This window comes from Macrosteles quadrilineatus, unplaced genomic scaffold (assembly GCF_028750875.1).
Source record: "Macrosteles quadrilineatus isolate MER2022 unplaced genomic scaffold, UCM_ALF_1.0 Scaffold_7__1_contigs__length_78375512, whole genome shotgun sequence".
Taxonomy (NCBI): domain Eukaryota; kingdom Metazoa; phylum Arthropoda; class Insecta; order Hemiptera; family Cicadellidae; genus Macrosteles; species Macrosteles quadrilineatus.
This window is the reverse complement of record NW_026542600.1, coordinates 74,933,746-74,986,239: the sequence shown is the minus strand read 5'-3', so window position 1 is coordinate 74,986,239 and position 52,494 is coordinate 74,933,746. Positions and strand designations below refer to the sequence as shown.

The 52,494-nt window shown below is 35.4% G+C and overlaps 1 protein-coding gene across 1 annotated transcript; it reads right to left on the bottom strand.

The window, feature by feature from the left end:
- Nucleotides 1–16,896: 16,896 nt before the first annotated feature.
- Nucleotides 16,897–42,215, bottom strand: LOC128998253 (homeobox protein unplugged-like). The gene is made up of 5 exons (XM_054424307.1): nucleotides 42,144–42,215; nucleotides 31,426–31,648; nucleotides 27,284–27,486; nucleotides 19,522–19,736; nucleotides 16,897–18,839 (listed from the first exon to the last, which is right to left on the bottom strand). The coding sequence occupies exons 2-5, from the start codon at nucleotides 31,626–31,628 to the stop codon at nucleotides 18,585–18,587; spliced, it is 876 nt and encodes a 291-aa protein (XP_054280282.1). The 5' UTR covers nucleotides 31,629–31,648; nucleotides 42,144–42,215; the 3' UTR covers nucleotides 16,897–18,584.
- Between the last annotated feature and the right edge of the window lie 10,279 nt (nucleotides 42,216–52,494).

Here is a 52,494-nt window from a genome sequence, read left to right as displayed (position 1 = left end):
TTTCTTTGTTTGAAGTTCATTGTTGGCGATGGTGAGTTACTTTCTTTTACTTATTGGCTCAAGAGGTGCTGCCATGGCATTTATAATTGCATTTAACGTTTGACTTAATTTACATGATTTACTCAAACAGTTCTTCTTGCAACAACATCTTATAAAACCTTGTTTTTTAGAGGTTGGCGACTTCTTTTAACCTCTGATTTACCCGTCCACATAGACCACAGATCTGTGCGTGGAACATATCCAGCAAAGCAAGGGGTGAGCCAGTTCAGTACGAAGGTGAACTGTACTGATGCATTTTAGTGGCAGTGACCAGGATCCGAACCCACGACATCGCTGCCTTGGGCCCGAAGTCCGTAAAGCTACCAACTGAGCCACCGACTTTCCAAACTGTGTGGTTTGGATCCGGATGAGATAATCGCTTCTTTCCGTATGTTTACTTGGCCATCGGGTACATCCTCGGTGCAAAGAAATTTATTTGTCGCCACCTGGAATTGGAGTTCGTTTTTTTCTGTTTTCTTTAACATTTTTTTCTGCCTCGATAGTTAAAGACGTTTTACACTTTTCACATCTAATATCAATGGCAACTTTTCTTAAGCAGGGAGTGCACAAAGGTAACGGTAAGTCTAACTGCTCTCTATTTACGTCTTCTTTATGGATGTTCAGGCCACATTCAAAGCGGTTGCTTCATTTGTCGCAATCATTGCCACATTGTGAAATTATTTCGATTGACGTAGATTCTTGTTCTCCATGTTTGTTGTTGTATACAATCGTTGGTCAGAATTCTTGTGTAGTCATCCATAGGAGTTCCCCTTTCGTTCTCTACTTCGGTCAAACTACATTCTAGCTTAGAGAGCTCATATTCAAGTTCTTCCTCGGTTGTTATTATCTTCACGACTTCTGATGTCAAAGGAGAATCTATTAGTCCATTTCTCTGAGTTGCGCCGAACGGGTTTCTCTTAATACCCCTGTGGTAACTGTTGTTCTTAGTATTTTGTATGATCTTGAGGCCATTTGCCCAGCCAGAGGTGTTATTGTCAGCCATCCAAGCAACAAGACTATCCCTTACGTCTTGATTTAAGACCAAAACAATATCTCACAAGAGGTAATCACTGAACATATATTAACTTGATAACGTGCGTATTACTACAGGACAGCGACAGTAAAGAAAATACAATGCAGGTGCAGGTCCGTCCATCCTAATCGCAGATAGTTCAAATGGTGGGGGTGACATGTCTAAACGCAAATTCGGCGTTTGCACAAACTAGAAATAATCACAACCCGACGTGGGTAATCCCTCTTTCTCACGTCGCGTTGTGGGTATTTTGGATTTGCTCAATCGCCGAAGAACGATATAACTTCGGCATTTTAGTAAATCAATTTACCCACAACGCGGTCTGGGCATTTCACTTCGGCCAATGTCCGAATAAAATGCTCACTCCGCGACGTGGATATTTCACACTATCCACATCGCGGAGTGGGTAGAAATTTCGGACATTGTCCGAATCCGGAGATTGAGTGTAACATATATATATTATTAATTCTATATGGGGCAATAAAAAACTGAACCTTACCGAAACAAATAAATTTAAGATAGATACAAAAAAAATCACCTTTTTTCCATTTAAACCAGTGTTAGTAGGCTGGAAACAGGAAACGCGTTTTTACTTGAAGACTGTAGTAGTAGTTTAAGACTTTGTAGTAGTTGGTCAAAGATGTAAATAACTACGAACGAATTGCAAATGTTTTTGTTTTTATGTTGTTGATAGTGTTAAACTAAAACTGTACATTGTAAAACATGCACAATGAAATAAATTTGCCCGGTCTTATTTTCTCAGAGGTCAGTCAACAATATGGGTTATGATGGTAGGTCGGGTTGATATTCATTAAGTATAATGTACTATTCACATCTTGTGCAATAAATCCCTACTAAAAAAAGAAAAGAAAGAGACAATTTGAGTTATTATCTCAACTGACTGATTATGTAACTAAAGGTAAGCTCATTAGGGCACACGAAGATGTTTTTTAAGGTAGTTAAGTACGTTTACAATGTATTAACTTGTCAGCTTCAACATAAAGGAAACTTTAACACAAAAAGTTTATTTGTAGCCGCGTGTTCCCATTTTGTGGGCACTATTTTTGAGGGGCACGTCGTGAATATTTCTTTTGGGGAAGACACCCATGAATTGCAATTAATTAAATTTGTTTGTGACCTTTTTATTAAAATGTATTGCCACCACTCAGCTAACCGAAAAAGTATCACGTTTTTACGCCTAACATAGGTCTGCGACAGAAATTATTTTATTCAAACATATTTAATGTTTTCATTAATAAGTCGTGTGAAATGACAAATTTTGTACTTACTATCCTTTTTTTGCAATTACTTATTATTTTACCATGTATAGTTTTGAACTAGTCATTTCAGTTGTGTGAAAAAACATCTAAAATCAAGTTCAGTGAATGTATAGTTTTAAAGAGTTCAAATGGGTTATTCTATGCAAGAAACAAAATATACATTAAGTTTTTAATCGCATTTCTTTTGTCCCATGGAGGTACTGAAATTCTAATATTTGAAAAGCCGTGTCTCTTACCTTAGACCGATGATTGGCTTATAACTCTCAATAGTCTCAATTCTCGTTACCACCTCGTTGTGGCGTTTAAAATGACCCAAAATCTACTTTGAGCTACCCTAAAAATTAGCCTCAATGTAAATTATTGTGTTAAATGCTATATAACCTCGTTAAAATAATACAAATCTTCAAAAAGGTTGTTAATTATACTTAATAAGGTTTCAATATCAATCAATATATGTAAAAATATACTCGATTCTCAAAAACAACACGAAAAAAGTACAAAATGTTAATATTTAGCTCTATGTAATAAAAAATATCGAACCAAGAATTATTAATTATTGTACTTTTAATTGTATTAACCCATTACTACTATTTTTACAATAATCACTTCATGATACAGTACGGAACTATTAAAGCGTTAATTTATACATACAGTAATTTTTAGACACAATCGGTAAAATAATCCTAGCGTGCAATTCAACTCAATCACATAATTAAATAGCAAGAAAGAAGTAATGAATATTTTATTTATTATAACGTGTTATTGAATCGAACACAATTCAATCTAAAACATATAATTCACAAATACAGTATTGATAACGATAAGATCAATGATTATGAAAATCATAGCAATCGATTTAAACCGGTTGAGTCGCATATCACGGGTTTGCCATGATATGTAATGTATGTGTTTCCCCAAATTTTGAAGTTTTTCATGTTTCTAGTTAAATTTCTATTGTTATGCTAACTTTTAGTTTTACCCTAAAATTACCCTAAATATACCATTACCCTAAACGTTACCCTAAGACTAGTAAATAACCCAAAAAAAGGTAATTAACCTAAAAGTGACAACCCTAGCTAGGTGTCAGTTTCAGTTATTATTATAGCTTATTATAGCTTATATAGTCAATGCTTATAGTCAGTGGGTGTCGCACACATTGACTTTCGCAACAGGTCGTCCAACTGCTGTGATTGTCTCCAGAGTTGAACATTTTTTCACATTTTCTTTTGCAGGAGGTTGAGGTTAAAGGTGTAGTCCACTGTCTGTGGTGTACTGGTGTAAATTGGCGTTGTTCTATAAAAGCAAATTGTTCATGGTAGTAAGCTTAGAACACGACCTACAGGTTCTTAAGCAATGGATCAAGATAACGTCATTGAGGTATTGCATACAATTGGAGGTGTGAGGGTGTGAGTCACTGAATCCAATATTCAATGACTAATGATATTTTTGTGATAGTACCTATAGTTATAAACTGAATTTAAGATATCTTTATTCATAGTACCTATACAACATTGAATGATGTCATAGTGTACCGATAATAAAACTACACTATGATAAAACTAAAGAGTTAGGCCTATATTTTACAAGCTTCTCGTTAACAAATTTTAATATAATTATAGCTCTTTAAATATAACGAAGTTTTGCAAAACAGTTTCAACCTTTCTTCTCAAGCTAAATCAAGCCAATTATCTTTCAGTTCCACAGGGAGTCTACAATGCAATTTTGCACCTGCAGAAGATGATTTTTTGTTATAGATTTGAAGCATGTGAAAATAAGTAGGTCTAGTAATTTATTTTCTATTTCTGTGGAAATGTGTGATCGTCATCCTAGTCTGGAACTACATTATTCGACAAGGAAATGTTTTGTTTTCCTAATACATGTGGAACTGAACCCTAGTGCTGCTTCTCCGTATAACTGTATCCCCTACTATTTTGAATATGGTTTTCCCTACGGTTCTTTATTCTCAATTAAATAATGTATGTTGAGTAAAATAAGTTATTTACAATAGCATGACCTAATTGACAGTTATCAACATTATTGTTATAATTCCTTTGTGCGATTTCTGGGGGTATATTCTGGGTTTGCGCTTTGCAGGTAGTTTAGCGAGAGGTGATCGCCCCCGCCCCCAAGCGCACTTGTCTTGTCACTACGCTATGACGCAGTACGCACTACGCAGTACGCACTACGCAGTACTCAGAACTCAGCCCCCACTACGCAGCGCACTTGTCTTGTCACTACGCTATGACGCAGTACGCACTACGTACTACGCAGTATGCAGTACGCACTACGCACTGCGCACTACGCAGCCCCCACTACGCAGCGCACTTGTCTTGTCACTACGCTATGACGCGGTACGCACTACGCACTATGCACTACGCAGCCCCCACTACGCACTGCGCACTACTCAGCCCCCTACTACGCAGCGAACTTGTCTTGTCACTACGCTATGACGCAGTACGCACTACGCAGTACGCAGTACGCACTACGCACTACGCACTACTCAGCCCCCACTACGCAGCGCACTTTTTTTGTCACTACGATATGACGCAGTACGCACTACGCACTACGCAGTACGCACTACGCACTGTGCACTACTCAGCCCCCTACTACGCAGCGAACTTGTCTTGTCACTACGCTATGACGCAGTACGCACTACGCAGTACGCAGTACGCACTACGCACTGCGCACTACTCAGCCCCCTCTACACAGCGCACTTGTCTTGTCACTATGCTATGACGCAGTACGCACTACGCAACGTTTTCTGTGGTACTACGCACTAAACACTATGCACTACGCACTACGCAGTATGCCTCCTAATGTCGATTTTTGGAAATGCAAGGACCGTGGCTCGCTTTCCGACTCATTGAGTACTCTATGGCCTGTTTCACATCTACCCGGCTGCCGGGTGCCGGGTGTCGTTTAACCGGCAATGGGGTGAAGAAGTATATGGCACCGTTCACACATGCACGGCATGTGCCGTTGACGGTTAATCACTTGCCCGGCTGCCGGGTACTAGTCGAGGGATGCCGGGTGCCCCCTCGGCGAAGGCCGGCTGCCGGTGTCGGTTAAACAGGCCGGCTGGAGTAGTGGGTATAGCGGCACAATGTGACTGTTCACATACAACCGGCACCTGCCGTCTGTCGGGTGCACCAAGAGTACTTTTAGTTCAGTTGTTTGTTGTTAATTTGTATTAATTTTGGGTATTTGTTCTTAAAGTTTTGGTCATGTCGGAAATAGACCATGAACTACTTATCAATTTAGTTCAAGAGCAGAATTATTTGAATTCAACTGAATTTTACTCAATTTTTATTTTTTATTTTTTTTATTTTATTACATAACATTGATTTGAATTTCAGTCAAATTCAAACAGAATTAAATTTAAAAAAAAATCCAAATATAAATACAGTTGCAATAAAGGTTATTTCAAAGTAACATTACAATTGCTCTATTTCCAAAAAACTATTCTTATTTCGTTCTATTTCCATCCCTACGACACACAAGTTTCACAAGCTGGAGTACAACTGCCGGAGTGCCGGTGTCGGCGTAATGTGAAAGGCGCACTCGTGCCGGTGCCGGCTAGAAGTCGGGTTAACGGCATGCCGGGTAGATGTGAAACGAGCTTTCTCCCCAACGTTCCTGACGGAATATTTTAAACCCTTTATCAGAGTTAAATTTGCTTACCGACTTCCCGATCAGCCTCAATGATGTGGCATAACTGTTGAAAAACTATAAAGGAAACATTTTATTTTCTCATAAAACCACTGCGACCTGGAGTTATTGGTATGATGTGGTTTCCTGGGAATAGAATGTTGGAACGTTGCTGAAGTTTCCGGTGCAGGTGCATCCCTATTCCCACGGGAATCGTACGATTATGTTTTACCGGCTTCCCATCACTTCCTGATTTAATCTGAATAGTTCCATTTGTGTGAGTAAACTTTTATCTATTTCCTAATATTGAGTATTCGACTCGTCAGATTTATTATTTATCCATCCATTTAGCACGAGTTTGCCATTGTTGGTTCTAACAAATATCTTAGAAGGATGCTAAGTTCTAATATTTATAAAAAGTGATATTTATAAAAATGACCAGTAGTTTGGACGCTTAGGTTATAATAAATATTAATTTATATCGTTGATGCACTAACATGTGCATGCACTACTTTTCTGTTTACAACTACAAACGCCTGTTCCAAGTCGTATGTTGCCTGTTTGGATTTTATTACATTTCTTATCAGAATTATTATCGAACGTTCAAAAATATCTTATTTCAACTACTTTTATATAGAGCTCATAGTTTTGATATATTGCATTTTGCTATGCTCTATTGGGTACAGTATTTTTGCAAATGGACTAGAAATATCGAACGCAGAAATATGTGTTTAGAGCAAAGGATAAAAAATATCGTGAGACACTGAACAAGCAATTGTATGGATTGCTGAAGTTACCGGCAAAGCGATTGTCCCGACTATTAATTCGTTAGATTACCGCGATTGACACTTCTGCTCAGGTCGAGAAGCAATTTCATGGAACAAATACTCAATTAAAAGTGATAAAGCGCCTGTTTTAAGGCCGCTGTTTGTAAATTTGTCTGTTTAATTGGCCCATTAAGCGTAGTCAATGGTTAATGAATCTGGCGCAGCGGCGCGGTGCTCAACTGGCCGTGAAATGCGAGTGTTGCTATTTGTGGCTTCATAGCAGCAGTCAGCGCCGCCCTCCCTCTGTGGTACTTATCCATCACCATGATACTTGTTACAACCCTGCAGTCTACTACGAGTCTACTACAACCCTGTAGCATCACCGAATATCAGTCTACTACAACCCTGCAGCATCACCGACTATCAGTCTACTACAACCCTGTAGCATCACACCCTATCAGTCTACTACAACCCTGTACCATCACTGACTATCAGTCTACTACAACCCTGTAGCATCACACCCTATCAGTCTACTACAACCCTGTACCATCACTGACTATCAGTCTACTACAACCCTGTACCATCACTGACTATCAGTCTACTACAACCCTGCAGCATCACCGACTATCAGTCTACTACAACCCTGTAGCATCACACCCTATCAGTCTACTACAACCCTGTACCATCACTGACTATCAGTCTACTACAACCCTGTACCATCACCGACTATCAGTCTACTACAACCCTGTACCATCACCGACTATCAGTCTACTACAACCCTGTAGCATCACACCCTATCAGTCTACTACAACCCTGTAGCATCACACCCTATCAGTCTACTACAACCCTGCAGCATAACCGACTATCAGTCTACTACAACCCTGTACCATCACTGACTATCAGTCTACTACAACCCTGTAGCATCACACCCTATCAGTCTACTACAACCCTGTACCATCACACCCTATCAGTCTACTACAACCCTGTACCATCACTGACTATCAGTCTACTACAACCCTGTAGCATCACACCCTATCAGTCTACTACAACCCTGTACCATCACTGACTATCAGTCTACTACAACCCTGTACCATCACTGACTATCAGTCTACTACAACCCTGCAGCATCACCGACTATCAGTCTACTACAACCCTGTAGCATCACACCCTATCAGTCTACTACAACCCTGTACCATCACTGACTATCAGTCTACTACAACCCTGTACCATCACTGACTATCAGTCTACTACAACCCTGTACCATCACACCCTATCAGTCTACTACAACCCTGTACCATCACTGACTATCAGTCTACTACAACCCTGTACCATCACTGACTATCAGTCTACTACAACCCTGCAGCATCACCGACTATCAGTCTACTACAACCCTGCAGCATCACCGACTATCAGTCTACTACAACCCTGTAGCATCACACCCTATCAGTCTACTACAACCCTGTAGCATCACCGACTATCAGTCTACTACAACCCTGTACCATCACCGACTATCAGTCTACTACAACCCTGTAGCATCACACCCTATCAGTCTACTACAACCCTGTAGCATCACACCCTATCAGTCTACTACAACCCTGCAGCATAACCGACTATCAGTCTACTACAACCCTGTACCATCACTGACTATCAGTCTACTACAACCCTGTAGCATCACCGACTATCAGTCTACTACAACCCTGCAGCATAACCGACTATCAGTCTACTACAACCCTGTAGCATCACACCCTATCAGTCTACTACAACCCTGTAGCATCACACCCTATCAGTCTACTACAACCCTGTAGCATCACACCCTATCAGTCTACTACAACCCTGTAGCATCACACCCTATCAGTCTACTACAACCCTGTACCATCACTGACTATCAGTCTACTACAACCCTGTACCATCACCGACTATCAGTCTACTACAACCCTGTACCATCACCGACTATCAGTCTACTACAACCCTGTAGCATCACACCCTATCAGTCTACTACAACCCTGTAGCATCACACCCTATCAGTCTACTACAACCCTGCAGCATAACCGACTATCAGTCTACTACAACCCTGTACCATCACTGACTATCAGTCTACTACAACCCTGTAGCATCACCGACTATCAGTCTACTACAACCCTGCAGCATAACCGACTATCAGTCTACTACAACCCTGTACCATCACCGACTATCAGTCTGCTACAACCCTGTACCATCACCACCTATCAGTCTACTACAACCCTGTAGCATCACCGAATATTAGTCTACTACAACCCTGTAGCCCACCACCTATCAGTCTACTACAAGCCTATTGAACAGTCCACAAATCGCGTTTCAAAAAACTCCCTCTTTTCTTACTTATCGAGAGGAAGAGGGCGGCAAACCCGCTTTGCTCAATAGTTTTAGTGGTTTCCATTTATTTCGAAACTGACTAATCTTGTTCAAATCTGTGTTCTGTGTCACCAAACCGTGACGTTTGACTTCTCCCCAATTAGTGATTGTGGACTGGAGGGAGAGAGAGGTGTCTGCGGCACTTCAGAACTATAATACGCGTGTAATTGGTAGCCAGATGTCCAGGACCCCCTCCCTCCCGCTCTGTGGTGTTACCCGTCTGTCAGTTAACGCCACTAGATACTAAACTCCTCTAAAACTTTACATGATTTGATTCATATGTATTAAAAAAGACTCCCACCACAGCAAAACTACAGAATAAGCAAATTTCCATTTCCCTTACTGGAGTTTCACAAAAAGAGCTCTTACACTACACTTCTGCATACTCCTATAAAAAGTGTGTTAATAGTTTAAATCTTATAATAAAATCTATCTTAAGTATTCATCAAAACAGTTTCCAAACAATTGCTTGCAATCCAGTTTGTATATAGTAGGAACAAATTTAACATCCAGTCCAACACTTTAAATTGCACACACGTGTTAATATTTGCTAAGAAATATCAACGTTTCTCATAAACAGATTCTGTAGGTCGTAAAATGTAAACAAATAAAAAGAAGAAGAAGGTAGCTCATAATGTTAATCTTATGTGACAAAATTAAAAATGTTTTTTTAAGATTTTATAATAATTACGGAACAAATATTTTTCCCTCCAATAACAGATGAGATCGATCAAGGTATGAATTGAACTGCAACATAACATGTTTATGCAAACAGTTTTGTCTAAAAATCCATTCATTATCAACAAGTAAGAGTGTTATAATAGTCGACCTTATGGAAGAAACAAATTAACATTGAGTATTGCACTCTAAACAGTCTAAACGCTAAACCATACATTATCACAATTATCAAAGAATTATGAAGTGACACATAAACTAACTCCAAGAGCGTCAAGTATTCTTCTCCAATAGACTACTGTGAAAGTGTAAATCGGGCTTACAACATTGAAAGTGTAAACAAGTGAACGCAGCAGAAGTCCCTCAGAAGGGGAGGGGGTACAAAATACAACAGTAAGTGCTGGGGTAAATAGATAATATTATGTATCTGTGTGCGCGGTGCGGAGTGGCGGTGGGGGGCCTTTCCCTTCTCTGTTGCTCTGCTCGGGTTATTTCAGTTGACCACGCCCCCTCTGCTAATGTACCCTCACTCGTACTTCGTACTTGACGTCGCTTTCTAAGGAAAATTTCCCCCCGAGAAATGTACATGAAGTAATGTCAACGAACACAGTAATACACATGACCTATTGCACGCTATGTACACCACATTAGTACGCGTCATGCCTTCAGAATTATATTTTCAAATATTTGTAGGTCGATTATAAATTAGCTCAGATTAGCAATCAATCACCCTTGATGAGATGAGAGGCTTTGAGGACGGAGATGAAAGATAAATATGCCTATTCAATATTGTATTAAAATAATATATTGTGGGATAGAAAATAAGTTACAGTATAGTAGTTTACGTAACGATTGCGTTAAGTTAGTCTTTACGACACGAGTATAAAATTTAAGGCACGAGCTTTGGCGAGTGCATTAAAAACTTCTACGAGTGTCGTAAAGACTATTAACGCGAGTTGCGTACACTACTTTACCTACGACCGTTTTTTAATTACCAACAATGTTCTGGTTTTTAATTACTAACAACCACTACTCATAACTTCTTATGGAGGTTAGTATGTTTTCGTTTAATGTCATTGCCACTGAAAGTGATGCAACGACTTATTGTATAATCAGCTGATTTCATGTAATTACGTGTTTGTAAAACATCGTTAAATAATACGTTACTTTTTTCAAGGAATAGGTTCTGCTAGCAGCATTCTTACCATAAAATATCAGGTATAATTAGGGAAATATTGCATATTTTTTGGACAACTCAATAATATAGTGAAACAGTTAATTTACAGTTATTTATAAATTTAACCTTATTTTGTTTTGTCCATTTAATGAATTGCTATTGCTAGTATGTAATTTCATACCTTTGTTCCGATTTTTGTGGCAAAATATTAGCACAAACAGTTTGTGCTCTCATTTCCATCTCGTCAACTTCACATTCACTGACTAACATTTTTAAATCAGTTCAATCTACCTTCCTCTAACTTTCACCAAATTAGGTTAAAAATACGCGAGTATCAACAGGAACGAGTTGGATCAACAATTAAAATTGTCAACTGATCAGCTGATCAGCTGATTAGTTGACGTTCGAAACATTACAATTTTACTTCTTTTCTCCAAATCCTCGAAGCTCATTGGTCTGTTACCCGTGTTGTTATGAGAAAAACTATGCTGTTATGAAATGAAACTATGCTGTTATGAGAGTAAACAGCTGTTAAGTGAAAATTTTCAATTCTAAGAAATGAACTGAAATGGATACTTTAAAAAACGGTCGTAGGTAAACGAAATTTCAGCATAACACGCGAAGAATAACCTAACGTCTATGTTTACGATACGACAATTATCTTAACACAATCGACAAAGTAAACAATAATCAAAGTGTATTCAATAATTGTATTAATGGCACTGCATTAAGTTTTTGTTTGGTTTAACCATTTCAACAAAATGGTTGAAATATTTCTTCCATTTATAGTGCTGTCCAAATCCTGACAAAAATATACTGTCTTTGTTAACAACTGTAGGGCATGTTACATACGAATAGCGCATAGCTTGTATGAAACACTCAACTCAAAGCACACAAAAAAACTTAATCTAAAGCCTCGAAACTAAGTTTAGCTCTTGTTGAGAAACCATCATATCCCTTATATTTATAAGACAGCACAAGGGCTATTCTATTCTAAATAATATGGCGAGTTTATATAATATAAAGTACGGTATATATTAATTTACTAAAAATATTTTTGTTTTTTGTCTATCTCTAAGAAACATGTTTTGAATTTTAAAATAACAACAATTACTCATTTAATGCCGTACGTTGTTTTTATTTGGCTTCTTGTTGGAATTAATACGCAAAGGTAAGTGGTTTACTCTTATGGTGGTTAACTCAAAGTAAACTAAAGTAATCAAAGTAATCTGAGGCCAACTATTGTGATAACCTGAAGAATATATACCTGAATACTTTAAACAAAGAAATTGTCCATTCCATACGATAAAAATCGACAATTGTTAAAGTCTAAATCGCATTTCCAGCTAAAGCCAAGTTGACCCAGACCGTTCAAAATGTTTATGCACAGTACATTCCCAAAATAATTTATCTAAGTTACATGGCTAAACCTCTTCTAGCTGCCACAATCTAAAAACCCTCTCACTTCACTACACAATATTAAATACTATCTAGCCTTTTAGGTATCAATTATGGTTTTTAACAATGTAAAGCAGACTCCTAGGTTTATTGGGTTTGCATTAATGAACACCAATACGTTGTTAAGACTATCGACTTTGGTTGGGATTTTAAAACAAGCAAAATCTAAACAAGAAATCAATCAATGTTACATATAAATTATTAGGATCGTTCATCGTAATTAACAAATCAGCAGACAAACAGCACAAATTTTTTAGCAGACAAACAACAGGTCTGCTAAAGAAGTACAAACTAAACAACAACAACAAACAACAACAAAACAAAACAATAAACCAGTAGCGAGGATGCTTCGAAATGGGAATGCCTTCTGTGCCAGTTTCGACATCTTCACAGACAGCCAAAAAACAATCCGGAAGAGGGTACTGGCTGACTTCCACCGCTCATCATAGTTACCACCCAAAATCACTCGAAATCTTTGTTTCACTCCAATGGATTTTTCTCTCTTTTTACAAATCTTGTTATCTTTCTTGTTTTTTGAAACTCAAATATTTATTAATTTATTGTTATTGTTGAAACTCATATATTTATTGTTATTGTTGAAACTCACGTATGTATATTGTTTGTCGTTCATTTATATTTTCACTTACTATTCTTGTTTGTTGTTCATGTTCATTGGTTGTTATTTAAAGTTTTGATTTGTGTATTTCTATTTAGTATGCTTGTACCTGATGTAAATTACCTAATTTATTTTGATTTGTACTGCTCAAATTGCTTTCACTTTACAGCTTGTCATTTTGAAAAAATCACTTTTGTATGTAATGTTTAAGTTAGATTAAGTCATCCTGTATACCATATTGTAAATTGGTTCTTGACCGTTGGAAGGTAAAATAAATAAATAAATAAACAAATGATGGACGATGGACTGTTTTAAGTCTCAAAGACAAAACTAGTTCTTAGATCAATCACGTAGTCAAAGCTTCACGCCTAGCCTCTGCTTGGCCAGCTCCAAGGTTTGCAAGCGGGTCGGCGGGCTCAGCACATTAGCGACAACAATAACATAATCGCACCACATTAATAATAATAATTGTTAATAACCGCAGCACAGGGATACGTTATTTATGTGTAGAGGGGGGAATACAAAGGTTTGCTCCAGAGGGCGTGGTTGTGCCATTCTACTCCATCTGTGCAACTCTGTGACTCCACTGGTTCTGGGAGAGTCCTGGTAGCAAAACAGAAACTCACAGCATCGTAATTGTAAAGTAACTAAGTAGATAAATTAGCGAGCTGAGCAAGTTGAAAAGGCATTTAAGTAGGTAAAATATATCAAGAATAATTTTTAAATTGGCTATTGAGTTACACGACCTATCTATCATAGAACCATAGAAGAAGTGAGGAGTAGTATGGTAGAACTCAGAGGGGGTTGGCATTTCTGCTGGTAAAAGTAGTCAAATTCCAATCATTAGTTGATTGCAGTCAGACTATACAGGGTGTTTCCAAATTACCTGGACATATTTTCTGGAGTTGTTCATCGGGCTAAGACAAAAAAAGTTTTTAAGTATGGTCTAAAATGCCTAGATTTCTGTTTGCTGGCGTATTTGTGATTTTTAAGAATTATCTTATATCTTGGGCATTTTTCGAGATACAAATTTTAAATTGGTACAAATGTGTATTTTATTGTATAAAAAAGCTTACAAAGCTTCGTTCAAATATCTCAAGCCATTTAATATGGCGGCCATTTAAAATCTTTAATGCCAAATTTCATGAAAACACTAAATATTAGGAAAATTGTTCTTCAGATCAAAAATATAGACAATTACGTCCAAATCAAATGAGACCTTGTTTGTTAAAATCGTAAATCGGATGACAAACAACCAAGTTATCAGTTTTTTTATACATTCAGATACACAATAGGACTTTCATTTTGCTTACAATGAAAGTGCATTTTAAATAGGCAACTTTTTTAATATACACAGGTGAATAGTAAAAAACTTATTAGATTAATGATTTTAGGAAACCAGTATTCTTATGCCATATGATAATATCTTATTTGCGTCATAATATTCCGCACAGTAAAACTGTCATATATTTTCCATTTGATTTGTCTCAAAGCTACTCAATTACACTATGTGACCTTCTTGTTCGTTTGATGTAAGCATATCCTTAAGTACACCAATGGTCCAAATGCTTGTTTTACTTACTATACCATGTTTTAAATTTAATTAATTGTTATTATTTTTGTTCACATTTGATATGTTTTATTAATTATATACCGTAAAGCAATAACTTTAGTCTTGGATATCAAACCTTCTTTGCAGTCATGTTCTATAGTCGACAAAAGCACAGTGACGTAGTCATTGTAGGGACTTGTTACTCTTTCAGTGCTGTTTTATTATGATAATGAAATAATTCTTTACCGCTCAAATGTATTTTCTTCTAGCTAATTTTATATAGAATAGATTTAGTATAAGTTGCCTACTAAATATTTCATGTATAATTTAATTAGTATATTTAAGTATATTCCTATATATTATTTTACGAGTCAAGTAATATTCAAAGGAACAGGTACGGGATTCTAATATTGACAAGACGGACATTTTAGTTCTATCAAACAACTCCAGGATGAAAACGCTGTCCTGACTCCTTCCTTTCCTTTGAAGAATACTAATTTGTGTAGGAGCTAAATCGTTTATATTTGATTAGTATTCGGTTGTTTGTGTTTTGTAGTCAACTCCGAGTCCACCCCAGGGGTCCGTTGACGGATCGCTACTTTGTATCGTTGGTGTCATTGTCATCAAGACCCTCACCCCCAGCCGCCCCAGCCGCCAGCCGGGGGTGCCCCATGTTGGATAATTGACCGTGGTATAGCGCACGCTCTTAGGGGACGGATATGATACAGACCACTAATGCATCCCAGGCTTCCCCATAAGTCTCCGCTAAGTGAAACAAGTGACAAACACTCGTGGAGTGAGTCTCCCAAAGAAAAATGTGCTTCGTGATCAATTTCAGAGGTTATGCTATTGTAGTCAATCCAGGATTTTTCCACACCACATGCACAGGAAAGTAAGGATTATGTTTCTTTACTTCTCTTTGTCTCATGTAAACCAAGGGAATATTAAATTTGTAATTCTTTCTGAAGGAAAATCGACTACCAATAGAAATTATAGAAACTGACAAAAGAAAATATTTGTATATATTTGTAAACCAAATCAGATGAATGTGTGTCATATAAATTTAAAAAAATTTCCATAAAAATGTTTGGAACAAATTAAATTTACACACAGTCCAAAAATTAATTGTATTAAAATTAATTATAGTCTGTTATACTCTCAACTGTTCAACTTATATTACTCACTAAATAGTGGTGAAACTCTCAGAAATGTGTATTAGATTTTTTTAAATGTATGTCTATTTACAGTACATGCATACTTCTACTTTCAAATCGTTAGTACTACGGGCGTAGCGTGTTTTACCTAGGCAGTTTTTTAAACTAGCTTTTTCAATTCAGTTCATGGAATTCAATGATTTTCCAACACAATGGACCAATGAGGTCCAAGGATTGAGAGAAAAGAAATATTAAATTTTATTGCCTCAATCGCTAACTTATAAGCTGATGACGACCAATTAAATTGTTGATCCGTGGACTTTCGCTTAAAAATTGAACCAAACGATTTGCTATCCAACAGTAGCACGACGAGTTGTCAGAAGTTAGCTATAGTAAAATAGACTAGGCATAGAAGTATAGGGCTTAACGGTTTGTAATAATCTTGTATCACCTTAACTTAAGAATTGTTACGATAAAATAATATGTGTGCATGTACAACACTTTTTATTAGCTAACCTTCACTGATAATAATATTAGGTTAAGAGATACTTTAATTTTGTTAGTTCAGTATTGCAAGAAAATATCTTTTATTTGGGTAATCGTACCTGAAACAGTACTTAGTTTTAAGGTAACAATGTTGCAATCAATATCCTACATATTCCCTGAAAAAATAGACCTATACAGAACCTATGCAGAAAGAGTATAGGTTATGATGTTTTAAAAACTTTATTAACACACGAAACGATCGTAGGTAAAGTAGTGTAAGCAACTCACGTAATTAATTAGCCTTTACGACACAGAAGTTTTGTATACTTGTGTCACAAAGACTATATTTACGTGATCGCCGTGTAAACTTCTTTGTATAAAGTATAATATAAAGTATATAGGAAGTTATATTACTTGCCAATATTGTCTAATGTAAAATATGTTACTTTCTTAACTGAATAGTTTCAGAGAACGTTTTTATTAAGGAACATTCAACTTCAGTTGAATTTAAATTGAGATTCGGGATAAATCATTAAATACGAGAAAATATTTTATTAGAACAATTTATTAATATCTAATAAACTAAAGCAAAGAACGATATAGTTTAATTCCTACTTAAGATATAATCTTCAAATAAACATTATAAAACATTTACTTCTGTGATCATAACTATATACAAAACAAAACATTCTTACTAATATTCTATTCTTATTTCTATTCCAACAATTTTTATATATATACTGTACAAGTAAATTACTAAAGCCCGCCAAAACGGGTTTGGACAACCTGAAATTAGGGATTGCATTGAACAGTCGGACTTTATAATAGCAAAATACGATCTTGCAACAATGTGTTTATGGTTGTCAAGATAAAACTGGAACAAAAATTCTTATATTTTAACTAACACAAAAACTGGCTAAATACTTGATATTCATTAACAATTAAAACATACTTTTAAAATATCTATGAAACATTCACCTCTCTTTACTTTATAGGATGGATTAGAAACTCATTTTGTCACTTTGGTACGTACTGAATTTAATACGAACTAAAAAAATTGTTTATTACATACAATAATTCATATTAGGAAAACAACGTTAAGTATCGAAATTAAATTACTTAATATGTTAAAAAGCAACTTCTAAATAACGGTGATGGACGCTTACTTGGTAAAGTAATTGCAAAGATAGTCTAAATAAGAATAAATCGTTTTATGGTCAGAAAACTTTGGTATAAAATTAGCACTTGAATTTTAAATCTAAAAAATCAGCTTCTTTCACTTAAATTCAAGCCATTGGATTAATTCGTCAGGTATAAACCATATTGATATTGAATCAAATATTCTAAATAAAACTTTGAATTGAAAATGTGAGATACGTTTTGGGAATTCTATTTGGAATAATCAATGGGCTTATAAAATCAGTTTCACACACATACACTTCGACTAGACCCAATAAAAAATCAAGTGGGTGTTATAGAAAATTAATCTAACTTTATTAAATAATAAAAAACTATGAACGTAAAAAAAAACGAGTACTTATGGTTGAGGCTGATATTATTTCGTAATCCACTTAAGTGTAAATTTGACAGAATAATAAAAAAACGTTTAAATCGGGATTATAAAATGGGCGTAAACTATTTAGTTAGTAACACTTAATCCACTATTTCAAACCTGAGTATTTTTTTCAACCCGTTTTCACTTAGTAATAAATAAAAGCTAATTTTGGGTAAAGATTCATAACACCTAAAGAACTTAAAATAAAATAAGCATATTGCACATTCACATTATGGATATGGCCGTAATCAGATAATATAAAGACAAACTATGTATAATTGATCTGGGTATTTTTTATAAACGGGTGAGTGACAAACCCCATATCTTCACTAGGCCAATTTGAAATTATCACATAAAATTGGAAATCGTGTACAGTACCAGATTATTGAAGAATGTAAAAACAATTTTGTATTGTACGCGATGCTTATCACAAAGCACTTTTTCTAGTAAGAAGAAAATAAATAGTATAATTTGTGGTAAATTTTATATATTAACCTTCCAGTCCACTCAGGTAACTTATATGAAATTGTCGATCACCAATTATAATACAACTTTAAAGATGGTAACAAAGTTTCAAACAACACAACGATGTGTTTAATTTCAATACATTAGTTTAGACATAGTGAAAATTGTCATTAAACTCTCATCCGTTTACGAAATAAACCCCAGGATAGATGTACAGAGTTTGATTTCCAGCAGAACCTATGGTAGAAACAGAGAATGACTATCACTGAACCCCGAGGGACGCCACGGCTAGCAACCGGGGCCTGGGGGCTGGATTTTGAGTCCGTGCAAATGAGCCAGCCCGGGCCCACACTTCTCCAACTGTTGATGCTGAGATCTGACGGCAAAACGGTTCACATGGACCGGAATGGGAACAACTATCTTGCAACCGTTGTTGTTGTTGGAGGAACTTGATCTATGGCCTCCTGCACCCGAAGAAGAAGACATTCCACCAGCTTTGACCCTCTTCCATTTCGCTCTTCTGTTTTGAAACCAGATTTTAACCTGTAAACATATGATACGGTAACTTATAGGTTAAGAATAGTTTTTGAAATTGCAAAAAATATTATTAAATGAAAAAATGAATCCGAGTCAGTGATATAAAGAAAAGTATAAGGTAAATCCTCATACGAGTAATAATATTAATAAATCGTTTATACTTATAATTTTTTTATTTACTTTCGTAATTGCCTTAATAATTCAATGTTATTTTATACAAGATTTAATAACACAACTTGTACATTTTGATGGATGTAACTTTTGTTAATAGTAAAACATTTGAATTTGTAGAAAGTGAACATAACATGAGGACGAATTTACAAAAATATAAATTATAATATGAGGAAAACAACTGAAAGTTCAAGGTAAAAGATACAAACAAATTAAGTAAGAAGTACAAAAGATATTATCAATTGGTAAAATAGGATATTAAGTGGTGTTCTAGTGGTTTAAGAGGTATAAGTTGGTGGTTTATTATTAATCTTTAGCAACGCCGAGATACCAAATATTGCTAAGTAACGATAAAGAATCATTAAATACACCAAGAAATCTGAGATGCAGAAGATTACAAGGGTGCAAAAAGCTGTAGAGGTTTAAGATTACCTACGCACTAAATCTTTGAGTACGAGACTATAACAAACTAGCATTTGAGGTAAAAGACTATATTCAGCCTCCAAAAGGAACGTACCTGAACCTCACTGAGATTTAATGCGTTTGCAATTTGTGACCTCTCAGTCAAACTCAGGTACTTCTTGGCGACAAACTCTCTCTCAAGTTCCAGGAGCTGCTCGCTGGTGAATGCTGTTCGTCTTCGACGGGTCTTGTTGGAAGATGGTGTGTTGTTTGTTGGAGTCTCGTCGTCTTCGCCATCTCCACTGTCCCGTCCACTGCCTCCAGGACTGCCTGTAACAAGCGTCGTTGTCAGTTCGAAGAAGGCTGAAGAGGAATCCTATACTGTAACAGCCGTCTCAGGCTCATGGGGTGTCTCGTGGATTTAAATACTCAGCCAACGAGCCAACTCTTAATTTATTTTTCTTTATTATTTAACGATTCTGGCTAATAAAACTCATCATTCACTCATGTCCCTGTTAAAATATGCAGCATGGTGTCCATATATCAACGTCATGATATTGATATAATGGATGATAACTATAGTAACCTGAAATATTATTTAAAATGGTTAAGCTTGGGAAAGCTAGTTTAAAGGTGGGAACTAAAATGATCACGGTTATTCAATTTGGTCTTGGTGGGCAACATGTTTGCATACAACTAACGAAACATTCACTTTTCATTCAAATCTATAAAAAATGTAATCGTCTCCCAAAGTGACCCAATAAAAATCTTATCTTCAGTATTTTTAGAAAACTGAGGAGTTGCTTCGCAAACTATGAATGAAATGAAGGAAGGTCTTACTACGACCAAAGTGCAGAGTTCACGTGCAGTCGAAGACGAGCACCTGGTCACAAGACTCAAGATGTTGCAGCGTAGTCAAAGACCGAAGCGGCGCCGTTTGGAAGACATGTTGGCATGTCGCATTGTTTGTAGCTTCCCCTCACATATAAATCATCACTGTTTCTTCGGTCGATTCCCAGCCACACTTTGATGTCAATTGGGCCTGGAGACGATCTGTAGCAAGCTCCGCCTCTCCCCAGCCCATTGCCACTTCTTCGTTCCTCTTTATCTTTTCTCACCTAATTAAATTTGTATTTCGTCGATAAAAAAGTCCTTGTGTAATTACTTTCTTCGTTCTAATTCGTCGACGCTGAACTTTGATACTTGTTACTTTGATTGGAAATTGATTATTAGCTAGTTTACGGGTTTGGTCTTGAATTAAGCCTATCTAGCTATCGTGGATATTGTGGGTTGTTTATTACTAGTCTAGTTATCATGACAATGTTACTAGTTACTAGAAAGTAACATTATGAATTTTAATTCTTTGTCAAACCAAATAAGCAAACTACATTGCATTCAGTTTGCCACTGTACTTATTTGTATAGTCTGTTTGCTTAGCGACAGCGGCTGACCAAAGGGCCGACCCTACTCACACACGTAGCCCTCACAGTCACAGACTTAGACGCAAGGGATTACAACTGATCATTCACCTGCCACGTAAATCACAGAAATTTGATAATCATTTTTAATTATTGATTTAATTTTATTATTTTAGTTATTTCTCTATTGTACATCTAACATATGAATTGCGATTTTGAGGCATTATACAACAGGTGTTATATTTTTATTGAAGGGTATCGGGGCTTTTGGGCAATTAGGACGGTGGTGAGTGTCCGTGAGCGAGTCGGGTGTTCCTCCACATAAGATAACTGAAATATTGTCTCTTGGTCCCTCATGTTTTGTCAATGGATTATTAGGCTATGTTACATATCGCTCCCTCTGGTCTGATAGATTTCCTGAATCCTTCCTTTAATCATTTTCCCTTATAACCATACAGCTCCAGGAAAGGTATGTTGAAACACTAGATAACATACTATGTTATCTAGTGTTTCTTCGGCTGATTGGTATATGTTGCCTAGAGTTACATTGGACCTGATGGGTTTGTTATGTTATCTAAACTTCCCTCATGTCTGGTTGATTTGCTATGTTACATAGGGGTTTCTCAGGTCTGGTTGGTCTATTGTGTGCCTAGAATTTCTTTATGTATGGTGGGGTTTTTTTTGTATTACCAGGTGTTTCCTCGGGTATGGTGGGTATGTGATGTTACCCAGTGTTTCCTCGGGTATGGTGGGTATGTTATGTTACCTAGAGATTCCTTGGGTATGGTGGGTATGCTATTTTACCTAGAGATTTCTTGGGTATGGTGGGTATGTTATGTTACCTAGAGATTCCTCGGGTATGGTGGGTATGTGATGTTACCCAGTGTTTCCTCGGGTATGGTGGGTATTTTATGTTACCTAGTGTTTCCTCGGGTATGGTGGGTTTGTTATGTTACCTAGAGATTCCTTGGGTATGGTGGGGATGTTATGTTACTTAGTGATTCCTCGGGTATGGTGGGTATGTTATGTTACTTAGTGATTCCTCGGGTATGGTGGGTATGTTATGTTACCTAGAGATTTCTTGGGTATGTTATGTTACTTAGTTATTCCTCGGGTATGGTGGGTATGTTATGTTACCTAGAAATTCCTTGGGTATGGTGGGTATGTTATGTTACTTAGTGATTCATCGGGTATAGTGGGTATGTTATGTTATCTAGAGATTCCTCGAGTATGGTGGGTATGTTGTGTTACCTAGTGTTTCCTTGGGTATGGTGAGTATGTTATGTTACCTAGTGTTTTCTTATATATGGTGGGTATGTTGTGTTACCTAGTGTTTCCTTGGGTATGGTGAGTATGTTATTTTACGTAGTGTATCCACGTGTATGCTGGGTATGTTATGTTACCTAGTATTTCCTCGGGTATGGTGGGTATGTTATGTTACTTAGTGATTCCTCGTGTATGGTGGGTATGTTATGTTACCTAGTGATTCCTCGGGTATGGTGGGTATGTTATGTTACTTAGTGATTCCTCGGGTATGGTGGGTATTTTATGTTACCTAGTGTTTCCTCGGGTATGGTGGGTTTGTTATGTTACCTAGAGATTCCTTGGGTATGGTGGGGATGTTATGTTACTTAGTGATTCCTCGGGTATGGTGGGTATGTTATGTTACTTAGTGATTCCTCGGGTATGGTGGGTATGTTATGTTACCTAGAGATTTCTTGGGTATGTTATGTTACTTAGTTATTCCTCGGGTATGGTGGGTATGTTATGTTACCTAGAAATTCCTTGGGTATGGTGGGTATGTTATGTTACTTAGTGATTCATCGGGTATAGTGGGTATGTTATGTTATCTAGAGATTCCTCGAGTATGGTGGGTATGTTGTGTTACCTAGTGTTTCCTTGGGTATGGTGAGTATGTTATGTTACCTAGTGTTTTCTTATATATGGTGGGTATGTTGTGTTACCTAGTGTTTCCTTGGGTATGGTGAGTATGTTATTTTACGTAGTGTATCCACGTGTATGCTGGGTATGTTATGTTACCTAGTATTTCCTCGGGTATGGTGGGTATGTTATGTTACTTAGTGATTCCTCGTGTATGGTGGGTATGTTATGTTACCTAGTGATTCCTTGGGTATGGTGGGTATGTTATGTTACCTAGTATTTCCTCGGGTATGGTGGGTATGTTATGTTACCTAGTGATTCCTCGGGTATGGTGGGTATGTTATGTTACCTAGTGATTCCTCGGGTATGGTGGGTATGTTATGTTACCTAGTATTTCCTCGGGTATGGTGGGTATGTTATGTTACCTAGTGATTCCTCGGGTATGGTGGGTATGTTATGTTACCTAGTGATTCCTCGGGTATGGTGGGTATGTTATGTTACCTATGGTTAGTTTACTATGTTCCCTAGAGCTTTTTCAGATCTGGTGGATAATTATGTCACCCAGTGTTTCCTCAGGTCTGTTGCGTTTCCGCACTATGGTGACCACCCCACATATCCTCACGCGGCGGGAAACAATCTGTCAACATTACCATTCCCACCTCGAGTTATCCGACTATTTTGGCACCCTTTGAGCGCCGCCGCAGCGCCATAAGTATTCCGAGTCCGTCTTCCCCCCACCCACTCTAAGTCAAAGAACGACGACGCCTGCTTAATTATTGTGGTCCCGCCACCTATTGTCGCCAACCTGATACTGGTTGATTCCCGTCCGAGCTTTTGATTAATGATAAATACTTCCTCTCCTATTCCCGTCCTGGTTTAGTCTTGACATCACTTCTCTTGGGCTTATAAGGTATAATGAGTGACAACATTACAGATTCGTTGTATGTTGTACCATCAGTATGTTTGAATGCCTAAACTATGATTAGATTTCACATTAGAGTCAATTGAATATTCTTTTTATAAAAAATATTATTTTTACTTCGTAATGAACGCTTTATGATTATTATGCTTCGTACTTTGTAAACCTAGAGGAGAAACATTGAGGAATCTTGGAAAAGCTAAGATGTTTAAATTAAAAAGTAAATGGTTGTAATAAATTAGGTTTAGTAATGCAATATATTTCCAATAAGTTTTGTAGTAGCATTCTTTGAGTTACAACGGATGATCTTTTGAGGATTTGATGTCAATAGCAACAATTATATAGGTAATGAGTAGTGTACATAGATAGTGATTAATAAAACGTCATTAATACACAACTCGTAGAGGCGGTAGCAACTCGCTACAAAAACAAGAAAAAAGTCCAGAAAAGTAAAAAAACCTTAAATTACATTTTAGACGTCGTATTCTATTTAGCGAATCTATAATGAAGTTTTGGATCTAGATCGACGAAGCCTTAAGATTCAACGCGTAATTTAATCTCGGCAATTTCACAAATTGCAGATAGCTGTATCCGGCTCGAAGGACCATGAGGAGTTACACCATTGCACGACCGCCTCGTTGCCTAAACTAGCATGGAGATTCATTTAGGACTGGGCCGTTGAGAGGGGTCCGAGCGAAGCTGGCAGAGTTTGCCTCACCTGCCCAAAGCATTCATCACCCTCGGATCGGTTAAAAAGGCGACGACTTGCTCGGCAACTCATTTATAACAACCTCTCCTCCCCCGCGCTTTTTGATGCTCCTGTAAATAATTTGTCAGTAAATTGTACACAGCTGTTTTGTAGCTCGACTAAACGGAGCATTTAGTAGTTCTATCCTTTTTGCCAGACAGCTTCAGCGCTAATGTGTTTGTGTGTTTCTGGACTACAATTCCTGGATGGTATAAAATGTTAATCTATAAGTTTTGTATAAGGATGAAAGCTACGTTAGCATGTACTGAAATGTGTTTTTAAATAATGACACTTAAATTTATAAGCTATTTTTTGTATTAAGTATGCTACGTGTACGTGAGGGTTTGAACTTCATTGATTCAAAAATTTAAATATTGTAAACAATAATTAAACAAATAGACTATCAACTGATTTAAATTACTTTATAACATATCTTTATGGAGTATTAAAACAAAACTGTACACCAAATACTACCCACATACTTCAACTCAATTTCTTAATGGCAGTTTCTTTGATCAACCCTCAAAAACACATGTTCACGTCAGTTTTCAATATGTTACCTCAATACGATAAATTTGAGCTGTTTCTCGTTGCATGGAACCCTTCCCAATACAGTATATCAAACAAGCTCCTAGACTTATTTTTATTAATTCATTTTACTTGGACTCCATTTTGCTAGTCCATATGATATGAGGAATGGGATATCTCCGAATACCATATACCATACAGCCACTTTCCAGCAACAAGTCCAATAGGGGAACAGGCAAGATTAAAATATCTCCGCCGCAGCAAACCTGCGCACTAGCGAACCTTTATTAAAGCCTGATTTGATCTTCACAAATTTAATATATTTAAATTTGGTTTAACTATAAACCAACATTAGGTTTAACGAGTACCTAGGTTTGCTGTTACAGGGAGGGTAATAAAGTTTGTTTTTAGTAAAATAATAATAAATTTATACAAAACAAATAAAATTGCCAAATTTTATACAAATATATACATAAACAAGCAAACTAGAATAATTTACAATATTCTCCATAATAATAACATGGGAATAAAAAAATTATGTAAAAAAGATTTCCGTAACCAATAACCGTACAAAAATACTTTAATATACTTATTTTTTTCATAAGCTCTACAAAATTGATTAAAGAAACATTCGGAAATTTTATTTTTCGAGGGTCAAAAATGGAAAAACGCCTATTTTTTACCCCATAAACCCCCGTTCCCATGGTCTGATCATGGGTTCCAGATCTCGTCCGAATAAATGTAGGTTTACACGTTTGAGCAACATTTCATCAAAATCGGATGATTTTTGCTGGAGTTATCGTGCTAACGGACACACACATAATATGTATGTTATGAATGTATGTATTTAATATATGTTTTAATTTGAACGGATGGTGTTTTTGAAAATGAAATAACAGCAAATTCTCGCCATTTATCTCAAGTAAATTATACTTTGTCAACCTTGTATATCAGAGAACGTGATAGGCACTACCATTGCAGACATTGGAAAGCTTCATATTCAATACAAATAAACATGTTACAATGTTTTCTCTAATATAAAAAACCTTAACACTATAAAACAATAAACAATCAAGAGCTCTTTCAGCTGACTCTTAAATGTACGATAGCCTGTTTCATTCCTGAGATCATTTGCAAAAACAATAGAAAACATATCATTTTTTTAAATGAAGTTTAGAGACTAGGAATGTTAAAATGTTATTAGATCTCGTTTTAAATTTTGAATTCTTAATATGCTGACAAAATTCAACGTTTTTCTTCAAACAGTTTTAATTTACCAGCTGAATTTTCAGCATTTTGTAACAGTTACGTGACACTCAGCGGCTGGAGTAGTGTGAATCTTTTAGTTTGTAGATTGCGGCTTCACAAGAGGTGACTGACTATACAGAGTTAATGGTATATACTGACTTCCATTATATAATCAACCGCCATTTTGCAACAAACCATTCAAACCCACATACCAAATTGCATCAAACGCGGACTACATGTGTAGTCTGCAGCTCTGTATAAACACACAGACGTCGCTTCAAAAATCCATTTTAGCGAATTTCCCCTATAGGGAATAAGCTATTACCGTAGTACTCATGGCAAGACCTGGACCCGGGACCGATTTACTTTTTGGTTTTGAGGTCCCTATAGACCAAAAACACTATCCGTTCAAATTCAAATATATTTTTGTTAGCACGATAACTCGAGCAAAAATCATCCGATTTTGTTGAAATTTGGTACAAACGTGTAAACCTACGTTTATTCGAACGAGTTCGCGAACCAGCATGATCGGACTATGGGAACAGGGTTTTATGGGGGGTTTTATGGGGTAAAAATTGGTTTATCCCATTTTTGACCCTAAAAACTTAAAATTTTGCAATTTCTTTCCAAACCATTTTGTAGAGCTTCAAAAAAGTAATTTAGTATATTGAAGCGTTATTTTGCGGCCTAATGGTTACGGAGAAAATTCTAAAAATCTGTAAATTTAAGTTCCCATGTGATTCTTATGGAGAATAAGTAAACTGTTGTAAAATAATTTGCTTGTTTATGAACATATTTTGATCAAATTTGGAAAATGCATTCATTTTATACTAAACTATTACATTTTACAAAAATACCTTTTTACTCTCCCTGTTGCAGCAAACTAAGTACTCGTTAAACTAATGTTATTTAAATAAGGAATAAATGTGATGTTTTTAAGGAAACATTTTAGTGTAAATCCAGTCAGGCAAATGGGAATTCGCTTAGTCTGCAGGTTTGCTGCGGCGGGGGTATTTTTTCTTTGTTCAGAAGGACTACCAACTCCTTGCGTTTCCACCAAAAACTCAGACTCGAACATTTTTAAAACATTACTTTCTCCTTATACTATGTGTAGGGGGGCAAAACAATGACTTACCAACAGGATGAAGTCTCGGAAGAGTGAGGTCATGGGGAGTGACTGGAGACCTAGAATCCGACCTAGAGTCGTCGGAATGGTGAGTTGGTGGCGAGAAGAGAGGAGCTACGACGTCCTGTCTTACAGGTAGAGAGGCCAGCCAGGAGTGGTAGAGGAAGGGATTGAGACATGGTTCTGTCAGGAGGTCCTGATACAGCAGGGATCTGGAACAAACATAGACAGTCAGTCCCAAGGTCTACTGGCAAAGAGTCCGTCTTACAATATAGTTGAGAAGACGGACAACCAATCCGCATTCGCTCTGGGACTGGTTTTCCAACACTTAAAAAGCAGACATACTTTAGATAACGGCACCAAACTACAACATTTGTTATGTTGATAAGGCCCAATGTCCAAGAAGCGGCTGACGCTTGAGACGCTTAGCGTCTGAAGCGGGGCACTGCTCTGGGAGCAGACGGGATCGCTGATGGCCAGCGTCTATTGCTTATATTGAAGTGTTATGCTTGTGTTCTCCCGTGCTCTCAAGTTTATATTTAATATTAAGCTAACATTTTCGTGTTGAATGATTGCTAGTGCAAACTCTTTAATTTTAATTTAACTTTTAATTTTACAAGAAAAACAAACTTAAACGGGGTTTTATTAGAATTGTTTAGGTTCAAGCCTTTAAAATTTAGATTTAAAAAATCACAAACTTGACAGTACCTTAGTGAAAAATCTAACCGTCGCGGTGCATAAAACCGGCCTAAAATAGAATTTAACACATTCAGCAACCAACGGTTGAACACAATAGACGCGTTCTTGGACCACGCATATCAACACGAACTTCAATGAAAAATTGCAACACTTTTAATTTGTCTTTATCTTAGACCTGTGATTCACCCTTCGTCCTGCGGAAATACCTGACATTTTGTCAAGTGGTTGACTTAGCATATTAGTGTAAATGACACAATGCAACCGGACGTTCGAACTATTTAGGAGCAACGCATACCGTTCTTGAAAATAATTATCTTGAGCGTTTCCGGGGTTGAGCCTGTCACTAACGACGTGTTTTCCTAACGATGTTAGGTTATAGAAATGGCCATTCAATTCCATGACAGTTGTAGTTGTAGATTTAATTTATTTATTATTTAATATATTTTTTTTCTTTATTTTAATATAATAATTCTTCGTGTAAAATATTTCTACTCACTGTTATTTTTTTATTGTTAACATTTTCCTTGTTTACTCGTTATTGAGCCTTCAATTATTTTTGGTTGTGAATAATATCAATATGTAGTTCTATTCGGGCTGAAGCTTGCATGAAATTAAAATATACTTAAATGCTGTATTTTCACTTGTCATTTGCATCACCTTTTTTCTATTTATTCATCCGTCAATGAAATAATTATCACTGTAATAGAGTCCTCGACAATTGTGCATGTACTTGTGTTTTCATCATTCTTACGTAACAAACATCCAAGATGGCTGACGTGACGTAATCGTAGTGATTCAGTGCGAGTTGTTCACTATATAAGATAGTACTTTGTCCTCTTCCACCTTGGAAAGGTTTTAGATGGAATTTTACAGGGACACGTATAATTTTCCCAACGATATTCTTCTATTTTTCGCCTGACCAAGATTTTGCGTTGCCTCACCGAACATTGAATTGCCGAATTACCTCGATTGAACATCAATTATATTTTGGTTATTCAACCATTTTCTTGTAGTTTAACGCACAAACACCTACATATTAAAAACTACGGAAATGATATTTCCCATTCGTAAAGGTTTCGTTTGAAAATGTTATGCCTTAAGAACAGCAACTTATATCATTGATTGATTTTTAAAAAGATGGCAGGTAATTTTCCGATATTTTTTCATGTAAAGTGTTTCACAAATTAGCTACCTTTTGCAGCTGGTGGCGAGAGTAATGAAGTAAGAGTAATATTTAATTTTCTAATGTGTTAAAAATAATTCCACAAATACTAAAAATACTCCTAACTATGGTTGAAACGGTATGGAGATGTGTGTCTATATTGATGGTGGAGATGTTTTGAAGTGGCCAATGTCTTTACGTAAGAGTAGAAAGCCAATTGTAAAGAAGATAATTTTGTAGGCCTACGTGCGTTACAAAATGGGACACCTTCCTTAAAGAGGAGTCTTAGGACCAGTGATACTCATAATTCAAATTAATGACCTCTTAAATTTAAATTTGTCCTAATATTTTCGCATGTGCTGATGGTTGAGCTATTCCCTGTTCATACCACAGCAAACAATCGTTAAAATCTAAAATAATGAGGATTTGGAATTGATTTAGAAACGGTATTAAATAATAAACTATTTACGAACTCAACCAATTCAAAATGTAGCCTATTTTTACCGATATATTTCCAAAGGGGAAATAGATGATTAATAATTAAGGGATATTTTTGTCACAATCACCCAACGATGTAAAGAACTACATCGTTGTTTATATCGTTGCGATCACCACGGCTGTAGATGTTAAAATTTCGAGATTGAGAATTTTTTAAACTTGGACCCTTTTAATGAAATATAAAGTCAAAGTTGATTAAATTAATTTAATGGTGGCTTCTGTACACCCGCGAATTCGCGGGTAGAACCTCTTGTACTTTGGCAAAGTATTACACATTTTTGGAACGAAGTATATTTTAAATAAATAAGTTCTCAAAAATCCTCCATTTTGCAGTAGATAATGGGAGGTAAGAGATGCTTTAACAGGTATTTATATAAACTATTCCTATTTATTCACTCTTAGCGTTAATATTTATTTATGCATGTAACAATTAGTTTACTTAAACTATGTCTGATTGCATTATATATTATTTTGCTTAAATTTGTTATGTAGCCTACGTGCTTTGTAAAACGACGTATTCTTGTTTGATAGTGCATATCTGTTTCCTAACTAAGTATTTCTATTCAAAACTGTATTTTCTCCCACATGTTAATTGTCCCATATTGCTTTACTACATATTGTTGCTGCCTAGTTTGAAAAACTCACTGTTTTTGTTTTCTTGGATCTTGCTAGTGTTTGTTGTTGCATTGTAAATTAATTTATTGTATTTATTGTTCTGTTTTTGTTCTCATTCTTTTTTGCATTGTGTTGCATGTATTGATATTTCTCGTTGACTGATCTGATATTGTTTATTTTGTTAATTGTTAAATATTGTTCTTTGTCTTTGCTTGAAATTTGTTGCACAGAATCATGTATTTTTGAATTGTCATGTACAAATTGGCTATTTGCAGTGGAAATAAATGAAATGAAACGAGACTCGGTAAGTAACAAACAAGGTACCACAGTACTGTAGTACATTATTTTGTTGATCAGTTGTAATTAATTAAAGAAGGTTGTCATATTCCACGTAATAATTAAAATGTATTTTTCCCGATTCCCTGTGTGTTGCACGGGGTATTTGTAATTACCAATTTAAAACTCGAAAGAAATTTGAAACTGAAAGAATTATTTTGTTACCCTACAATATCCTCATTCGTCAAGTAGAACTGGAATACAGTAATGTAGAACTGGCAAAATGTTAAGTTTTTTGTTAAATGTGTCATGATATACAGTGGAACCTTGATAAGAAGACCCTCGATAACAAGTTGCCCTTGATTACAAGTGTCATTTTCAAACAAGTGTCATTTTCAAATCCCCTTAAAATTATTTTACCCTTAATCACATGTAATTACAAACCTCGATAAGAAGTCAACCTTGATAACAAGTCTTATTTTACAATCCCCATGAGAGTCTCGTTAACAAGGTTCTACTGTAACTCTTTTAGTATAAATCAATATCCAGAAGTAGGACAATGAATTCTGGTTTGAAACTGAAAATGAGTATGAAGGTGTTTGGCTATAGGGTCAAGATAATGTTTAGCGAGAGCTCATGGTGGTTGATAGGAAAAGGTTATTCGGCTGTGGTTGTTGATGGAGTCAGTGGTGTCGGTTGGTACTACTGAATTCAAATAATTACCACTGAACCACAATCTACCAAAACGGTCGCAATGTGAACATTGACCTGCTATCTAAGGGAATGATTATTAACGGACGTTATCATCTTATGGGATCAATTGAGATTAAAAATTGCCACAATAGTTCGTTGAACATAAACACAAAACAAAATTAACTTTTAGCAAAGAACATTTATTTACCTGTGAGCTTCCGGCGGAACTAGGAGAGCTGAGGGGTGTGGATGTGGCGGAGGGGGTGGATGATCTTCTCTCCGGACGATGGACACGGTCAGATCCTGAGGCAGGGGTGACACCTTGTCTCGTAGACCCATGATGGACTCTATAGAGAAGGGGCGAGGCCGAGTACATTTGGCAGGGACAGTGATGCAGTCTGTCTCCTCCATCACGTCTGGACCATCACCACCTCAGGGACCACAGGATGATGGATTAGTACTTGGGTTCCAGCTTCAACTCTATGTCATCTTTCAAAATACTCTTGTATACTAACATTATTATTACCAAAGGTGGTAAATACTGGTCTTCGGCCTTCGTGTGAAGACCACGTAGATTCAGACGACGATGCATGGCGTCCGAAGTGTTGGCAACTACATCGTCATCTGCATTATCACCTTTAAAACACAGATGTCATGACATTTGCTTTTCAATTAATTAATGAAGCTATCTACCAGAAGTTCGACGTTAGATAGTAACTTACGGACCAGGGTTTGGACCGTGCCATTAGTAAAAAACGTAAAGAAATGTCAATGACGTTGGTAAACAAATTGATTTCAAAATGGCAACGCCACCTAAGTTGTGTGCGTATTGCTGAATATGACTGCAAAATGAGTATATAGCATGGAGTTGAGAGATATGTGTAGCATTTTATAGAGAAATAATGTGAAAACACATAAAATAACTCAGGTTTGATAGCAAACAATACGTATACTTCCTGTGAGACTTCCGGCCTACGTACCATTCCCACACTCCACACTCCACATACACAGACCCGGTTTTCCGGTTTAGTTTATTACTATTTGGCAATATTGCCATAACGTAACATAACCACAAAACATGTGTAAGTTGTGGCGACGAGTTTAATAATTCGGTTATTTCAAGTCCCACTCCCACACAACAAACTAACTACCGTATCTAGTTGTCGTCAAAACTTAAGTTTTTCAAAAACGGCGTTCTGTTCTGCGGATCTGCAGTGCATTGTCGCAATGAAACTCGAAAGCGTTATTTTAATAACAGGGAGATCGCCGCAACAGAATGACCTGACAACAGTTATCGCGCAGTAACTCTGCTATTCAACCTGTAATGTTATATAAAGTACATCTCTACTGACTAGTGTATACGATCAGCTGTTTCTATAGCCAGTACAGTACCGTTTCGTTTATTAAAAATCCTATAATGACCAAGGACGATGGAGTAAAAATATATAGATATAATTCCGTTTTAGGTTATACCACGAATAACTTTTAAATTCCATGACAGTAAACGCCACTAAACATAGCAAAAGGATTAATTAGGGAATGCAGTGAATTAGCGCAGGACCTGGAAACTAGTATCAGTTAATTTTTAACTCACTAGGGTGTTTTAGAACACTCCTATAAAGATAATAACAACCATTGATTTTCATTCGTTTAATTGGTAAAAAATTTAGTAAAAATCAAATGTATCTCGTAAAACTTCACATTCATCTTTAGCCCCCATATTAGAATAGAATCCATTAGGACTATTAAGGGCCAAAATAATCATAAGAGCATTAACTGCAGGTGGAAGAATAAAATTGTCATCAAATTAGCTAAGCATCGAATAAATATGCTCAACAAAAGATAGCAATGCAAATCTAATGCAGAAGTAAACTTTGATTATGATTATAAAGAAAATAAATAACGGTTGATTTACTGTTGATACATTTCAACGGGGTAGCGGATTTTTATCCCCCTGGAATTTTACCCCCTGGGCAAACGTGACGTCACAAACCAGGGGGTAAAATTCCGGGTGCGAACTTTTGAGTTTCGCGACATCAGTTCGATGGATTTATTGGATTTTAATGGATTCGATGGCTACCTAATAATAAAATGTTTACAATTAAATAAAAACAGAAATAAGAAAATCAATCATTCTTAATTATTTCTATATCGCCAGGGGGTAAAATTCCGCCCACGAACCAACTTTTGAACGCTCAAATTCAGGTTACTACGTCATCGCAAAGATAAAAGGAGTATGTATACTTCTTTTAATCTATGGTCATAGTGACGTCAGGTTTGCCCAGGGGGTAAAGTTCCAGGGGGATAAAATTTCAGCGACCCGCACTGGTTGAAGTGGGTCGCCGGAACTTTATTTATACCCCTGGAATTACCACAGAGTAAATACAATAAAGATGGTTACATATTATATATCTATTTATTCTATGGTGCAGTATAGATAAACTAAAGTAACCACAAGGTTAAGAAGAGTTATGTCACAGAAACACCTGTGAAGTTGACTGTTGTTATTCTTTGGTCAGTTACAAAATAATAATACTGTCACGAAGGGGCGTTTATGATACCAACACACTAATAGTAATTTGGAAGGTATTCAGCAGTTGGCTTCGGTTTAGTTGTAGACAATAGAATATAAACTTTATGATCATTACGTGACGTTAACTATTGTTAATTGCTTTGAGTTTGGCTCTCTTTTGCTTCTTACAGTTTTACTACTAGGACAATGGGCTTTTAAGTTCGATCGCTCATTTGAAATTATTTATTATAATTACCAAATTAATTGACAAGTATTTTAAGACAACCTTCTTGTATGATTACAGCTTTCGTTTCATGAATTGGGTTCATAAACCCGGCTAGTCCTAATGCAAAATAAATATTTTTGATATTTAAGAGAAACAAAAATAAATTTTCTTCATTTTGGTTGGCAAAATATCATAAAATAAATTATACATACCGTATTTACTGTTTCTGCAACCAAACTAAGCCTCGCACTTAAATATATGTATATTATATATAATTATATATAGGTATCCACTATCCGCATGCAAGGGGGAAGGGAGGAGGGAACGCGGAAGGGACAAGTATGGTTTTTCAAATCTACCTTATGAGATAGTTCACATTCGTCATCGATTTAGAAACATAATTAAATTGCTGCGCTCTTTTGGATGAATATATATATATTTTTTTAAATCCAGGTAAGTGGTTATAACTTATTAGGTGCTTAAGTAAAATTTGTGTAGTGATAATAGACGTATAGAATTGTGTGGTTCAATTTTGAAAAGTTAATGCCTCCTTAAAAGTGTAATAACCTTACTTATATTGCATCAGGGTACTGTCACGAGGTAACAAACAATTATTTTACATTATGTAACATAAAATAGATATGTTGTAACCAGATTATTATATTATCCCTGCAGCTCATTATATCTATTTCACAAAAAGCAAAAACATAAAAAAAAACCTATTGTTGATACGAATATTCGACAGTAACTCTCAGAATTTGTGGTAGCAATTTAAATCTATGAGTGAAGATAGGTAAATGCCGTAAAAGAGCAAAATGTACACTACTAAAAGTTGTAAACAAATCATTAGTTCGTTTTCATATAATCTTATGTTTATGTAGGCCCCAATTTAACATATAAAGAAAGTTTCAAAATTGGATTTTTTTTATTCAAACTAAAATCTCTCCCCACCATTTTGAGGCAAAAATAGAGTTGGTGAAAAATCTCAAACACTGACTAAGAATACACTTTAGATTTATATTAGATAGAAGAGATATAAAGTCAAACATGCCCAAAACGTTTGTTAACTTAATCCAGGACAGTCTAAACCACCAAAAATAGGAAAAACAAGTTAAAATTTTAGGTTCAAGTCGGAATTTGGGGTTGAAGGAATGAAGATAGGAACATTTTCCTATACACACATACACATACATCTTTTTAGGTACATATTTCGAAAGACGTAGGGTGCAAAAATGATATTAGAGTTACGGTATCGAATTTAGGAAAGAATTGCAGTTTGGTGGCTAAACCCATCCCTAAACAAAGAAATGTGAGGAAAAAACAACAATTTGAAAAATCTTGTTCCACCTATAGAAGTTTTAAAGGACACCAAGTGTGCAAGTGATCTTCCTTAATTTTATTAGAATGACGGTTTGGCCACTACAAGCGTTTAAAAAACCATAATTTGAATTATTTGGGTTGGGGGGAGGGGTTAAGAGTTGCCAAGTCTGGTGCGACATAAGAACGAATAAGATATCAATATATACAGAGTGTTTTTTTTTTAAAACTTACATCTTTATTTATGTAAAAACCGCAATAGATAGAAATATGCAGTTTGCGGGAATCATCTATTGACGTAGGGGGCCCAATTGTTTTGAATTCAACGCTACATTCACATTCCCCCCCTTTCCCCCCTGCCCCAAACTTAATTTTTTTCAATAGCAAGGTACCCTTTGTGACATATCAAATGAAAGAGCATGACAAAAGAAAATGTTTGGTGAAATTTATTTTTCATTTGATATGTCACAAGGGCGGGTAAACCTTGCTATTAAAAAACAAGTTATGGGTATGGGAAAAGGGGGGGGGGATTATCTCACAAATTCATGAGCCGATTTTAATTTTTTTTTCAGCAAACATTTTCTTTTTTCATTCTCTTTCATTTGATATGTCACAAGGGGTACCTTGCTATTAAACAAAATAAGTTCCGGGGGGGGAGGGGGGGAATATCTCACACATTTATGAACCGATTTTCAATTTTTTTTTTATCAAACATTTTCTTTTTTTATGCTCTTTTATTTGATATGTCACAAGGGGTACCTTGCTATTTAAAACAATTAAGTTGGGGGCAGGGGGAAAAGGGCAAGAATGTGAATGTAACGTTGAATTAAGAAAAAATTGTGCCCCCTACGTCAATAGATGATTACCGCCAACTGCATATTTCTATCTATTGCGGTTTTTACATAAATAAAGATGCAAGTTAAAAAAAAAAAAAAACACCCTGTATAATCGTAACAACTGTTTATCCTAGCGACGTGTTAAATATCATTTTATTCTCCGTAAAAATATTATGAGAATTTTAAATTTACAGTTTTTTGAATTTTCTCTATTACCATTTGACGTACAACAACGCTTCAATGTACTAAATTTTCGACCGTAGACCCCCCCCCCTTCAATCAAACCCAGTTCCCATAGTTTGATTATGCTCGTTCGTTGACTAGTTATCCATATGTGAAAAATTTGCTGAAACAGTTTGTATATTCCTAACATTTTGTTAAAATACTTTACTGTAATTAGTAGATGGCAGTCCCCTTGAGTGTAAAGTTCAAATCAATTAGCGTAAGAACATTAGCTTAACCTTAGACAAATATTACAAAATAACCTTATCTTAATTATCTGTTAGTTATCGCAAATTTTACAATTGTGTAATATGAGTTTAATTTCTCCGTAGAAACGAGTGATAAGGCTACATTCATCTTTGCACTTTTCATTGTGTCGAATAATTGGATAGTTTACTTAGATAAATACGAAGATTATAGCCTCATTAGTAAACTAATGTCGGTGTTCCGATAACCCATTAAATGGACAAAATTACTTCCCCAAAGTAAATATGATTTTGCTGATAAACTGCAATTAGGCGAAGCAATTGATTTGCTGCATGGTACCAAACAAAATTATGATACAAGTGTTTTATTGAGTCTAATTAACAGGGCATTTTATTAGCTAAGTATAACAACTGTTGTTATCAAATATTTACACGCACTAAAATCATATTTAGGTGCCACTTGAATATTTGTTTTGTACAAAGTTTTAAGGGGAAGGCCTATTAACTTATTTCCTAACTATTAATTGAAAAGCATAAAATAAAATCTAAAACTATCCTTCCATGTAGGGGTAAAGAACATGGTGGTACCTTATTTTTGGACTTGATAGTTAATTTTTTACTGTCCCCAGATCAAGGTGATATCGGGATTAAGTTCAATGACAGAATAAAGAGTAAGCTAAACACTATTAATCCGTGGTCCAATATTACGACACAAAACAAAACAATTCGAGCAAGCAATACGTCAGGACGATCGATTTCGATCGAAACAACAATAATCTTCAAACCAACAAATATCATCTTCGTGCCAATTACAACAACTACAACTACTTGGTTGAATTGAATTAGAAGTGTTCAATATGTTATAGCTTTGTGGTTTGATTATGAGATATGAAATGGTTCAAAACATTTAAATGATTTTTTAAGAAACGAATTTTTGTAGAATTAAAAAAGGGTTGACTGTCTTTACGACAAATACATTGTAAATTTAGTCGATGTGTGTCAGGTTTTAAAAATAAACATGGTAGAGTAGAAAATGGTGTGAATCATTAATTTGTTATTTCCTAGTCTTTATTTCCAATGATTATTTAAGAGTTAGTAATATTAGCTACAATTGACACATAGATTGCCACCCAAGAAGACAATGCCTCTTAAACCAAAACACTACAGTACTAACTTTCCAAATATATACTATATTGTTAAAACATTATGGTTATTTTAAGTGATTCAAGCAGGAAAGTTATAGGAAGGTTGAAACAATATCGCGGTTTCTTCAGTAACTGCGTACAGTAAGTTGTATGGCTGAAATGTAGATTTGTATGGCTGGTTCCTTCGGCCCGCTCCTTTTGTGTGGCTTAACTTGAAAACATGCAATTAGGTATATGCAAATAACAGTTTGTTATTGTTAACGTTATTCGATAGTTAACTTTTAGTAAGAAAAATATTTTACTTTACTTTTTTTAGCATTTTTAGTTTATGTTGAAATACATATTATATAGCCTATGTAACTACTATATGTAAGTTAAATTACTATTAGCCATATAAGCGTAAAATGTCATTATAGATAACAACATTTTGCATGGTTTTATTACCACTGTAGCTATAACCAGGACGATTAAATGATGATTGGTATTCGGGAATCAATTTTAATTTAGTATTTGTAAAAGACAAAGAATGAGAAAGAGTGATACTTTTTTAAATGTACCCCAGCAGGTCTCTGATAAATATCCTGCTAGGGAAGTGCAGAAAGCCAATGGTAGATGTTTTCTTTCTACAAAATAATTGAGAGTTCATTGAACTCCCACACAATGGGATCGGTGTATTGTATAGTGTAACCTAAAATGTCAAATTATAAAACAAACACCCTAACCGCTCTTAGAAGAACGATTTTAAAAATTTCAAAAAAAAAATCATTATTTATATCAAGCGATCGTTGGAACTTTGAAATAACATATACATAATTATAACTGCGTTAGATAGTTTTCAAGATAAATCATCTAATTTAGATACTGTATCTACCTATACATACAGACATTGTGCAAAACAGAAAAACTAAAATGTTAAAATTATCACATTTATAACACCAACACTGTAACGCCAAAGAACTATTAGAATAGCCATAAAAATGGTACAAATTCCTTATTTAAGCCTATCGCATGCGATTGGTGCCATTGGCGAATTTTAAAATAAAACAACTGCGAAAAAAAATCTCAGTGTAATTGTAGACAGGGACCCGGATGAAGATTTTACGTATTTTTTACCAATCTAGTTCTACACGTGTATAGATCTACACAATTATCTAGTACAGAACAGGCAACAAACGATGTGTAACTAAAACATGAAACAAACAATTGCCCTTATTCAACTTCGTAATTACCTATAGAATTGAATCACCTACTTCCGTCATCAGTGGCGTGACAAGACACGAAGACAAGTGTGACAACATGACAACATAAAATATTGACACGAGCATGATGATCAACACGCGTCACGGGAGAAACAATTCCCACGTTATTGACCCTCTTAGCGACAAAAACTAGAGCAATAAACGACCCCGACTCCTCTTTATTTATTCAAGAGGAAGTATTACCAAACGAGTAGACGTTTACCATTTACCGCTCCTCTGCCGCGGACCGGAGAGTGTGTTAAATTGTGGGGCTGCCGCTGACGTCACTATGCCCATAGACAATAGATAATACCCCCGCCACAGCAAACCTGCAGACTAAGCGAATTTTTCACATGTCTGATTACATTTTTACTAAAATATTTCCATAAGACATATTTATTCCCAATTTAATGTAGAGATTTAACGAGTGCTTAGGTTTGCTGCTACGGGGAGGGTAAAAAGTGTTTTTTGACCATACGTCAATAGTATAGGATGAATTAAATAAATTTGCCAAATTTTATCAACATATATCAAGTAAACTTAAGAATAACATGGGAATTTTTTATACTTTTTTGAATTGTCCCTGTAACCTTTAGGCATACAACAATGCTTCAATATACTAAATTATTTCTTTTTTTAAGCTCTACAAAATGGTTGGGAAAGATATTCCAAAATTTTATGTTTTTATGGTAAAAATGGGAAAACCCCATTTTTACCCCATAAACCTCCGTTCCCATGGTCCGATCATGCTGGTTCACGTTCTTTGACGTTATAGTGTTGGCTTTGAATTTCATAATAGCGACTCTTACAAAAGGGCTTGGATGTAGTTTTATTATTTATAAGTCCTAATGGATATATCATATGCCATCACAATCGTCAGTCGATAATGGTACAGTACCATCGTTTGGAACACCCAAATGAATGGACGAATGATCGTTCAAAACAAACTTGACACCAAGATCGCATACGGCTGATTCTTCCCTTTACAAGTATGTTTAATTTATTTGTTTTGCATGGAAAAATAAAATATTTGAATTTGAAAAAATATTGCTTTATACTCGGTTATAGTAGTAAAACCTTCTCTTTTACAATTATACCATTCTGGTGTTGATTAGTATAAAAATGAAATTAGTAAAAGGTGTCGTGCTTATAAACACTATTGGTGATCTTAATCATTGGTTTTTTTTTATCCGAGGGAATATATAACAGCTTTTATCATATTCTAAAGGATCAACGCGCAATTTTGTGGTATATATTTGTTAAGATTTATACAGCATATATAAAGTTTATATATTTAACTCCTGATAGCAATAATACTTAGATATATTACTTTTAAAAGTTCCACTTATGTTTTTGACCATCCATTGAATTAATTTTGACGGTCAAATATCATAAACAACTTATTTATATAAGGTGTGTCTTTATGAATTTGTTATAGAAACATCAGCTATGAAAATGCTAGCTCATTACACAATTATTCCCAGTTTTTATCATGTGCATGATTTTTCAAATATGAATATAATTCCAGGTGATTTTGGAAATAGTTCGGGCTCATGTTGTTAAGCTATGTAGGTTATCATGTAACGGCAATGGCAATATTACATGTTTTAACAAACAGTTGATATTTATATCTTTAAGTTCACAAATGAAAGCTATTTTTTATTCTAAAAGACATATATTTAATCGACTACAAGGTTAAGGTAAAGGTTTGACTATACAAAGGGCAGTAACCTAGAAAACGTGCAGTCGCTTTTAGTAGGCCAGGAAGTAATCATAAATATGGTCCAGGCTCACTACCTCAACTTACTCAATTTACTTGCTGAAAGTATTCTATGTTTATTGTTTACATTGTATATCTTGCCCAATTTGAATGTCTATAAATAGGTGTATCAAATCATCCTTGAAGTCAATAGACACTCCTTTTATCTATGGTACAAGGGGGTTTTGTAATCTTATCTGTGATTCCTTAATATCAATTTAGATTAGGGTATGTTTTTGTTGGCAGCTGATGTTATTGATTGAAATGGAACCTTAACACGTTTTAACGATGAATTAATAAACTCAATCATAACATTATTGGTTTGTTTGTTATGTTAGTTTTCTTAATTTTTACATTATAACGTTACCTGGGTGTTAAGGCTTATGTTACGCCATCGAATAGTATGATACTGTAAGGCTTTAATGAATATTTTAATTACATTTTAGAAATGTAAGAAACCTAATTCTTACAGTTACGCTTAATACAAATAATAATAGTTTCTGTATGTATTTATACGATTGTGTGTCCCTTATGGGGTAGTGAATATAAGTTTTTTAAGGGCCAGGACATAAAAGAACTGATTAATTACGGCATTATGTGCTACAGTATGCGAATAAAGCATTTTTTACACTGTAATATGATGCTTTATTATAATGCCAGTTTATTATTATGAAGTATTAATTGTTATCTTATAGGGCCTACGCATTTTAATCAGAATCTTAATACTCAACTTGAACAATTATTAAGAAACAGCATTAGACTAAAGAATTTCACAGAAATCTTTACATTAAAAAATTTAATTATTTTATGCTTACACAGTTTAGACTATTAGAATTTATAGTCTGTTTCAGATTATATACGCGTATAATCTCTTATATAAATTTAGTAATGGAAACAAAAAAAAGGCCAATTCATGTCACATTATTTTTGTTCATCAACAACTTTGGGAATCAGTGAATCAGTATGAGAATATATAGGTATATGCATAACAAATGAAATTAAATTGTATATTTATAGTAAATTAAGTCAAATGCAATTTGATTGAATTTGAAACAACCTCATTTGGTTGGTTGATTCAAATAATACATAACACCACACTAGTTGATGATTTGAATTTATACCAATCGACAATACGGAAAGCACAAAATAGAATCAACCATGGATTTATACATTCATTAACAAACATAATCGCCATAGTAAAGGTTATGGTTATAATTTGGCTACTAAATAAGCTTCTTTATTCCCATAACTTCATAGCTCAGCAACCATATTACCAAACCAACATTAAACTCATACCAGTACAGTATTCACAAATGCAATAGTAAATCAAATAACAAAACTAACTCTTATTTTATTACCTAACTTCAGTTTACACTTTTCCCGCTTATCATTACTCAATAAACTATACACCCTGGCTTATAATATATAGAATAAATATGAATGATTATAAAAAGGAAATAATTACTTGATAGAAAAGAGTAAATCCAGCGATGAGTAAGGGAATCACAGACACTGTCACACGGACCGGCACCGTCGACGGCGGCACGAACACAAATAATGTGTGTGTGAGTGAAAACACGGTTTGGCCTCGCCCCCTCGCCGAGACGCCTTCTGATTGGCCCACAGATCGTCCAATCACAGCCGAGCGGTGAGAGTTATTTGTTTGTTAAGTGATCGGGAAATTAAATTATTGTATTTACTCAGGGAGCAATCAAATGGTAAGTTAGCTCGGCAATCGTCTACAGTTCCCCGGCTAGCTTACACTATAGAGAGTCTCAAGTCCCACCTCTGATACAGGATGCTTATCTATACATTCATGACGATGATGATGATTGGTACACATCTGAAGTTAGCTTCACAGTTTCCTGCAGAAGCCTAGCATGCTCTAGTACTGAGCGTCATAGAGTTCTGTATTCTGTAATGTTAATGATGACGATGATGATGACCGTACACACCACCAGTCGGTTCGAAAACAACCTGCAGTTCCTTATCTAGCTAAAAATCTAGTACTGAGTGTCATATACTGAGTTTATGATGATAGATAATGACTAAGATGATGAACAGTGACAGTACACACCTCTTTAGCTTATTGCCAGCTGTTACAGAGTGCCGAAAGCTGTTATGCTGTGAAAAGAGTTTTACTGTATTTATATTTGAACGTTATGGACTCTGAAACCACTCGACAGATTGTAATGAAACTTTCAGGCATTATTAATAATTATTTAAGGATGGTTTGTGTGAAGTTTGGTGCAGATTCGTCAAACGGGCTCCGCCCCAGTGGCTCTGGAGTTTCCCAAGTTAACCTTATGAGTACTCGTATTTAAATGGAATTCAAGAATCTTAACAGCTGTTCCAACTAAACATTTTGATTCTGTGATGATCAACAGTATTAAAAGGTTACAAAATGTACCAACAGGGTGCAGCACTATTATTTGTCTAAATGTAAACTCGAGAACGAGTGCACCGAATTGAATGATTCATTTTTTGCTGGGTTCCTTAGTGCCAGGGGAAGGATTTTATGTAAGGAAATTTATAATCCATCCAACCTTTATTGAGTAATTTGATTTAATTTTTTATTTTAATGGCCTTTGCATTAGCATTGGAGGAAAATGTTTTCATAAACTGTGGGATACAATAACAACCAAAACCTGAAGGCGAGTGAGCGCAGCGAACGAGCTCCATCCAATGAGCAAGGAATACCACCGAAAGGTGAGTGAGCGTAGTGAACAAACTTATACTCCGTTCGAACAGCCGTGGCACCTGACGGATTAGGAGACCCCATGGAAACCCTTGGGGCCTCCTAATCCCTCAGGTGCCACGGCTGTTTGAGCGCACTATAAACCAGGACAAAGATTGAGTGATGCAAACTAGCTCATCTTGAAAATGAACGAGCATTTGACATAAACCACATTAGGACAGGACGTCTGTCGGGCCAACTAGTATGTAAGAAATAACTATCATCAGAACTAAACACAATCATAAATCCCATTTTAATAAACTCTAAACAAAAACAATCAACTGTAAACAAAAGTATTTTAAACATGTGATTTGATACATTAAGCAACATCAATTAACACATGATTTTAGACAGTATCTATCAATAATTTATGCAGATTTCTGTTAAACTAGGTTGCACAACTTGAAAATCAATAAACGGTCTTTGTAATCTGTGAGTCATGTTTGACCTTTCGTACCCAAATAAGTTTTGACCTTGTAATATGTATTTACAACAACAATCTTAGTGGATCTTGGAATAAAAACAGTGAATGAAATGATTTGAGAACACTCCAAAATAAAGGCAATTAATTTTTTAACATACTAAAAATAAAACTAAATGAATAAACCGAATAAAGTATTTTTTGTATATTTTAAAATATTCAAAATTATTTTATGATACAAAAATACATTTTAGTTAGAAGATTTTACTTAGCGAAACACAACGGCGAAAACCCGACTCTAATAGCACGTTTTGTTCCGAAGATATGATTTTTAAAAGTTTAAATTCAAATTATCAATTAAATTATCAATGACATTCCATAGTAGAGATAAATTTAAATACTCAAGGACTATTTCGGGAATGAATGGCGTTCGGCGATAAGGGACCTGATAAGATAACGGAGCACCTCATTCATGCATTATCTCTTTAAATGTTTAAAAACCTACCTCACTTATTTTTATCAACATTCGCAATGCCGCCATTTTTGACTCCGTTGTCCGTTTGAGGTCGGGTTTGTGGCATTGTATTGTTCTAAATAAGACCTTTAATTCGAAGTGCATATCAAACTATGCTTACGTCGCAGATTTTCTTCTGATACCTGAAGAGGTACCAGAACAAAAATTTTTTTATCATAACTGAATAGTGTTTCAAAATAATATTTTGTAACCACTGAATTTGTCTACCCATGCTGCTCCGCAGCGTTGAAATAAATATCATATCCGAGAAATAATCAAATTCAAGATTTTTGATTAGCGGTCACGTATCACTAAAACTACCATATCTCAGTTAATACTTGTTCAATCTTCTTTTGGCAGCTTTGCCTAGTTGTCATAAATGTTTGTGCAAAGTTTCCATTCCTTAGAAAAAAATTAATAACTTAAAAAAACAAAATGGTGGCTGTGTGAGTAACTAAGGACTTCCTGACAATTTAAATATGATATTTAGGTATGTTAACTACCCAGGAACAATGCCCTAAAATATTGGTAGAGAGTTCCGGGACACCCTATAGATCAACGATTATAAAGTAACACCTATAATCGCAACACCGATTTTCAACAAACTACTGTTAAAATAAATTATTATACTAATACTATGTATGTCACTTCGATCACTGTGACTTGACACTAACAAAGAAAAAAGATCGACAACATAATCATCAATGTCATCATATAGCATCAAAGCCAAAAGGGCTTTCCTCTTTCTATCCATACTCGTCGCTAGTTTGGACAGAACTGAATCTCCGCAACGTTATTTTCGCAGTCTGTAGAACCACCCCTCTAGATTTCTCGCTGCGTAATTTTCCGCTGCAAAAAAATTACGCACCGCATGGCGGATATTCCGCATCCTGTGGAACCATAGCTTTACATAGTATTACTTCAGGGAGGCCTACAGGTCACTTAACTTAGATAAAAAAAACATTGGAATAGACCAGCTCGATCCCCTGGCGCTCTATTATATCCAACCACCCGTTCCCGTTCCTGGTCCCGGTCCCGAGCGCCCTGTCACCTGGTCGACAGAATTGTATTTACACCGTTCTATGCGCCCGATCTGAGCTACTGAGCCCAGTGCGTTGCTTTCCTTCGGCGGAGAACGTCATTATTACAGTTTAAAAAGTTGTTATTTGGAAGTTTGTTTCAAATGTAAATATTAAGCTTGAGAAGTGTCCCACAACAGCTTGTAAGATTTGTACACTTCTATCATTTCCGTCAAAACGTCTTTTTCCTTCTGTGGAGTAGAATCCGTCATCTCGAAAACACGAAAAAACTTTAAAGGCAACTCAGACACTCATATCAAGGTTGGACTCAGAGATTTTCCTGGTGTAGAGCTTTGGAATTCACATCTGCTCCCACAGGAACTGCGCTATCCTCACCCTGCCTCCCTAAATCCGATGGAAATCCCTCCGACCTCCCTATCCCGGTCGCTGGCCAAATCGTGACCAGGAGCACGCGTTTTCACGATCGGATTTCAACGGGGCTTTGGCTATGACGACTGGGTCAACACTCGAATTTGCTCCAGAGATGCACTCTGCTTGGATAGTTCTTTGGTAATTGGCAAAGTCTTCAGATACTTCCTAATACCTTGGACAAGGGGAAAGGAGTTACGTTTGTAGGCAACGCGATAGAAGAGCACCTTGGAATAAGTCGCCTTTAAGCATTGTATGATAACTAATATTTTGTTTCACGAGTGAAGTTGGTTTGAAACTGCGTGAAGTGTAATTGAATTCAAGTAATGTTTTAATTCAAGTGTGTGCTTCATTTACTCAGTTGAGTTGATTTTTTCGAATTGTTAATATTGTATACCAACCGTTAATCTAGGCTATTTGAAACAAACCTGATTTTAATTTGATTTGAATAGCATGGTGATAAGGCAAGACAGATACAAAAAGAATCAAGCAATTTTAAATTTATCTTGTTTTGGTGAAAAATAAACTGATGTATTTAGCAGGTCATGGATACGTAATTAAGAACCTACGGCAATATAGTCAAACAAATGATTATCAAAAACACAAAAGTCCTCTCTCAGACATTGGTGAATGTGGTAGCATTAAGAGAAGGACTTTTAAATATTTTACAATTCATTCTATAACACAAGGCATTCTTATGTAAAGGTCAAGTAAACATAAGTCTCAAGTTCGTAAGGATGTAATTAGTTATTTATGTAAAATAATGGTGTGGAGGTGTCAATACATCCATTATCCTCTGTGTGGGAAGGTTTATGAATCAGTTGAAGTAACATCATAGTTAGTTAATACATCGATATATTTACCGGGTGTCCCATAATACTCCTCCCAGGCTAATTTTTTAACGGCTACATATATTCAAACGAGCTTCGACACTCATTATTAGTGAAGCTAAAAAGTACTTTGTGGTGTTAGATTGAAATTCACACTCACCTACAAATAGGGGTTGCTGGGGGTAAATAAATTTTTTAAATGGCAACCCCGATCAAATAGCAAGTCATTTTAAAGAGCTTTAAAAAAGGAAATTAATTCCTCAAACCGACTTGAGTACGAGGGATAAAAAAAAAGTTATAGCAAGAAATGTGAGACGTTAATTTAACTGGAACTTTACATTCCATCACTTGAAATAAACATCAAACCAAATAACTTCAGTACACGTGACCAGGATGATATCACACAATTTTTTACATTATTTTGAATTTCATCACCCATCCCCAAATAGGGGTTGGTATTAAAAACAATCAAAACCCCACCAGCAAACCCTATTTGGGGGCGGGTGATGAAATTCAAACTACGTACTTCCTTATATGTCTTCATAAACGCATGTACAAACGTGATGCTGGCGTTTACAAAGTGTTTAAATATTAACCTATCCTCAGTGTTCACGGAATCCACCCTCGCTATTAATGGTTGGGTATGAATCTCGTGCATACCTTATTACAGACCTCCGAGGTTCCATAATTGATGTCACCGAGAACCTATTTCTAACTGTTGCGTGTAGGTTGTAGGTACGGCGCTGTTTATCTTTCGTCCAACACAGTATAGTAAAGTTTCAAATGAAAAATCAAATTTAAAATTAGTAACACATGGTTTCCCCCAGGGATCTGTGTTAGGCCCAGACCCACTCCTCTTTATCTGCTATGTAAAAGATTTTGCACAAAAACTTAAAAAAAATACCCCAAGACAACTTGGTATTGTATGCTGATGATTCAAATCTGAAAGTGTCAGCACAAACCGCCGAAGATGTTGAAATCCTCCTATCTTGCCTAGAGTTGGCTAATTTAACAGACTTTTTTAACAATCTAAAATTAAATTAAAATCTTTTAAAAAGTAATTTTAATTTCCTTTAAGACTGCTCAGTGCAGGAGAAAGTTTGAACCCACAATTGCAATTGATTCTAAGCTAATAGAAATTGAAAAGTCTACTAGATTTTTGTTGTTAGAAATAGATGAGAATTTGAATTGGAATCGTCATGTGGAAAAAAATTCTTTCTAAAATTAACTCAGGAATATTTGCCTTACGCAGATTGTCATATTTATGCACTTATGTAAGTGTGTTAAAAATGATATATCATGCGCATATTCATTCCCATATTTCATTTGGCTTAGCATATGGATCAACGAAAAAATAAAACTTGAATGAAAGTTTGAAGAAACAAAAGGAAGCTGTCAGAATAATTATCAATTTGAATCCTGAAGAATCAGCAAAGAAGTATTTCAAAAGTGTAAAAATATTAACTGTATATGGACAGTATATTTAAGACACGGTTTTAATAGCAATTCATAATCCTTGAAATAAAACAGAAATAAGCAAAACATTGTTCAGTCTCACCAATATAACACGCGAAATAAAAATATCGTCATACCCACTCACTATAGATTAGCATTTTATGAAAAAACCTTCATACGTTGGATCAAAGTTCTTACAATGACTTCCTATTTCGTTAAAAACTGAAAATAACATCAATATATTTAAGAAGATATAAAGAAATGACCTTTTTTACAAACCACTATACTCGTTTGAGGATTTTTAAAACTCCATAGTCATAGTATTAAGTTTTTGATTTGACACTATTCTCAAGTACAATGTGTGCATATTGTGGTTAAAGATGATTTGACTTTGACTTGACTACATCATATCACGTACACCATATACTACATTAACATACATCGTCTTTTGTTCAATGCCCTTGGGTTCTTTGTATCATTCATCTGATGCGCTACAGCATTGATCTTCTTCCATCCTTCATCTTGTACGCTTTAACTTTGGCCCTTGCATCCTACGTCCCTTGTTCTTCCTACAGCCACGGGCGTATTTCACACTTTTACCTTACCTTTGTCCTTAATACATCATAATCAGTTCTATAATCTTCGTCCGTCGTTCATATTTCTTTCCTTTTCATCTGGCATCCTTCGTTTTAACAGTTAGCCATTACTTCTTTCATTCTGTCCTATACTTAGTTAGTTCCTCGTAGCCTCGATTGTAGTTATGTACACATTTATCATAAAACCCTCGTCCTCCACTCTACTCATTCCTTGTCATTCACCCTGTGCCATAACGTTTAGTATTTTGTCCTGCATCCTATCTTGTCTTTTGAACCCTCAGATCGCATTTCACTCAGGATCTAGTCTTCTGTGCCTCTTTATTCATACAAATATACAATATATATAGTAGAATTTAACCTATGTCAACACTAATCGTAGGTTTTGTCATCATACCTTCTTGTTACAATTCTTATCATGTGTCCTAATATTCTGTCTTTCACATGTTTCCTTTGTGTCCTGCTCTACTGGATCGATCTGCCAGAGAGTAGAAGGCGTGGACGACAGTTTAGGGAAGCCGTTGTCGCCCACTCAGCATCCCCCTGACCCTCTCTTTCTTTCTCTCTCTCGCACACGCTGTTTTAGCACAGTTTTATTGCGACAAATAAACCAACCCATCTAATAATTGCTTCTTGGATCGTTTCGGATTCTAAACTGCCTGAGGAGCGAAAGATATTACATTTGTGTTTACTAGCAGACGTATACTGCATGATCTCTCAGTCATGGGTCATGTTACCTTAATTTGTGATAGATATCATAATAGACTAGTTCATAAGAACCTAAAAGCCCCCCTCACAAAGAAATATATTTACATACTGTAAACTACAAATAAGGAATAAAAACCCCAATTGTCAGTGAATTCCCCATATAGGGGAAAGGCTATTACCGCTGATCTCATGGTAAGATCTCAACCCAGGACCGATTTACTTTTTCTTTTGTATGTTCCCAGAGAAAAAAATACTAGGATACCCCCGCCACAGCAAACCTGCCGACTAAGCGAATTTCCATTTGTCTTAATTGATTTTCAATTAAATATATTTTAATAACATTAGGTTTAACGAGTACCTAGGTTTGCTGCTACAAGGAAACTAATTAAGTGTGTTTTTTTGTAAAATATTGATAGCTTAGTTCAAAATAAATAAACTTGATCAAAATACTAAATATATCCATAAACAAGCAAACTACAACATTTGACAATATTCTCCATAAGAATAACATGGGAATTTTAAATTTAAATTTTTTTTTTCTCCGTTACTATTAACCGAACAAAAATACTTTTATTACTAAATTAATTGTTTTTTAAGCTCTTTAAAAAGGTCTAAAGAGAAATTGAAAAATTTTGTGTTTTGAGGGTCAAAAGTGAGAAAACCAATTTTTACCCCATAAAACCCTCGTAAAGCCCCGTTCCCATGGTCCGATCATGCTGGTTCGCGAACTCATTCAAGTTTATCCCGCTTTACACCTTTAAACCAAATTTCATCAAAATCGGACAAAAATTACTCAAGTTATCACGTTCACGGACGTATATATATACATATATAAAAATTTGAACGAATGGTGTTTTTGGCTTCTGGGGACATCAAAATGAAAGAGTAAATCGGTCCCGGGTCTAGGTCTTACCGTGCCACCTACGGTAATAGCTACTTCCCTATAGGGAAATTCGCTAAAAACGATATTCATTTATTTATATGTGTATGTGTCCGATGGCGCGATAACTCTAGCAAAGATGGAATTTGACACAAACGTGTAAGCCTAAGTTTATTCGAACTAGTACGCGATACAGCCTGATCGGAACAAACACCATGGGAACCCTCGTTTGGGGTTTTAAACCCAAACCTATTGTGTGGGAAGGTTTATGAATGACCTCTAAACATTACCAATTTTTATAACCAGTTTTGTAAAGCTTAAAAACTAATAATTTAGTGTATTGAATTGTTTTTGTGCGGTTTTTGTACGGTATTGGTAACGGATAAAGTAAAAAAAAAAATTAAATTTCAAATTCCCATGTTATTTTTTAGGATGATAAGTAAATTGTTGTAGTTTGATATTTTGATTACATTTTGGCAAATTTATTTAATACAGTACTTAGGTATTAAAATTAAAAAGCACACATTTGTGTACCCTCCCTGTAACATCGAACCTAAATACTCGTTAAAACTAATGTTATTTAAATACGGAGTCAATCTTGGTGTTTAAGGAAGTATTTAAGTTAAAATCCAATCAGACAAATGGAAATTTGCGGAGTCAGCAGGTTTGCTGTTACATTAGCTTTTTTAGTTTTGATGTCCCCAGAGGCCAAAAATACGATCTGCTCAATTCACATACAATATACAAAGAGTTCGAACCAGCATGATCAGACAGGGGGTTTCCCCATTTTCGTTCCCCAAAACATAAGATGTTGCAATGTATAAACTTAACTAAGCAATTTGGATTTGTAAGCTCTTAAATTCGCTGTATCTTTTTAAGCTGTACAGTACAGCTTAAAAAGCTGATAATTTACTATTAGAGGAGTTGTTGAGCGTAAGAAGTACTAGGTACTGAGAAGATATTTGCAATACGGTATATGGCGTACGGAGAAGATCCCCTAAAACGGGTCGTTTAAAAATTCTACGCGATTCTTACAGAAAATAAATAATCAACTATTGTAGTAGGCATATGCTTGTTTATTGATACCTATATTTTGATAAAATTTGTCATATTAGTTATTTTATACTTAGCTTTTAAAATTAACGCATTTTACATTCTGCTTTATATTAGTATCCATATTCATCCTGATTTTGCCAAATTAAGCATTTTGCATTATAAATGTGATTGTTCAAATACTACAACAAAACATTTTGCTAAACCATATTGAATTTTTTTAGTGTTGAAAATGTAAGTTAAAACTGTAGTTGTTTAGTGGGTTGTATCATAATTTGTAAACAAATTGTTATATATGTACCGTAATCAAATCCATATTGAGGTTAACTAAAAGAATTACTAGTACAAAATGGTGTAACCGTATTAAATAAATAAATTTATTTTTTTTTAGCGAATTTCCCATATATGTATTTATTTTTTATTTATAAATGTATATTTTTATTTAAAAACTTATAAATTTATTTATAAATGTATATTTAGTATGAACAGGCGTATTGCATGATATATTTGGATTATTTAAATGCAATGCAGTTTGTTACATATTTTACTGCTTTAACACATTCCCTACTGACGATTAAATGAAGAAATTGAGATACACAGAAGTGTGTTGCTTGGCAGGGACCGTAATAAAAATACCTACGCCACGCCGCCACAAACCTGCAGACTGAGTTTTGAATTGCCTAGTCGATTTTCACTCAAATATTTCCTTAAAAAGATCAGATTTATTCCCTATTTAATAGGTACTAAGGTTCGTTGCTCAAAAGACATTCAGTTTAATTACACAGGGTGAGTTTCTACTGACCGTGTTAACCTCGCCAGTAGGTTCTACTCACTAAAAGGAACAAAAAAAATCCTCTAAACCCATGTCCGATTTTCAACCGTTTGGCTGTGTTTTTCTTATTTTATTAGACTCTGCCCCACGATTTATATAATAAAAACAAACCTTATTACTTTAGAGAGTTATAGTGAAAACCATTGAAAAGAATGTTAAATTTATTATAAATCGAAGGTTTCATGCAACAATCATACCATTACAAGCTCAGGTTCATATCCAAAATAACATAAAAATTGCATTAAATTAATTAATCACGTTAATTTTTATGACCCGACTTTGATAAATAAATCTACATCTATACAATGTTCAAATGCGTAAAAAACTTGGCCATTTAATAATATT

What these genes read in the sequence shown, in the direction of transcription:
- LOC128998253 (XM_054424307.1), bottom strand. Translation starts at nt 31,628, where the DNA reads ATGGAGGAGACAGACTGCATCACTGTCCCTGCCAAATGTACTCGGCCT. An exon ending in TCCGAGACTTCATCCTGTTG is followed by an intron (nt 19,737 to 27,283) that starts GTAAGTCATTGT and finishes CGCTTGTTACAG; the next exon opens with GCAGTCCTGGAGGCAGTGGA. An exon ending in TAAATCTCAGTGAGGTTCAG is followed by an intron (nt 18,840 to 19,521) that starts GTACGTTCCTTT and finishes ATATGTTTACAG; the next exon opens with GTTAAAATCTGGTTTCAAAA.